Raw genomic sequence first — 72,089 nt, 5'->3', positions numbered from 1 at the left:
TCTTTTCCTCCCCCCCCCACCCCCCATAGCCAACGCGTAAGTCCACTGGGCATTAGATCAAACCTAGGTCTTCTGATACCAAAAATTCAGAGTTTTGAAATTGTTCTTTTGAAAACTATTTTGATCCTTTGAAAAAATACTGTTGTTACTTCCCAGTGCCTTACCTTTATAAAACTCTTTTCTTGTAACAATGTGATCCAATTAAGCAAATCCAATTATTATATTGATCATGTTTGACAGTATTGCTCCTTAGGTCTCATTGCCTTTTTTCAGGAGTTAGCCTTGGTAAGCAGTACACTGATCTGAGTTCTTTTCTCTTTGGTCATTGTAAATATCATATCTTATATATTTTAAAGCCCCCCCCCCACTGGTCCCTTCCTATCTTTCCAAACTTACGTGGGGACAGCTGGGGAGCTCTATAAGCAAGACTTCCTAGCTGTGTGACCCTGGCCAAGTCACTAAACCTCCATTGCCTAGCCCTAACTGCTCTTCTGCCTTGGAACCAATCCACAGTATTAATTCCAAGACAGAAGGTAAGGGTTTAAAAAAGAAGTTCTGTCACAGAAATGAAAAAAGAATTTATTCACTGAACCTTTTGCTTCAGGTATTAGATTTAACTCTAGGCCTCTCATCTTAACTCTTTGTCTCTGATTGTTTTGTAAAATTTAGTTTGCTTAGTCACTCAGGAAGTCTTGGTTACCCAAGCCTATCTTTTAACCTTCTAAGAACTATTTTATCCCCTTATCCTAATTTCCTTTGTCCTGAAGAATTCCTGGAGGGTGGGATGGGGAAGAAGACATACCTGAATTGCCTGTATTTTTTCTTTGTGGTGAAAGTATTATCTTTGGGTTTAAGTGAGGATAGACCTATAGAGGATAGATACATAGATAATAAATTATAAATAGATGGATAGTTATTTATTTACTTAAAAACTCTTACTTTCCATCTTAGAATCAATACTAAGTATCAATTCCAAGGCAGAGAAGCAATAAGGTATGGGCTACACAAGTTAAGTGACTTGCCTAGGGTCATACATCTAGGAAGTATTTGAGGCCAAATTTGAACCCAGAACATTCCCTCTCTAGGTCTGGCTCTCCACAAAGCTATCTAGCTGGCTCCTAAATAGAATATTTATTTAATACTTACTATATGTCCCGCTATCCTCCATTGCCCTGAGCAAAACAGTTCCAGTCTTTAAGCGGCTTACATTCTAATGGGGGAAGAGAACAAATAAAAGGGATCTGTAAGCAAAAGGGAAAGGGAAAAGCTTATTAGCTGTGATATAGATGGCCAGAAAGTGGTTTAGAGACCTTAAAATAAAAGCTCACCTATCAAAGACCAGCTTCCCAGGAGAGAAATTGAATTTCTGTTGAGAGAAAGATGAGAATACTGGCCAGAGTGCAGCTGGGGAAAATATTGAGACAAAAAGTATTCAATTCTTTTAAATTTATTTTTAAAGATTTTCCCTTTCTCATCAGTGCTGCTTCCTCAGCATTGTTTGGGGTCAGATTATTTTTAAAAATGTTTTTTATTGATACTTTTTGTCTTTACGCCCATTATTTTGCACCCCTCTTCTATCCAGATTGAATGGTTCCTTGTTTAAAAAAAAAAAAGGCAACTCAGAAATAATATCAAAAAGAAACCTGCTCTGAGACAACCTCCTAGGACCTGTACTTTCCCAGGCCAAGAGATGACAGCAAGTGGGGTACTGAGAGCTTTGAGAGCCAAGCCTAGAGACGGAGGTCCTAGTGTGACAGAGAGATTTCCTGAAGAAGCACAAAGCAGAAATAGACATGTTTCCCTACAGTGCAGGTCTGTGAGGAAGGGGATTGTTTACTCCGTACCCCCAAAGTATATTTATTCTTTGGAGGGAATCCAAACCACAGAGAAGTATCATAAATTGAAATAGGGAGGAGAATATTGTTGGGGCTTGTGGGAAAGAAGAATTTATCAGAACATCAAAGTGAAGGATTTATGGGCTTTTTAAGAGTGTTTTATTTTACTCTATCAGTTTCAAGGCTCCTTTGGTGTTGTGAAATAAAGGATATCTTATCTGATATGCATTTAGTACCCTGAGTGCTTGGACAGAACTGGGGACCCCCTTTTAGCCACTTAAAAAAAACAAACTCTTACCTTCCAATTTAGAATCAATATTGTGTATTGGTTCCAAAGCAGAAGAGGGCTAGGCAATGGGGGGTTAAGTGACTTGCCCAGGGTCATACAGCTAGGCAATAGCTGAGGTCACATTTGAACTAGGACCTCCCATCTCTAGGCCTGGCTCTCAATCCACTGAGCCACTAAGCCAGCTAGGTGCCCCACTTTTAAACAACTTTTTGGAAAACCCAGACATGAACTCTATGCAGACTTTATTTTGAAGATTTTTCTCTGGAATAAACTCCAGAGAGGAGCCATAATGAACCAAAGAGAAAATGACCACTTTCTTTAAGTCTCTAAGATTAGATCTAATTCATGTGAGTCCAGAGGCTTTGACAGATCTCGAGCACAGATTATAAATGCTTTGCAATTATTTTCTTTCTTTTTTTTTAAAGAAATTTTATTTTCCCAATGACATGTAATAACAATTTTCCACATATGTTTTCTGAAGTCATAAGATCCAAATTGTCACCCTTCCTTCTTTCCCTCTCCACTCCTGGAGATAAGCAACTTAATCTGGATTATACATGTACTAACATTGCAATTATTTTCATCAACAGTTATAAGCAGTCTTGTAACAGGATAAATTTTATTCCATATCTGAAGGTGCAATGTAGCAGAAAAACAGCCTTGATTTGGAGTTAGAAGACCCAAGTTCAAATTCCCAGCTGTACTACCTATGCATCCTGAAACAAGTACATTTTACTTCTCTGGGACTCTGTTTTCTCTTTTGTCAAGGGAAGGCGTGGGGGTTGGACGAAATGATGTCTAAGGTTCCTTCCAGCCCCAAAGCTGGGATATTATGATCCTGTGACATGATGGTTGAACCAGAGAAAGACAAATTGACTTGTCTCATATCGTGGACTATATAAAAATAATTTGGAAGATATAGTTAAAAAAATCCAGCCACTATTTTTACCTGCCCTCTCTACCAATATCTGCTATTATTTAAGTGTCTGGCACAGACAGCAACTTACTCACACAGTTTAAAAAACAGGATCCTTCCCTGCTTGACTACAAAGAAATTGCAGGAGATAAAGGCATTCAGCAGGGAGCCTGCTGGAACTTCTCAGACAATAGCACTGACATGGATTGGGGTTATATTATGATCCATGGTGTGCTATTTGTTCAGCCTCAAAAGAGTTGGTAGAGGACTAGTGGATGGGTTGCCTGAGCCAGTCTGCTTCAAGGATGGATCTTCTCACCTATTCAGCAAGTCTTTTTTAGGTTACATCAACAGGTAGGATAACAGACAGTTCTGCAAAATTGGTGGAAGAAACCACCAAAACTACTTATGGAATTCTTGGAATGGCTTCCAGAAACAGATTCCATTACAAAGTGGTTAGGTAATCTAAGTGATGTAGTAGATAAGAGTGCATGCTCAGGAGTCAAAAGGATCTGAATTCAAATCCTATCTCAGACACTTAATTCCTAAATGACCCTGGTAAGTCACTTAACTTTGTTTGCCTTCTTTGCTTAATTCCTAATCTGTAAAATGAACTGGAGAAGGAAATGGCAAAGCTCTCCAGTATCTTTGCCTAGAAAATCCCAAATGGGGTCAAGAAGAGTCTGAAGTGACTAAACAATTAAGGTCATCTCACAGCTACCTATTCAGAAGTCACCTAGTCATAGAGAGCTAAATTTTTGTTGCCATTGGTGACTATTGACATAAGGGACAAGTTTTCTTTGAAAAAATTGGGAATGTTTCCTTAAACTTAAAATGCTAAGTATACTGGGAACAGCTTGTAAATAGATACAACAGATGGTACTGGGATGATGGGACAGAGTAGAGACAATGTAGAAAGATATTGTATACTAAAAGAAAGGAAAAAAGAAGGAAAATTCAACCCTTAATCATTATTAACTTAGACATTTTAATGTCAGAACAGCAGGACTACAGAGTTCAAGGAGACCATAATCTATTACTGATCAATGTATATTGCCTTTGTGTTGTTGTTGTTGTTAAGAATTCAGGGCTCCCTTGGCAACCAGTTAAACTACAGGGGATTGCCACTTCCAGAGGTAAAAGTGAAGGTATTGGAATTGGAATTGTACTTTTTCTGAACAGGAAAATTGAAATACAGGCAAGGCTAACACAGTAATTGGAGTAAGCTTATTATAATATCAGAACTGGTGCATTTTGCTCACTACACTCTACATCTGCTATTCTGGCTTTAATTCCTAGGAGAAAGATGGTCCTTTTAGGTTAAGCTCCTCACCATACTGCTAACTCAATCATTGCCTGATAGCACTTCCTTCAGCCTTCTTCCTTTCCCCTCTGATTGTTAGGATTTCCTCTCTGATTACTGAATTGTAAGATCCTTGAAGCCAGGGACTCTTTCTAATTCATTAATTTGATCCCCAGCCCTTAGCACAGTGCCTGGATCATGGCAGGTGATTAATAAATGTTTTATGGGATTAGATTGGATTACAGGGGGTTCTCTAAGGCATTTACAGCAAAGGAATCTTGTTAATGGTGGCTTTCATGATTTAACAATGTCTAAATAGATCATCTTTTCTGTTTATTTCTATGATTAAGAAAGGAAGAGGAGGGGGGCACTAGAGAAAAAGTGCCAGGCTGAAGAATATGTGAAATTGATCACCTCAATGGGGGAGGGGGAGGGGCCCCAGAAGTGGAAGCCAGAGAAGTCTCTGGCTGGAGAGCAGTGAGGGTCTCTCAGTCTAGAGAAGCCAAAGAGAGAAGGTGGGAAAAGACTTTCTCCTGAGGGTTATCCATTTTTCCTGCTGGTGACTGGAAATCTTTCCCCCCAACACTTTCCAATAGAAGGGACTTTCTGAAGAGAAACCTGAGCAGACTTTATCTCAGCTCCAGTGGTCCAGATGTGAGTCAACCTGACTTTCTCTCAGGGGGCTCAGGCTGCCAAGGCCTGAGTTCCCCCCAAACTTGAGGAAGGAGGGGAAAGGATTTAGATAGAGACAGGGACCCCTTTCCCCACTTTCCTTTTCCCATTCTTCCCTGGTTATTCCTTTTGTATTACCTGATTGAGTTAACATTAAAAGTTATCTGCTCCTCAAGCTGAGTGTGAGTGAAAAGATCAAGGGGAGACCCTTTGGTCACGAGTAGTAGGGGGGGGGGACAAGAGGGACAAGAGCGAATCTGGAAGAGCAGCGTTAGCTAAGGAAGGAAGGTAGAAGAGGGAAAATTTTCAACCCCCCTCTCCTCTCTATGAGCCAACTCATTACATCTGCTGTCTCCCCTGAACCCCACTTTGAGAAGGGTGGTCTCCTCCCTTTTGCCCTCTCATACTGAAGTCCAAACTTCCCTCGGGGTACAAACTTCCCTCTTTTATCTTTTTATAATACACTAAGTTCAAATCTGGCCTCAGATACTTCCCAGGTGTGTGACCCAGGGCAAGTTACTTAACCCCCATTGCCTAACTCTTACCACTCTTCTGCTGTTCCTAGATGGGTTAAAAAAAAAAGGAAGGAAGGAAGAGGAGGGAAAGATAACTTCTTAAAAAGGAAGCATAATTCCCCAGCCCTTAATTACCCCTTCATGCCATTGTCCATTTGACAGCTATTTTTGGATGCATCACCTGCTGAACATAGATGTCTGATAAGATTTTGCATTTTGTTAATTTTCAAGGGTGATCTCCAAAATCCTGAATAATCTACACCTGTTGAAGTCATGATCTTAAATGAACTTTATACAGGAGTATTAGTGGACATTGATATGGTGCTTAAAGTTTTTTTTTGTTTTTCATTTAAAAAATTTTTTTTAATTTAGACTCTTTCCCCATGCTTACATGATTCATTATCCCCCTCTTCCCTTTCCCGCCACTCTTTCCTCCCCACTCCCAAAGCTGATGGTGCTTTAAGGTTTAAAGGATACTCTGATCCCTATAATAACCCTGTGAAGTGGGTATCTATAAGTATTATCATTTTACATCTGAGGAAACTGGGGCTCAGAGAGAATAAGAAGAGTCAGAAGCAATACAATTTTTTTTTGAAGCAATACAATTTTGAGGGCATCCAGGAATTGATTCTTGAGGTACATAAAGGAAGGGAAAAAAACAAAAACATGGCTAAAAATCTCACAACTTGTTATTACCCTCACAAAAAAAGGCAAATGAGAGAATATAAAAAGCTATTGTTTCATAGGTGGTTAACCACCCAGTGGATAAAGTGCCAGGCCTGAAGTCAGAAGATTCATCTTCCCGAGTTCAAATCTGGCCTTAGACACTAATGAGAGGGGACTCTGGGCAAGCCACCTAACAGTATTTGCCTTAATTTCCTCACATCTAAAATGAGCTGGAGAAGGAAATGGCAAATCATTCCAGTATGTTTGTCAAGAAAATCCCAAATGGGGTCAGGAAGAGTCAGACATGATTGAAATGACTAAACAATCTACACCAGAGGTATAAAATACAGGATGATGGGAGGCAATCTCAAGTGTGGCCAACCTAGATGAGAATCATCAGGGAATATTTAATAAATTGCCAAAAGACACAACAATGAAACCTAGAAAATGTTAATATGTGGTTTTCTAAGTCACTCTGTAGCCTGGAAAGATCCTTATGTATAGTTGAGTTTCTTTTTAAATTTGACAGGACTGATCTATACCAACACTGAGGGCAGTCTGGACAAGGGTATTAAAAGGGAAGAGGAAGGAATAACCAACAGAAAGTCTGCATGTTCCACTGATATCTTAAAGCACCCACCTCATGGTCACTTCCTTGTTTAGGAAGCTTTAGTGGCTGGCTCCCTAACACTTCCAAAATAAAAACACAACTTCTTCAGGGTGATGTTTAAAGCCCTTCCACCACCTGGCTCCAACTTACTTTTCCAGGCTGATTATAGATCACTCTCCCTCAGGCACTCCACTTTCCCTCCTACTTGGCCTACTTCCTGGTAAATGACATTCCATCTTGTCATCCCTAAGCCTGGAATGCCCTCCCCCCCTCACTTGTCCCTCTAGGAACCTCTTACAAGAGGCCTTTCCTGACAACTACCCTTCTTCCTCTAATTAGTCTTTTGTACAAGTACGTACATAATACACAGTCCTGAAATTACTATGTTTATTCGACATCTATCTGTGTGTATTTGTGTTAATATTATTTTTCCTTAGTAGAATGGAAGCTCCAGGAAGGTGGAAACAATTTTTTATATGTGTGTATATTTTTATTTCCAGGGTTAGATGTTAAATGCCTGGCAAATGATGAGTACTAAAAGTTTATTTAGCCCTTTGAAATGAATCCAAATGGAGTCCATGCAATTAGAAGAGAATATGAGCATGCTGAGTGAATTCCTTGTGCTAAACTTATGGGAAGACATAGTTGAAAGTGGCAGAGAATGGATAGAAAGGTAGGAGTCATCATTTGCATTCCTGACAGGAATATTCTCAATGAGGAGATGATAGAGCCATTGGAGTATCGAAGTTTACTCAAATAGGCATGCTCATGAAATAGATGTATCTTGGCTAACAATGGAACAGATTTCTTTTTTCCATTTGTCAAAATCTATATTATCCTATAAAAGAAATTATTGAAAAGAAAAATTATCATTAATATAACATATCCACAAAAATGCTCTGCACTCATTTTCTTCTCCCTAAATGGCAATTTAGGGGCTTTTTAAAAAAGACTTGGCAATACATTGGCAGATTCAAATTTAGAATGGAGAAATCTTTACAATGATTAAAAAAAAAACCTTACCTTCTGTCTTGGAATCAAAATACTATGTATTGTGTGTGTATTTTTACTTCCAGGGTTAAATGTGAAATGCCTGGCAACTGATGAGTACAAAATGTTTAGTTAGCCTACTGTGTATTGATGTATTGAAGAATAGTAAGGGCTAGGTAAAGGGGGTTAAGTGACTTGCCCAGGGTCACACAGCTAGGAAGTTGCTGAGGCCAGATTTGAACCAAGGACCTCCCATCTCTAGGGCTGGCTCTCAATCCACTGAGCCACCCAGCTACCCCCTTGATTGTCATTATTTTTTAATGGGATCAGACCTAATCTCTGAGTTAACTAAGGGGAACACTGACAATTTGTGGTCTAATCTTGTATGATATTCACAGTTCCCACAGCTAACCAAGTCATAAAGAGAGATCTACAAAAAGCTTTGTGTTTTTACTGACAGAAAATAAAAAGTTTAAATGCCAAATTTGTATGAGATCATCTATTTTGTGTGCTAATTTTTTTTTTGTTGAGAAAAACCAGGAACAACTTTTATTAACTGATACAAAGTGAAATGAGCAGAATCAGGAGAACTTTGTACACAGTAACAGTAATAATGTTCAATGATCAACTATGAATGACTTAACTAGTATTAGCAATATAATGATCCAAGAAAACTCCAATGGACTCATAATGAAAAATGCTACCTGCTACCATAGAAGGAACTGATGGAGTCTGAATGTAATTCAAAGCATACCATTTTTTTATTTCTTTCTTTCATGTTGTGTGCTAATTTTAATTCTTATCAATGAATACAACAGGAAAATTTGCACACTAGTCCAGTTTGGGAGATTAGATTGGATTAAGTTGAAAATATTTCTTCACCATACTGTATACTTGATTCAGAAAATCTGACAAATAATCAGAGTCTGTAGCAATGTCAATATAATCCTTTCATATATGTGGATTTCAACTAAAGAATCCAAATCCTGATCTCTTTAGTTACCCTGTTTTTAAGTCGTTGACAGAGCAAAATACATGTCCTAAATGTCTTCTGCTCTCCAAATTAGATTGAGACAAGGTGGGAAAGGCATTAAAAATGACAATTTTTCACAAGGGTTTTTTATAACAGAAGATCTTGCTGATTTTGAGTGTACAACTATACACAAAGTGCAAAGTTTTAATACACTTCAAATATTCTGCAGGAATTGAGACAATATAGCACCCCATATGGCAGTCTTTTGGAAACATTAGTAGGCAGTAGGAAGGCCAACAGAATTTCCTGTTGCCATGTTTTGAGGAGGAGGAGAGAGGTTCTATTTTTATTTTCAAAAACCAGTCATCTAGGTATCTTTATTATGATTGTCCCAGTGATAAGGGAAAATATTCCTTCCTTCCATGAGATGAGAGAACCGGTTTGGGGACAATGGGAAAGAATCAAGGCTCTTTCAATTTTCTTTAGGGGTTCTTTCTCCTCATGGCATAATCAGGTTGCTTGTTTTAAACATGAAATGTACTAAAAAACAGTGTATACAGTGTTAGAATGGAAAAACAAAACAAAACAAGGAATTTAGAGTCAGAGTCCATTGGTTGGAATCTGATAGCTTGAGCCCATCACTCAACCTCTCTTATCCTCAGTTTCCTCCTCTCTCAAGTTTCCATTTAGGGAAGCTAGGTGGCACAGTGGATAGACTACCAGGCCTGCAGGTAGGAAGACTTCACATCCTGAGTTCAAATCTGGCCTCAGACAACAGTCCTTTATGGTTTACAATGTGTAAGATAATTCAGAGGGTGTGGGGAACATTAGTAAGGACTTTCTGAACGAAGTAAGATTTGAGGGAGACCTTGAAGGATGGGTAGGTTTTTTTGTTTTTGTTTTAACAGTCAACAAATATTTTTTTAAACCCTTACCTTCCGTCTTGGAGTCAATACTGTGTATTGGTTCCAAGGCAGAACAGTGGTCAGGGCTAGGCAATGGGATTGAGTGACTTGCCCAGGGTCACACAGCTGGGAAGTGGCTGAGGCCAGATTTGAACCTAGGACTTCCCTAGGCCTGGCTCTCAATCCACTAAGCTACCCAGAGGTACTGAACTATTCTTCAAGAGGTCACTTCCTCATTACCTGAGTATAAACCTGTCTCAGGGACCTGGGAGGAGGAAGGTGCTCTAGAAGAGTTGGCTGGTGGGTTGGCTCAGCTGAATCCCCTGGAGATGCCCTCAATTCTTGTCCTTGTAGAATATCCCTCTCCTGCCATAGTTGAGTACATCTTTTGTTAATCATTAAATGATATAGGAGTCATTTTTTCCCCAATATTGAATCGAAGCCACGAGGTAACTAGCCTGATTCTATGAAATGCTTTTTTGTCTCTTCACAACCACTTCATAATGATAATAATCTTTTATGTTGTATAGTTTACAAAATAATTCAGAGGGTCTGGGAACTTCTGAGAAGACTTGTATGAAGTGATATTTAAGCTAGGCTTTGAAGGCTCTTACAAGGTATAAAACATGGTGCTAACTTCTAGGAATTTTAAAGTTTAAAAAAGACAGCATTGTTAGTATCTCTTATGGAAATGATAAATGACTTGTCCAAAGCAATCAAGGGAGTAGGGGTATGAACCGAATTTGAATCTTAATCTTCTGACTCTAAAAGCAAGAAGTCTATTTCCTCTCTCTTCCATTTCCCCAGAATGGACAAGAGTAAAAAAAAAATTGATATGAAAGAGAGGCACATTCTAGGAATAGAGAAATGCATGTGGGGCAACTAGGTGGTTCAATGGTTTGAGAGCCAAGCCTAGAGATGGGAGGTCCTGGGTTCAAATTTGACCTCAGATACTTCCTAGCTGTGGGCAAGTCACTTAAAGTCCAGCCCTTACTTCTTTTCTGCCTTAGTACTAACACATAGTATTGATTCTAAGATAGAAGGTGCCAAGTGATGATCCAAAGGATTCCTGCTAAAAATTCTTTATTTTTTTTTATTGTATAATTAGTAACTACCACAACCACCAAAAAAATTTAACTAAAAAAGTATTAAAAAAATGATGTGCAAAACCACAAATTCCATGTTGTTTATAATTTGTTTTTAAATGAATAAATTATACATGTATTAATATAAAGATACTCTGCTTTTGAATTCCCTTTGGATTTGTTTTACTTGGATATTTTTTCTCTTGATTTTATGGCTGTTATTTTAAATATATAATCATAATATGCATTATTCTTATTTTTAAAATCTCTTCATGTTTTCTTTATTTTCTTTGTGTTACAATATTTGTCATTTGCCATAAAAATTCTTTAATGAAAACTTAAGTAGCAAATAACTGTTGGATTATGTTACAAATATACATGAATACACACGCATATGCAATTTTTTTCCCTTGACTGCCAAACAGGTGCATTTTTTAAACATTATAGATTTATTTCTGTAGTGATTTGAAATGGTCATGATCAGCTGTAGAATGCTTTTGGTGTTCATGTAGCAATAGCATCAAACTGACCACTTTTGATTAGGTGTAATGTGTCCCTGGCATTTTTCAACCTGCCATTCATGTTTCCAAATTGACACAAAAATTTCATATTCAAGCCCAAACATTCTGCAGGCTGCATTAGAGCAGTTCTCTCCTTCCCCTCAGTTAGCCTGTAATCTGACTTCACCTGTTGTATAATCAGATGATCAAGATATTTGAACATTTGCATTTTTGCATAGCAAATGTCAGACTATTTGAAAACTATGATCACTGAGCATGTGAATTTTTTTTTTTAACTCTTACTTTCTAAGAATTAGTTCCATGCTGGAAGAGTGGTAAGGGTTAGGCAATTGGGGTTAAGTGACTTGCCCAGGGTTGCACAGCTAGGAAATGTATGGGGCCATATTTGAATCCAGGACCTCCTGTCTCTAGGCCTGACATTCTATTTACTGACCCACCTAGCTTTCCTTAGTGGGCATGTCTCTTGTAGGGCATCTTGAAACCATCACAAATATTCTTTTTTTTTTTAAATTTAAACCCTTATCTTCCATCTTAGAAACAATACTGTATATTGGTTCCAAGGCAGAAGAGTGGGAAGGGCTAGGCAATGGGAGTTAAGTGACTTGCCCAGGGTCACACATCCCTGTGTGTCTGAGGCCAGACTTGAACCTAGGATCTCCCATCTCTAGGGTTAGTTCTCAATTCACTAAGCCACCTAGCTGTTCCATCACAAATATTCTGCAGAAACAATCTTTATATTGGTTCTCATTTCAGTATTAAGGTGGTTTTCCCATTTCTGTCTGGTGAATTTTCAAATGAACTTATTAGTCAGATGTCATCAGTATTGATTCTGTGAGAATGTAGCCAGTGTGCCAGTGGCAGAAGAAAAGCAAGTAACCTCTGAAGGGATTCTTTCATTACAAAGGTTAGCTTGAATATAAACATTGTTAAAAAATAGACCAATATATATTATTGCATTTAAAATACATTGATCATTTAATACAGTATTAGTTGTTAACCAGAAAAAAAAGATGGAAAATATTTCATATTGTAACTAGCTACTTATATTTGTTGATTGATTTACATGTAATAATTACATAATTACATATGATTTACATAACACAAATTAAAAAGTGAATTGGGGGCAGCTGGGTAGCTCGGTGGATTGAGAGCCAGGCCCAGAGATGGGAGGTCCTGGGTTCAAATCTGGCCTCAGATACTTCCTAGCTATGTGACCCTGGGCAAGTCACTTAAGATCCATTGCCTAGCCCTTACCACTCTTCTGCCTTAGAACCAATACACAGTATTAATTCCAAGACAGAATGTAAGGGTTTAAAAAAAAAGTGAATTTCCAGTATTCCAAGAGAACATATGAAATTTGCTTGCCACTTTCCACAGTGTTTGTGTGAAGCAACATTTCATCTCATTCTTGTGTTAAATGTGAAGTAAACTGGATTGAGACCATTTATCCAGAGTTAAATTAGATACTGAAAACTTTTATTTGAAAAAAAAAGTCTAACATCAAGATTAAGCTTATGCATTATTATATTGTTAAAATTTTTCTAAGCTTTAACTTCTTTTAAAAATGATACTTTTTCAATAAAATTTACAAACTAAAGAAATATAATGTGTTTGCAGATGATAGTAAACATATAGGTCTTGCTGGATTATTTCAATTCTCATAAAATGTCCTACATAAAATATTTATAACTATTTTATAATTTTATATTTAGTTTTCATAATGATCAGTAGGATAAATTTTTTATTTTATGATCATATAATATACATTTTAATTTGGAACTTTTGAGGGTAAAAGTTATAATTGTAACTATTGTTAAAACTTAACAAATAAATCTAAAAGAATATTATAAGCAGTATGTTAAATATCCTGAAGGTTTACAACACATTTTTGTAACACAAGTAGTATGAGTTATGGCTCAAGCCTTTGGACCCTTTGGAGTCAAGGAATATTTTTTCCATTGTGCCATGCTATCCAAGCAATGTGGAATTATAGAAGATTTTGGAACAGGAGAATGTCATAATCAGATCTATATGTTAAGAAAATAAATATGGCAGTGATATATAGAGGGGAAATGGTAAATCCTGGGAGAGTAGAGGTTGAGAAGATGATAAAAACTAATGCTATAGCCAAGGAGAGAGGAAAATAAGGTCTGGGCTAGAACGAAGATTCTTGGGTCAAGTCTACGTTTTGGTACTATCCTGTAATTTTTAGAGAGGCAAAGCTCCACCCTGGCATATTCACATTCTTGAATAGTGCTGGGAAAGAGAGGAACTCCAGAGCTGTGGGATAATTCAGAGCCCTAATCTAAAGTACTAATGCCATGGAACTTGAAAGCCTAAGCTGAATGGTTTCTAGGTAGGATCAAAACCTGGCAATAGGAGGAAAACTGCCTTTGCCAAGGTTACCAAGTGTGCTTGAAGCCCGCTGGGCTTGGAGACTGGCAGGCTGGAGTTGAAATACTGTTCTTTGCACTCAGTAACTGCATAACCCTAAGTCATTCCATCTCTTTCAAACCTCTGTTGTAAAAGAAGATGCCTGCATTGATTATATCAGAGAGTTGTGAGGATCGAATGTAAAAATGTGCTCTATGCAGCTTAAATTTATATAAATGTCAGGTGTTATTGCTATTATTAAACCAGGGAGTAGAAGGACAAGTGGGGGAAAAACCCAAACAATAACCAGGGCCAGATAGGGTCTGCAGGTCAGGAAGGATACTAGCTACAACATATATTGGAAAGAGGACAAAACCTGTAAAACCAGGCAGAAGCACTCAGTAATCATCAAAGCTCAGGAAAACTATGGGTAGAATCTGGTTGGAAGTAAGAATAAGATGGACTTTATCAGAGAATCAGATAAAGAGGAATTTTACAAAGTGTTGATAGGAAAGATCAATACTTCTTGCCTTTACTTCTTCCTCAAATCATGTTATTTATCTGTATACATTTTGTTTTACTCCATAATATATGGTCCTTGAAGCCAGGAACTATTTTCTTTTTCTTTTTTAGCTCCAGTCTTTGCACCTAGTAGTGTTTATTATTATTATTAATTTGAAATAAGAGGCAAAGCAGGGGTCTGGTTCCAAGGAAAGAATCTCTAAGCAAAATGGGGAAGACTCACAAAGGTTCTAGTTTGTAGACTACCATTGACTAGCTGGGAAACTACCCAACAAGATTGTGAAGTGAGGCCAATGGACTAGAGGTAACATCTTCTGTCTTTCCTAGTTCTCAAATATACTTTCTTAAAGGCAAATGATATTGCAGCCCTAGAATTGTTAGCACTTAATACTGGGTGATATGATAATTTAGAGAGAATTAAAGATTATCTCTAAAGTTTTGGAATTGGGGGGGTAAAGGGAATTATGAGTTTAACATTGGATGTATTCAGTTTTAGACACCAACTGGACATTCAGGTGGAAATAAATAGTAGGCAATTGGCTATCTGGAATTATAGATATTAAAGCTGGAAATTTAGATTTCTCCATTTATTAAATGCTTACTTTTATACAAGTTTTGTTACATACTGTAATAGACACAAAGTTTAGATGAAGATCCCTGCTCTTATGGAGCTAATAGTCTGGCAAGAGAACAAGATACATACATATAAAAAAAAGGTACTGCTAAAGCCATGGAAGTGGATGAGATTACTAAAATAATGCAGAACAGTTGGGTTAGAGTCAAAGTGAAACTGGGCTACTAAACTATATATAAGTATCTCTGCAACAGCAAATTGACTTTCAAAAACTACCTATTAACCTTACTTATGTTTTACTGTATTTTCAATTTGTTAAATATTTCCCAATTACTTTTTAATCTGATTCACACCTCACTCTGGAGTGTTGTGGGCTCTAGGCTGGCTAGTTAAGTATTTGACTCTGCTGCTATTGAAGAAAGGAGTCAAGGGTAGAACTTTGGAGGTTATTGAAATTTAGGGGCAGAGAAAAAGAGGACTCATAAAAAAGAAAAAGAAGGAGAAACAGGGGAGTGCTGTTACTTATGAAAAGAGAGGAAAGGCTTTCAAGAAGGATATGGTTAATTTTGTCAAATACTAATAAAATACCAATAAAAATAAGGATTGAAGTAAAAAACATTGGTTTTAACTATAAAAAATGTCACTGTTGATAGCTGGGGGAATAATTTTATTAATGTAGTGGGGACATTTACCAGATTGTAAAGTGTTATGGAATGAAAGTAGGCCATAAAGAAATGATACCAGGAACTATAGCCTACATTTTCTAGAAATCTGTCATAAGGATGAAGAAAAGAAAATTCAAAGTGTTTGCTAGTAGGGAGCAAAAGTGCACCTAGAATTCTGTATTTCCTGGGCATTTAATGCCTGGTTCTAGGGAAAGGAGATCCCAAGTAGTTTGGGGATAAATAAAAGTTAACTTGAGCAGTGGTTGGTTACATATCCCCCAACGCCCCCTTCCTAATCTGAAATTCTTGGGTCAAGTTTTTCTGGGAGTTGGAAATATCTGAAAAGTTTTGAAGTTAAAAAGGAGCCAATGGAGCATGAAAGATATAGGAAAAAGAAGGGATGAGATCAAGGGCACAGGCTTGGGAAAAAAAAGTAGGGATCAATCTCCTTTTCCTTTGAAAGAGGAAAGGATAAAAGAATCAAGAAGTAAATTTGAGGTTCAGAGAAATGAAAAAGATCTAGTAACAGCCCTACCCCAAAGTAGAATTTGCAGCCCTATGAGGTGGGGAGTTCCCCTTCAGTAGAGATTTTCTAGGCTGGGTGAACATCGTCAGGAATATTGTATTGATGACCTGTCAAGATATAGTTTGGCTGAGATATTCTTTGGGGTCTCTACTCACTCATGATTTTGTGAAATAAATGACATTTACTATTGGGTAGGTTTAGTACAGAAAAGGATACAATTTGTTAAAACATTGGAACTACATCATTATCCCAAAATCAGGAAACAGGACTTCTCTTAGAGACCTTTTTGGTCTTTATAGTATGTTACTGAGCTTCTATCCTGCATCCTAGGCAAGACTATAAAATTGTGACCTTCCATCATGCTGACAGGGGGAACAGTAGAACAAATTTTATGTTTTTCTGGGCTCCTATTCTTCCTGACCTCAATGAATCTCTGTTCAAATCTATGCAACATGGAAACCATTGAGTTCTACTATTGTTTTCAAGAACATTCTTTTCCTAATAATTTTGGTCATTTACTTTCAATGTTCCTTCCCCAAAAGATAATAGGATGCTTACATATAAACTGTTGCAATGTGAATTTGAATTTTGGATCCAAAATATTCCTAGAACTAACAGGTTAGTTAATTCTAGGATGTTCATTTTGGATTTTGTATTGAAAGCTTTTTTTACGTAAATTCCCACTTCCCTTTCATTCCCCACCCAATATATTCTTCTTTGCTCTCCTCCCAGAAAACTGTACCTTGTAACAAAGAGGGAGAAAAAAAAGGAGTTTAGTTAAATCAACAAATCAATCCAGCCTGATGCTATCTTTAATTTTTTCTGGAATATTTTTAAACGGATTAATTTCAAATTGCCAAAGGAACAAGCTAAATATGGCAAGCAGTAACTATACATAATTTATTTCTTAAAAAGTTTAAAATTAGACACAGTAGCAGAGTAGTGATTGTATATTGAGGAGCACAGATCATAAACTATGTATATAAAAGCTGTCTGATGGCTTTCCCCTTCAACAATAACAAAATTAAACCTCCAGTAGATAAAAGTCATTAAGTGAATGCTTAACGATTTGGTCTGTTATTTATCTTCGCAGGAACAGAAAACTATTATGATAGAGACTGGAAAAAGAAATTATGTAAACTATGTCAGTGTGGAAGCAATACGTCTAATCCTGTTCCCACTATTACAGTAACATTTTTAATGTTCTAGTTAATACAGGGCATATTGTATCTGCTCCAAAGTCTCTAATAACATTTGGAAAGAAGGCAGGAAAATAAGGGGAGGGAGAGAATTTGTCTTGATTTATCTTTGCTCTTTCAGAAGCCATCCATTAGGAGTGGCAGTGACGTAACCCCCTCCTCCTCTTAGCCACGTGTTTGTTTTCTTTCTGGCCGGGTTTCTGTCGGTCTCCGGTTTTAGATTTTCACGAACAACGTGGACCCAAACCTGGTAGGAAGTGCGTAGAATGGGTTCAGGCCAGCAAGGCTAGAGAACAGGGGAAGGAAGAGGGGTGAGCTTGTTTCCCTGGGGTCCGAGGAAGCCGTTCCACCCCCCCCCCCCCTTAGGATCTTTGATCCAGGTAGCTGAAGGCCACTCCCCCGGTGCTCGGTGTATGTTCCGGGGTGTGGGCTGGGGGTAGGAGTTCCTCCCACCGGTAAACAGGTGTCCCTGCTGTAGGCTGTGGAAGCCGCTACCACCCGGTTGCGACCCTGCCCCAAGGGGTTAGGAAAATGACTCTAATAAAGCCCCACCCACCCCAACTTTCCTGGACTGGGAGGGGTGCTGGCTGGGTGTCCAAGAGGTGACTCAAGGACGCCTTTTCCCCCTCCTCCCTAGCCCGTTCAGTCCGAAAAGCAGGTAGAAATGGTTAGAAATGGGTCCTTTAAACGTCTCCTGCCCCATTCCATCACCATTGCACATCCCATCCCTATCAAAGTGCTTCTTCTCAACTACACACCTAATGATCCTTTCTTCTTAAAGGCGGAGCAGCGCATGCCTTCATCTTCGTCTACCGAGAGGAAAGATGAATTCAGTTTGTCCTTTTTGCTCTAATGTTTCAGGACTTTCTTCCTTTTCTAGTTTACTATGCCTAGGGAAGAAAATTTCCCACCTCTCAAGGACCTAACAAAAAGTCCCTACACGGGACACCCACTCCTAATCAGTTCCTATTGAGGAATGGAGGTGGTTAGGTTGTGATTAAAATAAGAAAAGACAAAAAAAACCACACCAAAACTGAGAACCCAGAAGGAGGGTAAATGTTCACCATGGTAGGCTCAATGGGCCGGAGTTAGTTCGGGCCATTTGAATGTGAACAGGGATTTATTTTTCTGAGTAACTTCTTGCTAAGATCAAACTGAAAGGAAGTTCTTTATAAAGGGAGTCTTTTAAGATGAAAAATTATGTGCAATCACTGGCTTTCCAATCAGAAAGTCTGTTTATACATTGGGATAAAGAACTATCTGAGACCAGGTTTTTGTTTTTTGTTCTCCTTTTGGTCTCCAATTCCCTCAGTGAGAATATTTGGGAGCTGGGGTTTTCCCTGCATCAGGTCAGCAGAATAAGATAAAAATTGATTGGCCCATTTTGATAGATTAATTACATTTAATTTAAAGGACTTTGGTGAAAAGAGCAAAGCAATATTGTCTTGATGATAGTGAAAGGGTGAGATTTGAATATAGTTCATTTCATACATGATTAGTTGTTACTCTGATCCAGTCTTTTTAAGCTTCTGTAGAACTGTTAATTGGTTCTCTCTATGAATCCCACAGTGCCCAGCATGGTGAGGTTTTTATTTCTAAACTCAAGCAATAAACAGAGATTTAGTAAAGATGCCTATTCAGATATACTTAAATTTGAAGACTGCAGTTTGAATACCTGCAGGTGCATACTTCTAAATATACAATTCAACATCAATGTACCAATCTCCAATTATTTCAACTGAATCTTAAGAATGTGTTAAGTTTGAAATGTCACATTTAAATACACCTGTTTACTTGGTTTAGTTTAGAATCTTAAACATCCCTTGAGCTCTGTCACCTTACCAACTATCATCATTAAATTGAATATTTACAGTTTTTTGTTTGAAAAAACGATTTCTATCTTGACATATTTTTTCCTTGGGTTTTTTTTTTAACTATTCTCAGCACACTATGCCAAAGCATCAAAACCTCACTCTTTAGCATTATCCTTTACTATTCCCCCATCATTAAGTTATTTCTTTACATTCTCCCATATTCTTTATATTAGCCACATTTCATAAGTTTACTGAATATCTTTAATTTTGTGTAAATCTAAAATTCTGATGTAAAGAGGTATTTACTAGAGAAGAGTGCACAGAAAATAATAAAATCTTAAGGTGGTACTCTAAGCATTGCTTGAAGACCTTGGGGACCATAATAATAATCCATATTTATATAGAGCTTTCAAGTTTTCAAAATACCTTATTAAATACTCCTTTTGTCCAGTGATTTAGATATCAAGGTTATTCCAGATATACATAAGTATGGATACTTGTGGAAGGAAAATCTAGTTCAGGAAATCATCAATATTTTAATATAAATAAGAATTAGAAATCCTGAACCTAAGTAATTTTTTTTCACTTGTTATGCATTGGTGCCTCTGATGGAATAAAGGACATGTTGTGTGGGTTCTGTTTGGGCTACAATGTGAAAGGGAAGGAAAAATGAGCAAAATAGAAAAGAAAAGGCTACATATTTTCTGATGAAATTTTCTTTAGCCAAGTGTCTTTTTTTGTGGAGTGTACGGAGGCCGGAGTTAAATGACAACACTGCCTTGGACAAAACAGGCCCTTAATACATTTTTGTAGAATTGAATACAAGATATAGTATTTAATTTTCCTCAGTGTTAGCTTTTTTCTCCCCAATCCCTAGCAGGAACAATGTTTAAATTTAAAAACAACAATAACAACAACCCTGTAGTAATAAATACTGGTTAATCAATGAGAAGTTGAGCAACAAATTGATATGTTTACATATATACATAAAATGTGTTTGTAAATATGGGTATATATAAATACAAACATACATGCCAGAGTCTGATAAGCAGGGACATGAGGCTATAACTTTTGAAACATTTTCCCCCTAGACCTTCATACCCCATCTACTCAAAAAAACCCATACTGAGATTATAGATATAGCTCATCTAAGCTATTTCATTCTTCACCCCTACTCCTCATTTTAAGCAAAAATGGTTAGAGTCAGAGATAGGAAGTGAAAGTGTGTAGTTTTAATTAACTCGTGAGCCCAGAGCAGAGGCAGAACCTTTGTGTAAAGTGAAAAGCAGTTCCTTCCAAAGTTGGGCGGCAAGTCATGTGGAAGGTTTGAGTGAGCTAAAAAGATTCTTTTGAGATATCTCTCGTTTAACTTTTTTCTTTTTGGAGGGGAGGGGGAGAAAGGAAATGGATGTGGAACCGGAAAAGGTGAATCACAAAAGGATGCGTGCCATAGTGATTTTTCAGATTAAAATTCTAGAGAAAATTGCAGCTCTTTCCCCTGAAATGCAGACCAAAGAGCGGGTGAAGAAGATTGGCCCTTCTGTGATACCATAGCGACGGGGAGGTGGGAAGCAGGGTTGGAGTGATTGATGTGCCTAGGAAAGAGTTAAAGAGACGCGCATTTAAATGCAGACTCATCACATTATTTAGCCATTCGAGAAGACGTAAAGAGAAACCGGTTCGAGAGTACTAAAGGTAAGGCCCCTTTGTTGCCAACAGTTGGACGAGGGGTCCGAGCCCACAAAATTGCCTCTCTGTAGACGCACTGGGGATGGGGGGGGGGGCACACCAAGGCTAAGCTCCCCGCCTTAGGCATCTGAGTCACGTGGCTTCTCCCTCCAACTAAAGGAGAAAGGTGGAGGCTTGAAGGAGTAGAAAGAGTGGGGGGAGGGTATCCGAGCCAGGGGCGAGTACTGGCGTCCGGGCCAGAGGTGAAAGATTTGCCTCTTTCCCTACTCCCCAACCCCCATTGGCAGCTGGCTGACTTAAGGCCAGGAAAACACATGTTAATTTTTCTGTTTGTTCTTAGTTGGATTTGCGGGTTTCTCTTTAGAAGGGAAAAATGCGGAGGAAGATTCTGGACTCTTCACCCTTCCCCCCCTCCTCCCCTCCCCCCAACGCCGGACTCGGAGATCCGAGAGTAATTCATACAAAAAGACTTGCCTCCGCCTGGGAGGGAGTGGAGGGGGCGGGCAGGTGGGAACTGTGAGGGGAGCCTAGGGATCGTCGTAAAACTCTGACTGAGAACCGCTGACTCGTCCAGTCTGGGCTAGCCACCCACTCAGTGCAGAGAGCGGGGCGGGGCAAGGACGTATGCGCGCGGCTTTCCGAGCGCCTTGTGGGGTGGGGCGCACATTCTCCTCCGTCCCCGGGAGGGGGGGAGATTGTGGGGGGAGGGGACAAATGGGCACGTTGAACCCGAGCAAGCGGCTGAGGCGCGGGGGAAGCTGGGTAGCGGTGACGCACGGTTGGCTCCACCTCCTTTCCCGGAGGGAGGAGGGGGGGAGCACAGTATATAAGTAGCGCTGCCGCCCTAGACGTTCTTTTTCGCAACGGGTTTGCCGCCAGAACACAGGTAGGAGCGAACGCCGCGCCCGCCAGGCCTGGCGTGAGGCCTACGGCCTTCGGCGCCCTAGATCCCACTTGATCATCCTGTCTTTTTTTTCGTCTATTCTCTTTTCTTTCTTTCACTGTCTCAAGTAAAGTTTGAGAAGGTCGCGCTTTCGAGCCTTGGAATTTTCCCGGGACACGCCTCGTGCTTGGGCCTGATCAACTGCACGAGCTGCGGCCCCTGCTGCCCCAGCCTCGTGCTGGGGCGTCCCCCACGCGCCTCTCTCACGGTCTTTTCCGTACCTCAACCTTCATTTTCGTTTTTCTTAGTTTCCTTAAGTGTTTCTTGGGTAAGGGCTGAAGTGTCGGTTTCCCCACGATGGCGGCCGGGCGTTACCCTGTCCTTGTTATGGTCTCTCAGATTCCTCTGTGTTTGGGTCGGACTCTTCTTCCTGCGATGTCAGTGATTTATATGAGGCAGAGTCTGTGTCTGGTTCGGAGAGGAAGGAAGCGAAGGAGCGGCAGGCGGTGGCGGGGCCGCGCGCCCCGGAGTCCACCCGCCTCTAGTTCGTGCCACATGTTCTGGCGCGGCCTCGGCAGCTCGAGGGGCGGGGCCGGGGAGAGGAACACGGGGACGCGCCGACGGCAGCGGGGCCGCGCTGGATGGCGGTCGGATGACTGGGGAGAGGCTAGGCCTCGCCAGCTGGGGCCGCATGGCTGGGGGCGGGGGTAGTTGATTCTTGGGAGGGGGTAACGAGGAAGTTGGGTGAAAAACCTTGGGGGGGGTGATGTACGGTTAGAACCTCTCAAGGGATACGGGGCCAGGGCCGCCGCCGCTGTGATTGGCCCGGCCGGACGGGTGCGTGAGCTGAAAAATGGCCGCTCCCTAGGCCTGGTACAGGGAGCACAAAATGGAGGACACGGTGGCGGCTTGAGGCGGGCGGGTGAGTCACCGGCACAAAGAAAGGGACGGGGCCTCGCCGCCCCTCCCTGTCCAGCTTTCGTGGCCGGCCTTGAGCCCCTCCGGGGCTGAGGCCGGCCCCCGCCCCCCCCCAGCAGACAATGCGCGGGATGGGGGAGGGGCGCGCCGCCCGCGGAATTCGCCCCGTGTGTGGTGTGAGTGGTGTGCGAGTGTAGTGGGAGGAGATTGAGAGGCCTGAGCAGGAGCCGCTGTTGCCTAGATTGGCACGCGGGGCTGCCATCTCTCCTTGGAAGTTTTGGAGGCTTTAGATCTTCTCTCGAAGATCAGATTCTCCCTCCTCCCCAATTTGGCTGTTTAATATAAGCTTCTGTTACTTTAATGAACTTTTCTTTGCTTAGGTGTTGTGAAAACCATCGCTAAACCTCCACAAAAATGGGCAAGGAAAAGACTCATATTAACATCGTCGTCATTGGACACGTAGACTCTGGCAAGTCCACTACTACTGGCCATCTCATTTACAAATGTGGTGGAATTGATAAGAGGACCATTGAGAAGTTTGAGAAGGAGGCTGCTGAGGTATGTATTATAAAAGACCATGTTAAAGTTAGGATGACTTTTTACTTCATAATTTTGGGAATTTTAGCGTGTACCAAACGATTGAAAATAACTAGTTCATTGGACAGTGGTCAGTTCTTGCCATTGATGGTAGTGAGAAGTTCCTACAGGAAATGGGATTTGATTATGGAATCTATCACCTAGTGAGGCCAGATCTTTGTAGGCCAGGTTATTTTTGTCCAGTAATTGAAACCACATACCAGTTTCTGAGAAACTTGATTTAATTCCAGTTTGAAATGTTAACCAGGTACAGAGTTTGAATTATTTTTACTTTTTTACAGATGGGAAAGGGCTCCTTCAAATATGCTTGGGTCTTGGATAAGCTGAAGGCTGAACGTGAGCGTGGTATCACTATTGATATCTCCCTGTGGAAATTTGAGACCAGCAAGTATTATGTGACCATTATTGATGCTCCGGGACACAGAGACTTTATCAAGAACATGATTACCGGCACATCTCAGGTTTGTAGTATTATTTAAGCACCTGACAGGGACAATGTTGTGAAATTGGTAGTATAGAGTTCTTTTAGTATCAGGTAGTTTATTTAGCACTCCAGTGGGAGGTGGTTAGTAGTAACAGTGAGCTTAGACATCTAGTTTAAACAAGAATTTTGCATACAGATAAATTTAACTTATTCCGTATTCTCTAACAATTTGTCTCATTCATAGGCTGACTGTGCTGTCCTGATTGTTGCTGCTGGTGTTGGTGAATTTGAAGCTGGCATCTCAAAGAATGGGCAGACCCGTGAGCATGCCCTTCTGGCCTACACACTAGGTGTGAAACAACTGATTGTTGGCGTCAACAAAATGGATTCCACCGAGCCCCCCTACAGCCAGAAGAGATATGAGGAAATTGTTAAGGAAGTCAGTACCTACATTAAGAAAATTGGCTACAACCCTGACACAGTAGCTTTTGTGCCAATTTCAGGTTGGAATGGTGACAACATGCTGGAGCCAAGCTCCAATGTGAGTATTTCTGCCAGTTGTTTATATAGTAATTTACATGTGTATATTCAAATTTAATAACTAAATTATAAAACTTTTTTTCCAGATGCCTTGGTTCAAGGGATGGAAAGTCACCCGTAAGGATGGCAATGCTAATGGAACAACACTGCTTGAAGCTTTGGATTGCATCCTGCCACCAACTCGTCCAACTGACAAGCCCCTTCGTTTACCCCTCCAAGATGTCTACAAGATTGGTGGTAAGTATTTTAATATTGGGTATTGGCAATTAAGATCTCTTGGTATAGTGGTGAAGGACAAAAGTACTATTTGCTAGTTTTATAAAGGAGTTTAACTTTCCTTTCACTAGGTATTGGTACAGTACCTGTTGGCCGTGTGGAAACTGGTGTTCTAAAACCAGGAATGGTGGTCACCTTTGCTCCAGTCAATGTTACAACTGAAGTAAAATCTGTTGAAATGCACCATGAAGCTTTGAGTGAGGCTCTGCCTGGGGATAATGTTGGTTTCAATGTCAAGAACGTGTCTGTCAAAGATGTCCGCCGTGGTAATGTTGCTGGTGATAGCAAGAATGACCCACCCATGGAAGCAGCTGGCTTCACTGCACAGGTACCACCACCTTGAAATTTTAGATGTTTAAATAATTGCCATACCTTGTTTTTAGGAGATAATTGAAAAGAGGAAGGACCCAAGTTACCTCTTCAGATAGAATTTAATGCATTTTCTTCCTCTAACCCAGGTCATTATCCTGAACCATCCAGGCCAAATCAGTGCTGGCTATGCACCTGTTCTGGATTGTCACACTGCTCACATTGCCTGCAAATTTGCTGAACTGAAGGAGAAGATTGATCGTCGTTCTGGCAAGAAGCTGGAAGATGGCCCTAAATTCCTGAAATCTGGTGATGCTGCCATCGTTGACATGGTTCCAGGAAAACCCATGTGTGTGGAGAGCTTCTCTGATTATCCTCCTCTGGGTAAGCAGTTAACAAAAGTATTTTCTGTACTAAGATAATTAACTTTTTAGAACCCTTTCCTTTGGTCTTGGAATCAATACTGTGTATTGGTTCCAAGGCAGAAGGAGTGTAAGGCAAATGGGGGTCAAGTGACTTGCCCCCAGGGTCACACAGCTGGGAAGTGTCAGGCTAGATTTGAATCTCCTGTCTAGACCTGGCTCTTTCCATTGAGCTACCCAGCTGCCCCCTACTTTTAACTTTTTGCATTCTATTGAGTAAGAACTAATAAACCTGTTTCTCAATGCAGGTCGTTTTGCTGTTCGTGATATGAGGCAGACCGTTGCAGTTGGTGTCATCAAGGCAGTTGACAAGAAGGCTGCTGGAGCTGGCAAGGTCACAAAATCTGCCCAGAAGGCCCAGAAGGCTAAATGAATATTCTGTACAACACCTGCCACCCCAGTCTTAATCAGTGGTGGAAGAACGGTCTCAGAACTGTTTGTCTCAATTGGCCATTTAAGTTTAATAGTAAAAGACTGGTTAATGATTACAATGCATCGTAAAAGCTTCAGGAGGAAAGGAATGTTTTTGTGGACCATTTGTTTCGTGGCAGTTTTAAGTTATTAGTTTATAAAATCAGTAATTTTTAAATGGAAACAACTTGACCAAAAATCTGTCACAGAATTTTGAGACCATTAAAACAGTTTAATGCGAAACCTGTGTGTTCTTTGGGTCAACCATTATTAGAATTCCATGGGGGTGGAAAGTACTTAAGTGACAAGGCACAAATAATTTCATTGGCCACAGAATCTTTGGCCACAAAAAGTACCAATACCAGCAAGTGATCTGCTCGTTTGGCCAAACACTTGTAATTCTTTAAGTGTATATAGTTTGCTTTTGGACAAAGCTGATAGAAATGTGTTATCTGACCTGTTAGTGGTGCTTTACCCTCTTTAATGAAAATTAAATATGGTACTCGGTTTTTGTAGGTTTAAGAGGAAAAGTGCTATGGATTAATTTTTTTTAATCTACCCTTCCAAAGCCTTCTGGCCGTTACCTTTTTCTAGCTAGACAATCTCATCTAAACACCAGCAAGTCATCTGGTAAAGGCAACACAAGTATATACTATTAGATGGATTTTTTAAGGAATACAGTTCTGAGGTAAAATTTATTTGTCCATCTACTTGAAATTTGCTAGCACTGAAATAAGAATTGTTTAAATGGAGTTTAGCATTGCTCCTTAAATTGTATTTGTGCCAAGTGGGTGTACTGGTATCTGGGGGGTCAAAGGGGGGTTAGTAAAAGTATTTGTCAGGTGTCCTACTAGCAGAAAACTGCCATTTTAGCTGCTGTTCTTCATTCAACAATGGTTTAATACAGTTGTTGAGTAGGTGAGAATAGTAATGAAGTTCCCAACTACTAAAGTTAGTGCTGAAAGCTAGGATATTCTAATTGAATGTTACCTCTTAAAGTAAATTACCTCAGAAGTTTCATCTTTTTTAAGAACCAAAACTTGGAATTTAGGACTTTATCCTTTAGGATGAGGAAACAAAACACCTTGAAAGATGAATATGTTGTAAATTATGGATATCTTGGATTTTTCCAGCATTGTTAAACTGCCTCAAAACAAACTTAATCTCACTGATTTTTAGGGTAGGGTATTGGGTGGATCTTTTTTGTGGCTTTAGATACTTCTTGGCTAAAATAAATGCATGTAGCATTGTGGGTGGACTCGATTCTATGTAGATGGAGAAAGGATTATAGCCAGGAAACAGCACTTCAGGTAAATTTAAATAAGCTGTTTTCAAAATTATATTAAGTGGTGTCATCCTAATAAAGGGTTCTTTTCTGCAGAAAAGGAGTCTATAATAGACTTTTCTCCTTGTTAAAAATGTTGAAGCTTTGACATACTATTCTGCAAATTTTTGTTTTAGAAAGTAGCATTAATAGCATTGATAAGTTTTCTCTAACTGGATTAGAGGAATGCTGAGACTTGTATTAGGGAGCAATATATAAGTGCCCAAATAGAGTATAGCATAAGTTTTTGGTAAACTTGGGTCACTTCATTTGGGGTGGAGCTGGGTGGGGGGAGCTTTGAATTTTGGGTCAATTAGCAAAAGTGAAGACTTAACTTTTAGAAGTATAATGGGTACGTATAGTGTGGTTAGTAAACTTCCCTCTAGTAAAAAATCTGACCCCCTGTTGGGTGTCACCTAAGCAGGTTATTTAACCTTTAGCCACAAAACCCTCAACCCTGAGTTGCAGCATAATTATACCTGCATTGATACATGAGGGAGTTTGCTTAGGATGAGTTAGCCTGATCATTTATCCTAATTTGGCCAAGTTTAACACACCACAATGTGGATGGCTTTATTTTTGAAACATTCCCACAACTGCCAAGTTTGGAGTGAATAACTCCCTATAATTTTCTAGCTGTTAACGGATTCTATTTGCAATTTAATACTTTTTCAACCATGTAGTGTCTTAAGAATTCTCTAGGGAGCCACTGGTGCTTTCAAAAGTTTGGTTGGCTAGGCTGGCCTTATGTTAAATAAAATGCACAGGCAAACAGGTTTTCTAGAGGTTTCAAGTATGATTAAATCACTAGGGCTATTAAGTGAACCCATAAACTGGCTTTTTGTATTTGATGGCTTTTTCTTGGTTTATGTTCTGCAGACCTTTGCAATTGAGTATTGGCACATTAATTTGACCAGTTTTTATATAATCAATTGTGGTTTACTGCTATGAACTGTGTTAGCATTAGGAAGGTATAGGCTGACTGGAAAGAACATTGCCATCTTTAAAAAAAGTGTAGGAACTAGGAAATGACCTCTCATTCTTAAATTTAAAAGCCTTTGGGAACAATAGACTGAGTACTCCATGAATATTCATTGGATTACTAGAGCCATAATACTCCTACAAGCACAGAATTACTAAGGAATTGTCGCTGCCAGGTTCCATTATTGCAGCACACATTTTTCTCTTGACACTTTAAAAAAGATTTTAGTCTTAAGCCAGTAACAAGGCACAAATCACTGGGTTAACTGGTAACTTGGTTTAGTTGGAGTATTGCTCATGTTTACATTTGTCATGTTTATAGAGTCTTTGAGAACAATATGGAATTCCCTTTTGTTTGTAACGCCTAATGTCTTAAATTTACTATTAACAAAGGGTAACATTTGGATAATATGTATAGCTCTTAATATTTACATGCTATCTAGTATAATCTGTATGGGCTGTATTTAATGCTATAGGTTACAAGATAGATGGAAGTCAATATCTCTTCAATCCTTAGTTCCATGAGTAGAATTAAGCAATGTTTATTAATAAGTAACCACTAGCAGACCTATGAGATACTGGGGGTTGGGGCAGGGAATATTAATTAGTAGGATATGGGGCCACAATGGTTCTTGTTAAAAATGAATAAAAATTTTGGAAGAAACTTAATGCAGATTAGGATGTTCCAGCTAGGTTAAATAAAGTCAAACCTAAGTAAAATTGAAAAGCACAAATTCTTGATGTCAGGTTTATTCCGGAAAACTATATGGCAATGCCATCATTAGACCCATACTTCACCTCTTAGTAGACTTTGAAAATTGATGTCAATTATAATGACCAAGGCACTGTAAGATCATAAATTGCCTTTTGAATTGTTGAAGATTAAATTTTATTCAACTTAGTTCCATATGAATTGTACAGAAGTTCTTTGAAAGCTAGTAGTCTGTATATATGTGCAAATGGTAATAACCAGAATACCCTTGTTCATTATTTTACATGAAGTTTGTGTTAACAAATTTTTAGCTGAAATTACCTCAGTGACTCTTAAAGATGTATAAGCTTACAGTAATTTGATAACATTGATTATAAGTGATGCATTTGTCTGTTCTGTGTTTTCAAAGTCCTTTTCCATTTACAGCTCTACTCTGACTTTAATAGGTTTGGGTGAACAAATCCTTTGTACTATCCCAATTGATTACTTGGGGTGATCAACATTCTGTTAGCTATGGGGTAGGATTTGGGGTTCATACACTGGTATGCATGAGTAAGACCAACTCTAGTTATAAAGTGAAATTTTGTCTAATGTAAGTCAACATCTGGATTCATTGTTTGCATTCTTTTCAAGTTTGCCATGAGCCACCCTGACTGACTAGTAGAGAACAGTCTTATAATGCAAGAACCCATTTAATACATTTTTTTAAACCCTTACCTTTCATCTGAGAATACTGTGCATTGGTTTCCAGGCAGGAGAGTGGTAAAGGCTAGGCAATGGGGGTTAAGTCTCTTACCCAGGATCACATAGCTGGGAAATGTCTGATATCACATTTGAACCTAGGACTTCCAGTCTCTAGATTTCCTGGCTCTCCACTCAATGAGTTACTTAGCTGCCCCCCAAGCCTCCTTTAATACTTATGAAAGTTGTTTCTGACATTGACTATGAACCTGGGCAAATCACTTAACCTCTTAGAGCCTCAGTTAAAAGCTTTCTATGACTAAACCTTGGTGCAGTTGCTGATATGTAGTATTCTTAACCAGGAGTTTTTTACTTAAATCACTTAAATCAGATCTGAAACCCCTCCACAAATTTGCTTTTTAAGTGGGAACTGTACCTTACCTGCATTTAATTAATACAGGTTAGACTGACTCATCTGTTAAACTTATGATAAATTCATTACTAGTTGAGAATTTTTTTCTTTTAAGAAAAGTAATTCATTTACATAATTGTTTTTTACAGTGTGTCAACTGAATTTTGAAATTAAAAGACCTATCTTGGGTCATTAAAGACAGAGTGGGCAGTTAAAAAGCCAGCTTTTTCAGCTCTAGACTTAATCCTCAAATCTCTTATTCTTTACCTATCAACCAACTGTTCTAGTGCATCAGCCAACAAAACTTGTGTTCATAAAATGCATTTTCTTGTAATGTGAGCACCTTGTTTAGATTAGATGTTTAGATTGGGTTTTGGAAGCTAAGATGGTATGTGGCCCATTTAAGTAAAAAAAGAACTGTTAAATACATTTTGGGTAAGAATGCCTGAAGAGTTCCATTTACATGTAGGTAAAAAGTGATGAGTGAATTACTTATAGGAAAATAAGACTTAACCAAGACTATGGTACTACAAGTGTTAAAAAATAATATAGATGATTGAGCAAGAAGGAATGTATAGGACAGTGGAGTTCACCCAGCTAGCTGTCTAGTCTTGGTATCAAAGTATATGGCTATGGTAATTTCATTAGCTAGTCTCTATTGTTAACCTCATTTCCCATTAATTTCTCAAGTTTAGTGACCCTGAAAGTGGAGGCATCTCTTAGTAGGAACCCTGTCCTTGATAGCTGTTTTATGATGGGGATGTATTCTACAGATCCTTTAACCTCATGGCCCTTGAGTAAGCTTTTTTTATTCTTTGGGACCTTTTCATATTTAACGTATAAGAGGCCAGAGTATGAGGCAACGGTCATACTGGCATCCTGTTGGAGGCTAAAGATGTATAAACTTGAAAAGGGAAAAAAATCAGGCCAGTGGTGGAAGCTTCTGCCTTTGCCCAATGTTTTAGTACCTATAGTTTCTCCTTTCAATTGTGTAATTGTATGGTCTGTGTGAAATAATTCTAAAAATAAACATAAAGCAGATTTGCTTTCTCAACAAAACAAAACATACAAATTATGATGTTTATGTGCTTACTGAAACATTTGTATTAAAATCAGAACTGAATGTCAGGAAATCTGATTTATATCCTGCCTCTGGCACTTTATAGTTTTGTGATCATAATCCAAGAGTTTTTTTTAAACCCTTCCCTCTGGGTATCAATTCTAAGACAAACAGCAAGGACTAATACAATTGTTAGATGACTTGCCCAAGGTCACATCGAGGAAGTGTCTCAGTCTGAATTTGAAACCAGGTTCTCCTAAACCCTGATACTCTTATCTGCTATACTATCTAGCTGTCCCTTCAGTTTCTTTTGCAAGAATGATACCTGTGTGATGGGTGTGTATTGGTTCAAGTGAAATAATTAAGTGGAACCCCTTTGTAATCTTAAAGTGCTATATAAATTTTAGTTATTAAATACATCTTTATTCATTAAATCCAAGTATAAAGGAAAAATGATATAGGGAGATTGAGCAAATGCTTGTATCCACTTAAAAGCTCCATACTTTTGTCAGTAGCATATCTGTTAGAATAATCAAATTTCCCCCATTGTGCTAACTCAAACATCATCTCTAGTTTATATCATGATAAATAGCAAGAAAAATGTTAACTGCAATTCACACAAAACACCCTAGTAAAAAGTGTCCAAGAAATGAATAGCAGGTCAGGGTCAACATATCTTTTCACTTGGAAAGGTTGCTCAAAGGATAATATTTCTTGACATAACATAATTATGGATGTCTTTACAGAAGAGAATTTGGTTGGTTCTTTAAGGTAAATATTATATTCCCAGAGAAACTTAGATTTCAGAGGTTATCTACAGTCCCGAAAGAGGGACTAATGCCATTGTTAGGCTATGTTGTACTGGTTTTAAATGTCTAATTCTGTGGAATTAGGAGCCTGAACAAGATAATCTTTCTTTGGATTTTAAAAAAAAATCTCTTCAGACTTTAAAACACTTGATTCTAAGAAGATGATGTTCTTCCCACTTTATAGTCCAAATTTTGATAGCCTTTGTAAAATTACCAGAAAGGTGCTGGAAGATTTCAACCCAAGGCCATCTCAGAATCCCTTGAATTACAAACAAAAATTACATCACAATGAGTGCCTGTTCGCTTAAAAACAATTATATTAAGCACATTTTTAGTAAACGTCCAATCAGAGTTTTTTCTTTTAAGTATACTTAATATTATTTAGCTTAAAGAGCCTGATGGGAATGAGGTCAGTGGTGTAGTGGAAGAGAAAGTTCTTAGTGTTTTCAGATTATCTGTTTTTTAGCACCATCTAGTGGAAGATTTATTCAACTGAATTACAAGGTGAAACTCATAAGTACCCTGTCTGCATCATGGGGGAAAAGTTACAGATCTATAGAAGACAAAGACCTGATCTTTGAGTTCTCAGTCTAATTAGGGTGAGTTAAAAAACAAATATCTTTAAAATGTTATATATGGTGTAAACTTTCAAAAGCAATCTTGGTAGATTAAGGTTTGTTTTTTTTTTAGATGTCAATTGAAAAAGTGTTCTAGGGACTCTTGCTTATGTTCGTAATTGTTGGCCTTAATGAAATGGGTCCCTTCTTAAGAGATGGCTATCCCAAGGGACATGTGGGATCCTACTTTGTTCTCAGAGGCATTCCAAATAAGTTGAATGTAACATGAATAGCATTAAAATAAAATTGAGTCAATTCGGATGATTTGAGTTTTTTTTTGCTTTTTACTAAAGTCACTGAAAACACGAAACAAGGGACAATATAAATTTTAAATCAATACCAAAACAATCAATTTAGACAAAAAATCTCCAAGGATATGAGTAGGTAACATTTTAGAATTGTTTCATGAAAGTAACCATCAGAACAACAGGAACATGTATTTAGAGCAAGAAGGGTTAGCCAGTTAGGGGGCGGAGTCCCCTTTCTGGCATGAAAGCAATCAACTACATCCAAAGTTCATTTTTGGATTTTCTTTTTTGTGCAGCTTGTGATCTGGAGCCATCTTCATGGCTCTCCAACAACATCTCCAACAGTTCACTTTCTGGATTCAGAATTCTTGACCTAAAATTCTTCTCAAAAGGAATTTAAACTTTGCAATTAAAAATAATATTTTTTACATTACTCCATTAAGAGGGTGATTGAAAAATACAGGATCACTTAGGGATGCATGGCTGAGGTATGAGGTATATGAATCAATTGGTAAGAGAAATGAAAAAGGTATCAGAAAAATGTGTGGACCTCACACTTCATTATAGTGATGTATTTCTCCTAACAAGAGAGGTGACGGAGTGGAGGTAGAAAGAGACATTTTCAGATAAGACCAATTTTTATTTAGCTTAACCATACTTATTACAAGGGAAGAGACACAATTTCATATACAGTTCTCTTTTTTTGTTCTTTGAATATCAAAATATTAATATTTGTTGATGATTGATATATTTAGCTCAAGAATCTGAAGGCCATATAGGTTAATTGCCCAAAGTCATCCAGGCAATAAAAGTAGAATTTAGTCCCAAGTCCTTATGCTTCCACATTCAGCATCTCCCCCCCACCCCGCCCAATTTCCTCCCATGCAAATGCTGTCAAAATCATTACTCAATATATAAGTGATCAAAAGGTATGGGCAGTTCTCAAATGAAAAAATTAAAGCTATTAACCATGTGAAAAAATGTTCCAAGTCTCTAATGAGAGAAATGTAAACTAAAACACCTTCAAGGTAGGTTCTAGCACATATTCATCAGACTGTCAACAATGACCAATAAGGAAAATAGTAATTTTTGGAAGGGTTATGGGAGGACAGGTACACTTGTAGTACTGCTGGTGGAACTGAATTTCAATGTGAAACTACATCCCCAAAGTCACTAACCTGTACATTCCCTTTGACTTGGTAATACCATCGGGAATGTACTCCTTTGGGCTCAAGGAAATCGAGAAACTATATATGTAAAGGAATTATATGTATATAAAGCTATTAGGGGGCAGCTAGGTGGCTTAGTAGATTGAGAGCCAAGGCTAGAGACAGGCCTTGGGTTCTTATTTGGCCTTTGACACTTACTAGCTGTGTGACCTGGACAAGTCACTCAACTCCCATTTCCCTGATAGCTATTCTGCCTTGGAACCTGCCTTGGTCTGTTTTGTTTTGAAAGGTAAGGATTTTTAAAAAGCCCCATGTATATAAAAATACTTAACAGTTTTAATAGAGTTGTCTCTCATGCAATACTGTTGGGTAAATCCAGTTAGGTGGATTTAGAGCTTCTTGACCCAAAGATTGGTCATTAATGGGTCAATGTCAAATTGGAAAATGTTCAACCAATTATAAATCCCCATAATTTCACATTGTTGAATTTCTCTTTTTGGACTGCACCTGTAATTTCTTTGGTGTAGGGCAGTGATATAATACTCAAAAAGAAACTGATATCTGTGGAAGCACATTGACTTAGAAAATCACAAAGTAATACTGTGTATGTTTTATTGTATTTTTTCTGGTAAACATTTTCCAATTTATCCTGTTTTGGCTTCACTCTGGAATATCATGGGTTATCTGCAGCCTTGGGGGATATTTAATATCTCTGTACTATCATGATGTCTTCCACATTACTGAAATTAGAACGGGGGGGGGGGGGGGAGAGAGGTGGGAGGAGGGCAGCTTTGGATTCCTTTTTAGGCTATTCAGATTTACATACAGATAACATTTTGATTTTTAGTCATAGGTCTCCGACAATCTAATGAATGAAATTTATGGACTCCCTCTTCTAAATGCATACAATGAAGTACATTGGAATCCATGGGAAACCAATTATATTGAAATACAATCTAGAATATTTTAAAAAACTAATTAATAGATTCCAGGTTATGAGCCACTGGTCCAAGCCACCCCCTCTTTCTCGATTACTTATTTCAGTAGAGGGTACCATTTGGCAATTCTCCCAGATAAAAACCTCTAGCCATCTACAATTCCTCCTTTTCATCCTGATATCCAATCAGTTGACAAGTGTTATTGATGATATTCCACCACATTTTTTTGTATCTGTTCCCTTCTGTTCATTTATATAGCCATTGGGTTGGTTCAGGGCCTTGTCTCTCACATATAGACTATTGCAATAGCCTTCTAACTGGACTTCCTGCCTCCTGTCCATCTTCTAGATAGTTGTCATTTCCTTTATGAGTTGTCAGGGTGATATTCCTAAAGCAAAATTCTGCCTGATCAGATCATTTTCCTGCTTGCTCAAGAAGTTCCAATGACTCCTAATTGCCTCTGGAATTCAATATGATGCACTCTTTTATTTGCCTTTTAAAGCCTTTCACAACATGGCACCTACCTAAAACAAAACAAGATCCTCTGTCTTGGGACTTCCTTTTAAACTGATGTCAATCAAGATAGGCGCTAACAGTCTGAAAATGGCAGCTAGTTTTTCCTTGACAATTACAGTTTTAATGTTCTCCAGTGGTGTGATTGACAGTCTTATTTTGGGAAAGTTGTCAAGATGCTATAAAAGGAATGCTACATAGGGAAGGCAACCCTGATATTACTAAAAAAATTTTCTTTAACTAGGAAAAATAGGTTAAAGAAAAACGAGTTTCAGAAATGCTACTAAAAGGAAATGGCAGCAGGAGCTAGCTAAAAAATAATGTGTAGTATGAACCTTGAATTGGGGTTTTCAGAGCGAGGTAGGAGGGTGGAGCTCAAGTTATTGAGCATTCTCTTTGTGTGTGTCTATCAGGGTTCAACCTTTTTATTCCTCTTGTTTTTTTAAACTTTGTGTTTAAATTTGAAACTAATTAATGAATGATATTTTTCCATGGTTCCATGATTCATGTTCTTTCCCTCCCCTCTTCCCTCCCCCTCCTATAGCCGAAGCACAATTCCAAAACCTATTTCCATATTATAAATATTTGCAATAGAGCATTTAAAGCCAAAATCCTCAGTCATGTCCCTCGACCCCCGAGATCAAGCAGTTGTTTTTCTTTTGTGTTTCTGCTCCCACAGTTCTTCCTCTGGATGTGGATAGTGTGCTTTCTCATGAGTCCTTCCCAGAATTGTCCTGGATCACTGCAATAGCAAGTTTTATTGTTAAATTTTCATTGTGAATATTTACACCACAAAGTCTAGGCAAATGCTACTCATGTAAAAATGAAAAAGGCATCTTTCATGGTGATTATAAGGGCTGAGAGCCCTGGGGAACCAGGAAACCGGCATGGAGATGTGTGTGGCCTCAGAAGGGGAAAGAAGCCTGGCCTAGCCACGAGGTTCCAGCTGCCTCTGGCCATTTCCTGCTTTAGGATCTCAAATCCTTTATAAGGCAAGGAAGAGACTGCACTTGGGCGGTTCAGGCTAGGGCTGGCTAGTTTGTTTATGGGTAAACGGAACTCAGAAGTCCTGGGTGGAGCCTCGCCTAACTTCAGGAAGAGCAATTAAGATAGCCAGGAATGGGGAGGGAGAGGTTTGCCCTTTTGACAGAGGGGAACCCCATCATTGAGATTTTTACAGTATTAAAATCAATTCTCTTCCATTGCACATCTGGGCTTGATTGGGTGTCTGAACAGTCATCAAAACATTTTTAAGTTTACTCGGCATTATTACCATTTTATCTGTCACTTTTTCTAGAGACCTAGCAGTTCAATGGTTCCCTGTGTGTCTCTTGGAACACAAGTCAGTCACATAGGAAAGGAGAGGGGGTACAGACAGGAAGGAGCCTCCGGGTGCTCTTTGGTTGAGAAGCCCAGACCAGGCCTCCCTGGCAAGGCTGACCCTGGCCCGCAGAGCTGGCTACAGGCACAGGGGGCAGGTGCAAGGATGGGGATAGAAACGAGCGTCTTTGCTCTGGAGTTGCCTTTTCTTTGGCACTGGGGCCGTTCAGGTTCCAGGTCTGCCACTTACCACTTTGGGGAGTCACTGACATTGCTTTGCCATTTTATAGAGAAGGAAACTGAGACTCAGATTGTCGAGAGTAGGGAATCTCCAGGGTCTCTTCCATTTCCATGTACAAGGCTCTTTCTAGTGTCAGTCACCCCTACTGAATCCTTGTTTTATCTCCTGCAGCTCCTAATCAGCCGTGCTTATCAGTAGGGGGAGAAACCCTCTGAGTATTTTTTTCTATTTCTCAAGATTGGTCATATGAAGTTCAAATAAGAAAAAGGTGAATCTGTTTGATGAGCAGCTGGGTGGCTCAGTGGACTGAGAGTCAGGCCCAGAGATAGGAGGTCCTGGGTTCAAATTTGGCCTCAGACACTTCCCAGCTGGGTGACCCTGGACAAATGGTACCACTCTTCTGCCTGGGGACCAATACACAGTATTGATTCCAAGATGGAAGGTAAAGGTTAAAAAAATAAAAGGGGGGAGTTCAACCAGGGAACCAGTTCTATCCCAGTTTATTCTTTTACCTATTCTTATTTTCCCCATTAGTCAATTATGGTTAATAATCAACACTCTCTAAGCACCTGCCATTTGCCAAGCACTGATAACTATTTTTCCCATATTTGAACTGAAGATTAAGGCTGCTTTCAAAACATATCTACATATAATTTCTGCTTATATCCAAACTGCTGCATTTCTTTCTCATCGTTTTATTGTCTCATAGAAACAGGTCCACTTTCTCTTACCTATATGCCTTGCCTTTGGGCCGCCTGGCGTTTGCACCTTTCCTGCAGTCTAGGAACCCCACTTTGGAAAACCGAGATATGGTAAATGGTAGAACCTGGGTAGGAATCTCAACTCTGTGAGCGGGTTTCAACTTACAGTAGAAAGCAATACTTAGAGCTTGCCCTTCCCTCAGGGTGTGGAAGAGGGTTTATGGGTACAGAAGGAGCCTGTGGCGGGATGCCCATTGCAGCTTCATTACTCGGAGTCTATTTCTTTCTCATGATCATAAGGTCATAGTTTTAGAGCTGGGATTTCAGATAGCACAAACTTAAATGTGAAGAAACTGAGGCCTAGAGAATGAAAATATCTTGCCCAAGATCACAAATGTATGAAACGCCCGAGGCGGGATTTATACCCAGATCTGGACTCTAAATCCAGCTACTTGAACAACTAATTCCCCTGTGAGGTCTTGGCCTAATCTACTCCTCACAGTTATCCCTTTGAAACAGCCTGCTTTATAGAGCAATTTTATTCTGAATCTGGTGGCCAAACTAAGCCTATGTGTAAAGGCTGTACCACAAAGCGTGTTGGACCTTAAATTTTCCTTAACTCTTAAAATTTTGTGCCTTTTAACAGTAAATAACAGACAGTGTCTTTGCAGATAGCTCTGCTCAAGGATTTTAACCATTCTTTTTTTCTTTATTTTTTCTTTTATTTAAAAAAAATTTTTTTTAACCATTCTAATAGAAGACATGGGCACTTCTTAGAGAGGATGGGATTTGGCACTATTCCTGGAGTCCAAAGTTGCTCAACTTTGGTAAAAGTACAAAGTTCTAGCTACTTATTTTCCTTTTTCTAAGAACTGGGTCATTAAATAAATGGTTGAAAGCTCTGCCAATCAGTAATTTCACTATGAGGGTAGTTTCACTATAGCTTATAATTCTAATTTAAAATAAGTTTCCTCTTCAAAAATATACATAAAGTATTAAATAATTAAATAATAAAAAATTAAATGAATTAAATTAAAAGTGTTAAATAAAGAAGCTTAAAATGTTTTTCAGTTGTTTTGCTTTTTATTTTCTCAGAGAACTTTAATACCCGGCCAATTCCCAACTACTTAGCAGTGATGTGTGGTATGTGAAGGAAATCAAGAGTGTAGCAAACTTCTGTGATATTCTGGACATTGTTGCAAGAAAGATGTAGAGAATTTTCATGAAGCAGTTGGTGTCGAGTGAAGTGACCATAGGAATTTCTGTGGATTTTCATAAGACATTTGTGGTCTAGGAACCTAAATATAGCAGCATGTAACATTTTGTACCATTATTAGGTTAGCAGCAGCAAGATGATAGAGCAGTTTTTGTTATTTCCGGACACTTTACACCCTCAAATACTTAGTACTGCAAAATCTTTTAAACTATGTAAAAAGCAATTTAGTATACCCTCAAGCAAATGGCACAGAAGTGCAATACTGTGAATCAAAGAAGTGCAAAAGCTTCACTGGAGGTGAATTAGGTCCTAGAAATTACAAAAAAAAAGGCAATTCTCGAGCATTTCTTAGAGAATAAGGTGCCTGGGATGGAGTAGCACTGCATCTTTTTTTACCTTAAAATAGAGGAAATGAGCTTGAGAAGGAGAATGATGTTTCTCCAGGGATGGCACTAGAGATCTGGATTGCTACCCTTCAGAGAAAGGAGGAAAATGCAGCACGACTAGTCTCATCCTATACCTCTCACGTTAGTGCCTGAAGTGGCCTGGGTGTCCCAGGTTCAGGTTAAGCATGCCCGATGCCAACATTATCCTAACCTTCTGTGGCAATGAAAAAGTATTGGGAGCGAAGGACACACGGCCTTTGGGTCAAATGTATGATTAACAGAGACAGTTGTTGCTGGCAACTTTGCTTTAGTTTCTCATGCTAAGAAATAATGAAATTGGCATTTTCTTAGGGAAAAAAAGTCTATTACAAAAGAGCAAATGTTTCCCTCTTTAAGATGGCCTAATACGGATATTATATTTTAAGAGAAATTAATAATCATCACAGTGATTTCTGGTCTCCTAGCCTAAAAGGAAAAGTAAATGCTCAGTAGTAGCTCCTAAGGTGTGCTACACACAGAACAGGAATATGATAAATCCTGGATAAGGAGTCTATTTAGAAAGTCACTTGAAAGACCGACTTTTCTTAGCAGCAGCAGCAGTATAGGCAGAGAGGAGCCCCCGTTGAGATACAGCCATAGGATATTAAGTTACCCTGTTATGTTCTCTGTCCCACCAGTGATATGTGAATTTGTGGCAGAGCATAACCTTATGCGGATAGCAAGGGAGGAAGAACATTTCTCGTTTCTTGTTATGCTATTTAGTTATGTCTTTTTCTTTTGAGAGAAAAGAGATCAATTTTGTCTCTTCTAGTCACATGATACCACTTGAATTCACATCAGTGCTTTCTGTTAGTGGTTTAAGATTCAAATTCCAAGTTTTCTGGTGATTTTGAAACTGCCTTTTTTTTTTAAACCCTTCCCTTCCATCTTGGAATCAATACTGTGTATTGGCTCCAAGGCAGAAGAGTGGTAAGGGCTAGGCAATGGAGGTCAAGTGACTTGACCAAGGTCACACAGCCAAGAAGTGTCTGAGGCCAGACTTGAACCTAGGCCCTCCCATCTCTAGGCCTGGTTCTCAATCCACTGAGCTACCCAGATGCCCCTGCTGAAACTGCCTTTTTGTCTAGCTTGAAAATTCAAAAGATGCTGTACTTCATAAAGTTGGAAAGATTCAGATTTTTATTTTAGTCTTCTTCTTGATAAAATTTACCCAGTGAAACCAACTTTGGATTTGTCACACCACTACTAAATTGGACATAGGATTTAGAGGTCAAGTAAATTGGTTCATCTAATTCAAGATTTTGAAATCAATACTGAATGAATAATTCCTTCACTTTTTCCACTTTTATTAATTTGAGCACTGATTCTCTCCTTCCCGATTAAAACTCCCTCTACTGAACAAACAAAAAGACAACCCAAACCTTTTAAATAGCGAAGACAAGTTCCTTCATGGGGCTAATGTTCAAAAATGCATATCTCATTACCTATTTTCAGTCCATCATTCTGTTAAAAAAAGTGGGTAACATGCTTCATCTTCATTCCTCTGGAATCATGGTCCATCATTGCCTTGAGCAGAATTCTCATGTTTTTCAAAGTTTTTTCCTCTATAATGCTGTTGTCATTGTATAAATTGTTCTCCTCACTTCCCCTTGAATTGATTCATACATGACTTTCCAATTTTCTTGAATAGTTTCTTCTTAACTATCTCTTCAAAACCATAATCCAAGTTACCTGAAAGGATACTTTTTAGTTCTTCTATTGAAATGATCCCACAGTGATCTAATAGGGCATATACATTACCCTTTGATAGCTGTTAGACATTGGTTCTTATGTTTTCCTTTAAGAAACGCGTTAGCAGTCTTTCAGAAATTCTTCTATAAATAAAGTATCATAACTCTATCTTTTGAAGTCGGTCTGTTTCACTTAAGTGCTGACCACTTAGAGAGAGTTTATCTACAGATTCTTCTTTTTGCTGGGTAGTCTTTACAAATCTGAGAAGATTTAAAATGGCAGCAGGAGTCATCCCAGGTATTCGACTAGCAGCTCCAATCTAAGAAATGAAAAAACTAAATAAATACAAAGCCATCATCATAATTGCTATGCTTTAACATCTGTAAAGTATTTATTAGGATTAATGGTGAATAATATATAATATTAAATACTGTTTTGTTTAGTCTTCATAACAACTCTAGGAGGGAGGTTCTATTATCTTCAATTTATAGATGAGGAAAGTGAAGCAGAAAGAGATTAAGTGACTTGTTCAGGGTCACAGAGCTAGTGTGTAAGGTTGGATTTGAACATGGGTTTTCCTGATTCCAGGCCTGAGGCTCTATTAATATCTCTAATTCTGTTGTGAAAATGAGTACTACCAACTAAAGAATCCCAAACATGTACAATTAATTGGTTGCTTAGAGGCCATTATAACAAATACTAATAATGTAGCAGTGAAAATATGGTAAATGAATTTCCTAACAATAATACCTAACACTTAGGGAGAAGCTAGGTGAATTGAGTCAGGTCCAGAGACAGGAGGTCCTGGGTTCAAATCTGGCCTCAGACTCTTCCTAGCTGTGTGACCCTGGGCAAGTCACTTAACTCCCATTGCCTAGCCCTTACCTTTTGCCTTGAAATCAAGGTAAGGATTTAAAAATAAACAAACAACCTAACACTTAAACACTTGCAAAATTAGCTAGATAAAACTTAAATAAGCATTTATAGTTTATAGAAATTATAGAAATATAGATTTTATTTTATAGAAAAATAAATGACCACATGAAAAGATCTGAACTAGGATTAGGCAGTTGTTTCTGCATATAATATGAAAGATAGAGCAGTGAGGGTGGGTTTAGAAGCACTAATGTTCTTCATCTTGCTCTGTCAAGAATATCTAAGCAATTTTAAATTATTTGAAGCAAGACGCTATGCAATGCTAAATCTAAATAATCTAGTAGATAGATTAGAAAACATCATATCCGCAGAAAATGTTGTCAGTTCACAAAATCTACAGCACTGGCAGTGCCAACATTTATAAAAATTCACCACTCTAGCATACCTCATATATTCCCTCTTTCAGTAAGCTAAGGAAAAAAAGTCTGCCTGTGGCAAATATTCTCTACAGCAGCTGATTGGGGCAGTCCCCAAACCACCCACAATACTCCTAAATCGCATTAAAATGTACCTGGGAAACATTTAACAAAATAAATAAAGATATAATACAACAGATAATATTAGGTTTTCTAAGTCAGTTTCTATTTGAGTTTCACACCAACAGAAAGGCTATGCAATGTATATTAAATAATGCCCAATTTCAGTGATTTTTTGTGTGTGGAGGAAGAAAAAGGTGAAGGGGATAAAACCTGTGATTTTGCTGGCATAGGCGGCTCTTGGGGACACTTGGAGATCAAGGTACTTGCCTAAAGTCACAACGCCCATATATCTGGGAAATAGGACCATCATTCATCCAGGTCTTCTTGCCTCTGCGGTCCCAGCTCCTTTCTACTACCGTATGCTACCCTTCATCTGAAATTACTAATCAGTGATTATTACCAAGAATAATTTCATGCCTTTTCACAGTCCCTCCTCTCAAATAATATTTCTATACCCATATAAGATCACAGCAATTAAAGCCGTAAGAGACCTTAGAGGGGAAGTTCAAACCTCTTGTTTTATAAATGGCCAGAGAACTTTAGTAGGCCATGCAAAGGGCTGGTATTTTTCCCACTACACCTTCTCTTTTGATTTCTTTTAGGCCCTGAATACAAACATTTTGAAAAGAAGGCACATAACACTGTTGGTACTTGATAAATATCCTTCTTGGGTCATAATTCTTGACTAGAAATTCTTTGTTTAAGACTCTGCCATACAAAGATAAAGGAACTCAACAGAAACCTGGGGCCAGAATTTGGAATGTGACATGGCCCAAGACATCCTGATATTCATGACAAAATTTAAGCTATTTCCACATACATACCAGAGTCCCTTCACATGTCACTTACTGTCTGTGGACGACTGGAATGTAGCTTCTCTCGAACTTCATTGGACAAGGAAACATCTCTGATAGTCAAGTAATCCAGATCTTCCGGGAGCTGAAGGGCTTCATCTCGTTGAACTTCCTCTATTTCCTGTTGTTGAAGAATCAGGCTTAATTCATAAGTGGCTGGTGAAGAAGAGAAATAGAAAAGTTACATTATGTCCAGCTATTATAGATATTCTGCATGTCGCCATCATTTAAGAAGAATCAGAATGAAAATTACACAAAGATTTCTAAAAATACATTTTATGCTAAATGAAAATGCTTGTTTCTATACTCAATCCCTCAATTTATATTTCAAAACCTTGAGCTTTACTATGAATCATTGTTTTTACCAATAACAACCCATACAAAATAGTCCTAAAATGAGTTTCTGGTGAGTGAGACCTACCTATTCCTAGTAAAGATTTCTGAAGGTGGTGCTAAGGGATAATTCACCAATTACTTTTAATTAACAGCTTTAATGTCACAGTCCAAATTTTACATTAACAGCTAACATATATACATTCTTGAAGCTCCGAATCATCTAATCAATCATCATTTATTAAGTGCCCACACTATGTGCTACCAGTAACTGTCTTAAGTGCTAGACATAATTGAACACAGTTTGGAAAATAAAACTGAATTAAAAGAACTTTTTACTGTTACAGAGACAGTAGGGGAAAGGGGCTAGTAACTAGACCATTTCTGAAATTGAATATTGGGATGGGAAAAGACAAACTCTCAGCTAGAAACATCTAGTGGTGGCAGTGAATTAACTGATTTTCTCCTGGTCTGGGAAAAAATATTGAATCAATTATGAGTCTAGAAACAAAAAGCTTAGAATGGAAAATATTGATGGAAAAGCTGCATACTCAAATAGCTTGTCATAGGAAGGACCATTTTCTCCTGGAAGTATAAATTTGGAAAACCTTCTATTAAGTTCAATTTAATGGCACATAAATCCCTTTTATGCAAAGAAGAGAAATCATCTCCCAAAACTTCACCTCTAAGGTCCCTTACAGCCTATGTGGGTATAGAAATAACATTTGGGAGGAGGGACTGTGAAAAGCCATGAAATTATTCTTGTTAATAATGACTAGTGCACTGATGTTATAATCAAGTTTTAAAAGTTTGAATATTATATGTCCCTATCACTAATCTGCCTTGAGGTAAGAGAGAGAGAGAGAGAGAGAGATAGAGAGAGAGAGAGAGAGAGATGTATAAATGTAATTAAGGGAAAAGAAGTGACTTACTAAGATTTCCCTTGGGATCTAGAAGCAGTATGTAGGGGAATACTAGATTTGAAATCTGGTTTTGGCTCATTCACTGAGCCTTATTGGCCCCAGGATTTTCCTGGGGGTGGTTTTCATCACTTCTGTCCTAGACTACTGCAATAACCTAAAATGAGAGATTTGGAGAAGATAACAGCTAAACTTAATCCAGTGATAGGTTGGTAAATGATAGCTTCACATAACATGGCACTGGGAGTCCCCAACCTTTATGTGGAGAGCAGCTATTTTTTTTAACGATTCTCAACATTTTGAACAGCGAATATTTTATGTAGAGGTACACTGAGATCTAGCAGTATATCAATGGCCAAGTTTGCTGAATGTAACATAAACAGCTTAAGTGAGTTTTAGATTTGTTATATTATCATATTAAACTGGGCCATCCTAAATTAATACCAGTGAATCACAACACCTTGTAAGGTTGTAGGAAGAATAACCATGACTGGAAGTTGTCTTCCGTCAATAAGAATTTATTAAATACCTGTTGCTAGGAATTGGGCCAGGTGCTGGGGAAACAAAGGCAAAAGTGAAATTGTTTCTGCCCTCAAAGAGTCTAAGAAAATGAGAAACATACTTTACCTTCTATTTTCAGCCTGTTCATTAGTTCTTGACATTCAGCAAACTTTTTCAAGGGTTCTGGAAGAACCTTTGCTAACACTGTCATGTCAACTTCTTCATATTTCAACATGTCCAGAGCACTACAAATACCAAAAGGTTTACTAAATGAGGGAATCACAAATCACATGGAGCACATGAAAGAGTCCACAAAACTCTCTGTGGAAAGAATTATATTGCAAAAAATTCCATAATTTTATTTTCTTCAACTCAAACAAATTTTAGAAAAACTTTTTTCCCACTTAGAAGAATCATATACAACAAACAAATGCAACTGATTGGAGGAACCAAATAAGTCTGTCTTTGAAAGCAGCCAGACTGAATGAAAGCAGAGAGGTTCTTTTAGGAGAAAATGAAACAAAGTAGCAGGTTTTGACAAATCCATTACTGTACAGGTCTAGTCTGTTCTCCATTGTCCTTATCTCTGGAGTTCCTTTCTATGATTGCTCTAACTCTTCTTCCCATCCCACTTAATCTTCCCTCCATCCTTTGGATGGAAAATGAAATAAAACACAAAGAACAACAGTACAACATTCTTATTCCATTAAAATTCAATGTTGACTATGTTACTATATATTCATAATAGCATTATTCACCTTAGGATGAACATTCTATGGAGAAATAAGCTGTGGCTCATTTAATTCTATTTTAAATATTCAATCGATAAGCACTTATTACAATGTTTACTCTATGCTAAGCATAAGTGTAAGTGAACTTAGATTTGGAGTCAGGATACAAGGAATAGACCTATGCTTTCATTGATACAGAGAGCTCTATTTACCTACACCAAGTAGTTACCTTCTCTGTAATTTGTAGCTACAAAGAGGTGTAGCACTGAGAGGTTAAATGACTTGCCCAGTCACACAGCCAATGTGGGCAAGAGTTAGGACTCGAATCCAAGTCTTTCATCTAGGGATGTTTCTCTATCCACAATGTCACATTGCCTCTTAGCATATATACAAAAATAAACATATGGGAACCAGGAGAGAATGCTTGAAGGGGATGGCACTTGAGCTGAGCCTCAGTCAAGGATTCTAAGACACAGAGGTACTATTATTGTACCATAATAAATAATGAATAGAGAATGCATGCAAAAGCAACATAAACTGATGATATAAACTAAAGTAAGCAGAGCCAGAAGAACCAACATAAAATATGTGAAAATTATTGTTGTGAAATTACAAAGAACAAGCTTGATCCTAAAGAAAAGATATGAGAGGACATCTTACCTTTTTTCTCTATAAAAATGGAGGGAGATGGAGTCATAGGTGTGAAATATTGCATGTAAAATCAGATTTTTTTTTAATGTAATGCTCAGTTTTGTTGAATTCCCTGCCCACTCCCCCTTTTAAAGTAAATTCTTTGTTATAAGAAATGGTTCTCTGGGATAAGGAGAGATATAGGAAGAAATCTTGATGTAAAAACAAAATATCAATAAAAATTTATTTTAAAATAAAAGGAGGTAAGGAGGGAGAGCATTCCAGGCACTTTCTTTTTTTAACTATCTATTTTTCTCTGAATTTTTTTTTATTCAAAGATATTTTATTTTCTCAATTACATGTAATTACAATTAAATTTTTAATTTTTGATTGTCATGCAAAATATACTTCCATATTGGTCATTGTTGTAAGATCCAAGTCATATATAACGAAAACACCAAAACAAAATCATAAATATATTCTGATATGAAAGATGACTCCAACAGTTCTTTCTCTAGAAATGGATAGCATTCATCATCCTAAGTCTTTCAAGTTTTCCCAAATCATTGCATTGCTGAGATTGGCCAAACAACAATTTTCAACATATATTTTCTGGAACTATTATGATTCAAATTGTCTCCCTCCCTCTCCCTTCTTGGAGACAGTAAGCAATTTGATCTGAGGTATACATATTATCAAGCAAAACATATTTCCATATTGACCCATAACAGGTCAAAGTCCCCAAAATAAAACTATAAATAATGTGAAAAATAGTATGCTTGGATCTGCATCCAACTCCACCAGTTCTTTCTCTAGAGGTGGACAGCATTCTTTGTCAGGAGCCCTTCCAAACTGTCTGAGATCATTCTATTACAGTTAGTTACTATGTACAACGATATCCTGGTTCTGCTTATTTCACTCTGCATCAGTCCATGAAAGTCTTTCCAGCTTTTACTGAAGTCATCCTGTTTGTCATTTTTCATAGCATAATAGTATTCCATTGCCATCATGTATCACAATTTGTTTAGCCATTCCCGAACTGATGGACATCTTTTCAATTTCCACTTTCAAAAGGGGAGATGGCCAGGCATCTCTTGGCAAATAGCTCATGGAATGTCAATACAGCACATGGAATGGAATATAGGGAATATCAAGTTAGTTAATTTGGTGGGAGTGTATAGTGTGGGAATAATATGTGACTATCCTGGAAAGGTCAGTAATAGATTGTAAAGGGCTTTAAAAACTGGAGGAGGCAGCTAGGTGGTTTAATGGATTGAGAGCCAGGCCCAGAGACAGGAGGTCCTGGGTTCAAATATGACCTCAGACACTTCCTAGCTGTGTGACCCTGAGCATGTCACTTGACCCCCATTGCCTAGTCCTTACTGGTATTTTTTTTTCCCTTGGATATACACAATACAAAGTACTGATTCTAAGACAGAAGGATGTAAAAAAAAAAAACAAACCAAAAACCAGAGGAGCTTACATTTTATTGTAAAGGCAAAGAGGGGGGGCCCTGTAAAGCTTTTGAGCAGGGCTGTGACACCATCAGATTTTCCCTGGAGGAATATCAATATGGTGGCTACGTGGAGAGGGGCAGATGGCCTGGATGCATGGAGACTAGGCAAAAGGCAATGAATGCCTGGGCAACACCCAGGGGTGGTTTTCTAAGTGGAAACTAGTATAGAATAACTGAATTTAACAAATTTAATTTCTTGAATATTAATATTAAGCTCCTCCAGCACTCTGGCACTTTACTGATGATACTGGAGACACTTCAATCTCTGCCCTTAAATTCACATTCTACCAGGATGATACAATTTATAAACATGGGAGTTAAATACAAGGCAATCTGAGGGAGGAGAGAGCACAGATCATGGGGGGGAGAGGGGGAGAAGGCTAGGAAAGGCTTCCCACAGAGGGCAGCGGTGGAGCTTAAAGTAAATTGAGGTCTCCAAAGTGTGAGGTAGTTTGTTAAAAGGCTCAGGGGAATCAGAGGGGATTCCAAGGGCAGAGAAATAGCAAGCAGACTGATATGGCAGGAATACAGAGCATGTTAAGTGGTATACTGTGGAACAAGTTTTGAAATGACAGGCTGGATTTTGTGCGTTAGCAAAGGTCTAAAAACAAAGTGGATGTCCATCAACTGTGAAACACCTAGAATGTAATATAATATTAATTATAGCACTATAGAAAATGACAGATAGCATATTCAGAAACATGGGAAGACTTTTATGAACTGATACATGGTGAAGAAACCAGAACCAAGAAAATGATACACAATAACTACATCAATATAAATGTAAACAATAACAACATAAAAATTGGAAACCAAACATGAATAATTATAAATGACCAACTTTTGCCCTATTAAGATACAACTTACAGTTTTAGTCTGTCTCAAAACCATTATCCACACAGTTGCCAAAATAATCTTCCTAAATCTTAGTCCTGACCATGTCACTTCCCTATTAAAAAACTTCAACATTACCTCTAAAGTAAAAAGCAAATTCCATACTCTGACAGATAAAATTATACTCTGGCTCTATTACAATTTGATCCTCACAGCAACTCTGTGAGGTAGGTGGTTATTATCCACATTTTATAGTTGAGGAATTGGGAGCAAATTAAGTAACTTGCCCAGAGTCACCCAGGTAGAAAGTGTGTGAGGCTGAATTTGAACTAGGGGCTTCCTGACTCAAGATTCAAGGATGACTGTGAGGTTGCAAATCTGGGTGTGCTGGAACCCTCAGCAGAAAAGGTAGTAGAAGCATATAAAATAAAAACACGTAAATTATCAGCATTTTTATTAGTATCAGAGTATTATAAGAAGAGACAAAGAGATACTCCATTTAAAATGACCACAGATAGAATAAAATACCTGGGAGTATACCTGCCAAAACAAGGGAACTATTTGAACATAATTATAAAACACTTTTTACACAAAGTCAGCTCTAAATAACTGGAGAATATAAATTGCTCATGAATGGGTCATTCCAATCAAATTGTCAAAAAATTATCTTATTGAGTTAAAAAACATAATAACAAAATTCATTTGGTAGGACTAAAGATTAAGACTAACAAAAGAATTAATTAAAAATGTAAAAGAAGGATGTTTAGCAGTACTGGACTTCAAACTGTATTAGAATGAATAATTGGTAATTATCAAAAATCTCTGGTACTGCCTAAGAAACAGAAAGGTAGAACAGAACAGAGTATAGTAACTTTTTTATTTGACAAAAATATAGATCCAGGCTTTGGGGAAAAGAAACTGCTATTTAATAAAAATTTCTGGAACAACTGGAAAGTAGTTTGACAGAAACTAGGTATATACCAATATCTTACCCCATCCATTAAAATAAGATCAAAATGGATTCAAGATCTACACATAAAAGAAGATATCATAAGTAAATTAGGAGAACAGGGAGCATATTTACTGATCCGATTTAAGTATAGGAGAACAATTCATAAGTAAGAAAAAGAGATAAAGAGCATTGTGAGATGTAAAATGGATAATTTTGAATACATTAAATTGAAAAGTTTTTGTACAAATAAAACAAATGTTGCCAAGATTAGAAGGAAAGCATAATATTGGGAAAAAATTATAGTCTCTCAGATAGAGGTCTCATATCTAAAATATAGAGAAAACTTTGTCAAATTTATGGAAATAGGAGCCATCTCCCAATTGTAGTGAAAATTTATTAGCTGAAACAGAAAAAATATAACCAACTCTCTGAACCAAAAAGAAATATAGGTTTATTGAGAGAGGGATCCAGACTCACAATAAAGCTGAACTCTGGTTAGCAACTGAAGACCTTGAGTCTTGAGAATGGACCCCTTATAAAAGCACTTCTGGATCAAAGGCACTTTTGGGCCAAAAACAGATCGGAACCCTTATATACCGGGAGGAGGAGTCAGAAGAGATATCAGAAGTACAATGGGATGTCACATATGGCTTGATCTGTGTCATTAGGCCCATGTCAGAGACATAGGTCCTTTGACTCAATGTGAATAAGGTCATAGTAGGGGCAACATCAGAACAGAGTATAAAAAAAAAATTACAGAATCATGGCCACAGGGGGTGGAGGGGTGGGGGGGATATGGGGATTTCACATTCAAATTATCCCTCCTCTGATCCAAAGAAAAATGCTCACTCACATTTTTCTTATGGATCACAATTAACAAACAGGCAAAATATAAGAACAGACAATTTTCAGATGAAGAAAACAAAGCCATGCATAGGCATGTTAAAAAATGTTCTAAATCACTACTATTAGGGAAATGCAAACCAAAGCAATTCCGAGGTATCATCTCATATCCATCAGACTGGCTGTAGCAGTTGGCTGGTACACTGGATAGAGCACCAGGCCTGAAGTCAGGAAGACCTAGCTGTGTGACCTTGGGTAAGTAACTTAACTGCTTGCCTCAGTTTCCTTATTTGTAAAATGAGCTGGAAAAAGAAATGGCAAACCACTCTAATTCCTTTGCCAAGAAAACCTCAAATGGGTCACAAACAAATTGACACAACTGATATGACTGAACAATAGAACTTTAGGCTACATTAAGAGAATCAGAGGGTACAATTCAAAGGAAGAAATAGTTTAACTGGAGTACTATATCTAAAGAGGGAGGAAAACCAGTATGGTAAAGATTTAAAAGGCATATGGGAAACATTAAGAAATGAGGATGTTTCCATTTACATAGTCATAATTTCAGAGTCACTGCCTAGAAAATAAGTCTTAATAATTAACACTTAAGACTTAAAGGACTGCCAGGTAGAAGATCTTCCTTTGTTGACTCCAGAGGGCAGAAAGAAGGCCAATGGCTAGAAGACTGGTAGATGATCAACAAGAAGCCCCAAAAGTTAAATGTACTTTGTAGACTGTAAAGCACTGTTGAAATGTTAGCTATCATATCAGCTCTCTGGAAGTAGGAAGTCTGCTCATAGTATTCAAGAAGAGGCAGTATTGACTTGTCATAAACAGAATTCCCTCACACAAACTCTATCCCTGTAATTCATTATCTGTTATATATTTTCCTTCATTACATTTTGAAGATGATTTTATGGATTTTTTAAAATGGGTTACCATGTCTAGTAAAGCCACCACCCAGTGGCCAATCTTTTTTTTTTTTCAAACCTTTACCTTCCCTCTTTTTGGCTCCAAGGCAGAAGAGTGGGAAGGGTTAGGCAATGGGAGTCAAGTGACTTGCCCAGGGTCACACAGCTGGGAAGTGTCTGAGGCCAGATTTGGACCTAGGACCTCCCGTCTCTAGGCCTGGCTCTCAATCCGGTGGCCAATCTATTGGTGCTATTCTTAGCTGGACTGGTTTTTGGAAAGCAATTTATCACTAGTCCTGTTACTGAAGGACATTTTAAAGGCAATTACAAAAAACAATAAGCAAGGAGGAAATAAAAATGTCCCTTTTTACAAATAATACAAGGGTGTATTTACGAGATACCTAGAGTCATTTAAGAATTGATCAATAACTTTAGCAAAGTAGAAGATATAAGATAAATCCACATACATCATAAGTATTCCTATATGGAATCAACAAAACAGTAAGAAGAGCTAGAAAGAGAAATTCCATTCAAAATAACCACTGTAAAATTAAAATTAATATCCAATAACTCCAAGTATTATATTTTATAAAGTTTATTAATAATCACTTGAAGTAGAAAGAAAATAAACTAAAAGAAATAGAAGTTCAAACCTAATTATCTAACAAAAAGTGTGTCGATTCTGGCTGCCTGGCATAAAGCCAGCTTTCCTAGCCATGATCAGGGGAAGAGAGAGAGGGTGGAGCAACATTCACAACTTTATCTCCAAAGTAATGTGAGAATGAAGATGAGAAGTTGGAAAAAAGAGTTTTGGGGAGCAAATCCTAATTACACACCACAGAAGCTATAAAATACTTGAGTATATCTACCAAAATTTACTCAGGGACTATAATACCAATTTAACTATAAATAAAACATTCTTTGCAGAAATAAAACAGACATAAATAACTATAGAGAAAGTTAATTTGGATAGAGTGAGTCAATACCAATGACAAAGCCACTAAATAAATGACAAAAAATCCAATAGTTCTTTATTCAAGACTATGCCAATTCAAATACTCCAAAGATTATTTTAATGAACTAGAAAAATAATAACAAAATTCAAATGGAGGAATAAAGGTCAGGAATCTTAAGGATAAGTGAAAAAAGTGGGAAAGAAAGGAAGGATATAAACCAGCAAATTTCAAAGGATGAAATCCAAGCTATCAACAATTCTATGAAAGAATGCTCTAAATTGCTAATATCTAGGAAAATGGAAATTAGGACAACTATGATGTTCTACTTTATATTTATCAGACTAACAAAGATGAAAAAGAAGAAAATGGCAAATGTTGGAGAGGCCATAGGAAAATAGGTACATCAGAGCCTTGTTGGTAGTGCTGTTTTAGAACTGAGAGCATTGACTTAGCCATTTCAGAAGGCTATTTGGAACTCTGTTCAGAAAGTTACCAAACTCTGAGTATCAGCCTATAACCCAAAGAAACCAAAGAAAGAAGAAAGCATCTCTATGCAGAAAATTATTTATAATAACTCTTTTTGTGTAGCCCCAAACTGGAAATTATGGGGGTACTCTCACACCAGGGAGTGGTGAAACAAATTATGATATATGAATGTAGTAAAACACTAATGTACCATAAGAAATTATAAAATAGTTTCAGAGGAAACTGGTAATATTTAGAGATAGCTAAGTGTTGCAGTAGCTAGAGTGATGGGCATGGAGCCAGGAAGACCCAAGTTCAAATATAATCTCAGACACTGTGTTTGACCCTGGGCAAGTCCCTTAACTGCCTGCCTCAGTTTCTTCAACTATAAAACAGGGATACTAATAGCATCTATCCCAGGGTTGTTGTAAAGATCAATTGAGATAATCTTTGTAAACATCTAGCACAGGGCCTAGAAAATGAGGCAATTAATAAATGCTTGATTCCTTTTTGCTTTCCTTCCTGAACTGATGCATAGTAAAATGAGCAGAACTAGAAGAAAATTTTATGAGAATTTTATAAAGATAATGTGGTAACAATATTATGAAGAAAAAAACCTTTGAAATCAGTCAACAAGCACTTATTAAGCTCCTACTACATGCTTGGTGCTATGTTAAGTGCTAAGAAAACAATGAAAAGCAAAAAAGGTCCTTGTTTCAAATCTGGCCTCAGATACTTCCTAGCTGTGTGACCCTGGGCAAGTCACTTAATTCCCACTGCCTAGCTCTTACTGCTCCTTCTGCCTTGGAACCAATATGTAGTATTGATTCTAAGACAGAAGGTAAGGGTTTTTTAAAAAAGTCCTTTCTCGTGGAGCTCACAGTACAATAGGAGAGAAAACTACACAATGAAGGATTTGTTTTTCATTAAAAATGTTCAGTGTAAGAAAGGAGGTGGTAATAGGAGAGACAAATTAATAAAAATATTATGTTCCAGAAACTGCGAGGCAGCAAGTGCTGGAATTGGAAATATTGTAAGCCTGGGATTAAAATTCTACCTCTAATACTTATTGAACTGTATGATCAAAAGTCATTTAACCTCTCTAAGACAAACTAAAAGACAAACTAAAAAAAATGGTGGGGAGGGGGCCACAGGTGTGATGTTCAAGAGGGGATGGAAGCTAATAAAAGATGTTCCAAAATTTATTTCTTTAATAATTATTATTTCATATATTGATGAAAATGAGAAAGAGCTATTGAAACTCTTACCTTTGAGGATCACTTTTATAAATGCTGACTGGGGCCTCTGGAATCAACTTTTTCCATTTGTAGCCAGAAAATTGGAGAGATTTCAGCACTGAAATTCCTTCTTCTAAAGAAGATTTCATCAAAGAAGCTCTATTATACCTTTGCTGGGATACACAGCCAGTTTCCTTGTAGCCTAGGGAAAGAGAACAGAGGAACAAGATAAGTTTTTAAAAGCCAGTTATGAGGCATCCAGAGGGCTTAGTGGTTTGAAAGCCAGGCCTGGAAATGCAAGGTCATGGATTCAAATCTGGCCTCAAGACATGTCCTAGCTGTGTCACCCTGAGCAAGTCACTTAACCCCCACTATCAATTCCAAGACTGAAAGTAAGATTTAAAAATTAAAAGTAGTTATATCAAGTATAGGAGTCATGATATAATTACCTCGTAAAGTAAGCCTGCTATCAGCATTGTCAGGCCGTAGAGACAAACGGAACTCTACTCGGCTAGTAAACATTCGATATGGTTCACTGGTGCCCAGTGTGGTAAGATCATCAATCAAGACCCCAATATAGCCCTCTGTGCGGCTAACGATAAATGGAGGTTTGCCATTGACCCGAAGACTGGCATTTATTCCAGCTATTATACCCTACCAAAAAAAAAAAAAGGAAAAGTTTGAAGGATAATTGTGAAATTAATACAGATGTATCTTATTTAAAGAGACTTGCAGCCTTATACCATAAGAACAGAACAGGTAGCAGCCCAATGAATTTAAATGAAACTTAAAAAACACGTCCCACATTTTGGAACTGAGAATGGGTACTCCTCTAAAAGTCAGCCTATGACATGTGTGGGTAGAACAATCATGGGTTGATTTTTTTGAAAGAAAAATCAGGCCCACCAACTTATACTGTTTGTTAGTTAGTTCCGCTAATAGCAGACATGATTTTATTTTTTAATATTTTAACTTAATTAGATATTTCCCAACTAAAGACAAAAAATTTTAAATACTCACTTAAAATTTTTTTTAATTTCAAACATTCTCCCTCCTTCCCATCTCTCCCTTACCCCTTGAGAAGGCAAGCAACATGATAGCTATTATACATGTGAAGGTATGTAAAACATTTCCATATTAGCCAAAAAACATTATATTATTAGAAAGGATAAAGGCAATGTTTCTCTTTTCTGCTTTGGAGGCAATGTGATATAATGGATAGAGTGTTTGAATCTGAAGTCTGGAAGTGTGGGGTTAAAATACTGCCTCTCATACTATGTGATTTTCACCTGTGTGCCCAAGGACAAATCACTTAACCTACTGGAGCCTCAGTTTCCTCATATTTAAATGAGGATAACATACATGTAGCATCTATCTCATAGGACTGTGAGGCTCAAATCATAATTTATCTAAAATACTTTGTAAACTTTTTTTTTTAAAACCCTTACCTTATGATAAGTGACTTGCCCAGGATCACACAGCTGGGAAGTGTCTGAGACCAGATTTGAACCTAGGACCTCCCTTCTCTAGGCCTGGCTCTCAATCTACTGAGCCACCCAGCTGCCCCCTACTTTGTAAACTTTAAAGAAGTATATAAAGGTCAGTTATTAATAATATTCTCAATCAAAATACTATCTTAGATAATGCCTTGAAATTCTCTATTAAAGTATTTATAAAGTGATCTAAATTAGGAGAACTGAAACTCAGGAATTGAATCTTTAATACTATAAGCACTTAAAAATGTTTTCCTTTTAAAATACTATTAAAAGTTGTAGTGATATTTTTTCTTTTCTTTTCCTAAATTAAGTTTATTTATTTAATTAGTTTAGAATATTTTCCCATGGTTACATGATTCATGTTCTTTTCCTCTCCTCTTCCTGTAGCCAATGAGCAATTCCACTGGGTTTTACATGTGTCATTATCAAGATCTATTTCATATTATTTTATTGATATTTTCTATCATGTTCATTTCCAAATATATCCTTTCCCATGTCTGGAGAGCTATCTCTTGTACTAAAGAATAATTAAGAGGGAAAAAAAGGCATTTAACAGAATAAAAGTCTATATGTAATTCTTCACGGCCATTGCCTTCTACTTGTGGCAAAGGAAGGAGACTTTTCATTTCTTCTCCAACAATAAGATCAGTGATTATGAAATAAGACTCATTTTCTGTGTGGAGCTTTCCATTTATACTGTTACTATGTATCCCATTTCCCTGGTTCTAAAAACTTCACTCTATATCATCAGTGCATGTAAATCTTCCCATACTTTCCTAATTTTCTCATTCTCACAATTTCCTATGGTGCAGTAATATCCCATGAAATCATGTACCACAATTAGTTTAGATATTCCTCAACTGATGAGTATTTTTTATGTACTGAGCTCTCTGCTACCACAAAAAAATACTGCAATGAATATTTTGGAAAACGAGGGAGCTTTCTGTCTTTGACATACATTAGTGGGATTTGGGGATAAGTGGGCATGATTGCCCTTTTATAGAATAATTACAAATTGAGTCACTTTTTAAAGAATAATTATAAATTGTTCTCCAGATGGTTGAACCATTTCACATATCCAATCACAGTACATTAATGTATTTGTCTTTCCACAACCTTTCCAATATGTACTATTTTCATTTCTTGTAATCTACAAATGATTTTTATTCTCAAGTACAATGATCCCTCATAGTTATAGTAACAAAGTTTTTTGCTGTGGCTATAGGGTTATGATGGCAAACCTATATGGCATAGGTGCCAAAAAGGGCACATTGATCAGAGTACTTGTTTTTTCTTTCTAATGTTATTGTCACATCATCTAATATTCTCTTCATTCTAGTTACATTGGTCAGCTTCAGTTTGCACAAATTTTTCCACTTTCTTTGAATCAGGTATCTAGCCACTATTTCTTAAGATCCTAGTTCTTCATAAGCCCCAAAAGCAATATAATCATTTCCTGTTTTGAAGGGTATAGCGTCTCTCTACATATTCATGCTGAATCTGAAGTACTTAGTGTCTCAGAAAAAGATAGAATGAAGTAATCAGGAGCTCTTTCTTTGCTGTTGCTATTAGAGCTACTTTCTTCTTTTGCTTCAGAACTTCTCTGGGATGAAAAAAAAAAAGAACTTCTCTGGGATGAGAGGTAAGAGTTTTTTTTCTTTTTGGCAGGGTCTTTTGGTCAGCGAAGAGTCCATGCAGGAACTTTGTTCAGGACTTAAGAAACTTTGAAAAAGACAGACTGAAATAATTTCCAGGGCCATGAGAACCTTCTTAAGCTCTGTTAGCAAATTTGGTTCCCTAATGTTCCTTTGAAGAACACATGCTGTACAGACAAAAAGTGAGAATATCATGGAGAAGCAGCAGGAAGGGAACAATTTTCCCCTTACAGTTATATGCTGCTTCCTCTTTCCTGGGTTTTCAACAGTGCCAGGGAACACTGAGCCCAAGGTCCTACTTGGCTGAGGCTGTGATGCTAAGAACAGAATATAAAAAGTCTGAATTCGTTTTAATTTCTATCTTCTTGCTTTCTTCTAGCTTGAGTCTATAAATATTCTGGGATCAACTCACTTAGTTACGTCAACAGGCTTTGTACAGACTTGCTTGTGCTTCCACTGCTTTTTGATGTTCATAAGCAACATTGTTCATTACCTCTCAACATCCACCTCCATAATGATTTATTAACATGCTTATATTTTAAAAATTGTATTGGCCTTGGTTGCCATTTTTGTTCGGCAATGAGATTAAGTATTTGATGTCTGGGTTCGTTTTAGGAATCTTTTGCACTCTTTGTTGTGCCATTGGTTTTACATCAGTTAAAACTCTGTAGCAAGTAGTAAAGGCATTATCTTATCCTTTTTTCCATTTCCAACTTCCTTAGTGACAGCAATGAATTTGATTAGGTCAAATTGAAGCTATTATTTTAGTGTTGTCTTGTGTATTCTTTTTTTCTGATTTAATTTACTTTTATGCCTACTCCTACTAATCATTAGTTTAACTTTATAGAGAGCCAATTAAAAAAATAACTGTACAGAGTCAGGCCTAGAGACAGGAGGTCCTAGGTTCAAATCTTGCCTCAGACACTTCCCAGCTGTGTGATCCTGGGCAAGTCACTTATCCCTCATTGCCTAGTCCTTACCATTCTTCTGCCTTGGAACCAATACACAGTATTGATTCCAAGATGTAAGGTAAGGGTTTAAAAAAAAAATTGTGATAACAAAGTTCATTTGGAAAAACAAAAGATCAAGGATATCCAGGGAAATAATGAAAAAAAACACACATGATGGGGGCCTTGCAGTCCCAGACCTTAAACTATATTACAAAGCAGCAGTCATCAAAACAATTTGGTACTGGCTAAGAGACAGAAAGGAGAATCAGTGGAATAGACTGGGGGCAAGCAACCTCAGCAAGACAGTATATGACAAACCCAAAGATCCCAGCTTTTGGGACAAAAATCCACTATTTCATAAAAACTGCTGGGAAAATTGGAGGACAGTGTGGGAAAGATTAGGCTTAGATCAACACCTCACACCCTACACCAAGATAAATTCAAAATGGGTGAATGACTTGAACATAAAGAAGGAAACTATAAGAAAATTAGGCGAACACAGAATAGTATAGATGTCAGACCTTTGGGAAGGGAAATACTTCAAAACCAAGCAAGAATTAGAAAGAGTTACAAAATGCAAAATAAATAATCTGGATTACATCAAATTGAAAAGTTTTTGTACAAACAAAACCAATGTAACCAAAATCAGAAGGGTAGCAACAAATTGGGAAACAATCTTCATAAAAACCTCTGACAAAGGTTTAATTACTCAAATTTATAAAGAACTAAATCAATTGTACAAAAAATCAAGCCATTCTCCCATTGACAAATGGGCAAGGGACATGAACAGGCAGTTGTCAGCCAAAGAAATCAAAACTATTAATAAGCACATGAAAAAGTGCTCTACATCTCTTATAATCAGAGAGATGCAAATCAAAACAACTCTGAGGTATCTCCTCACACCTAGCAGATTGGCTAACATGACAGCTATGCAAAGTAATGAATGCTGGAGGGGATGTGGCAAAGTGGGGACATTAATTCATTGCTGGTGGAGTTGTGAATTGATCCAACCATTCTGGAGGGCAATTTGGAACTATGTCCAAAGGGTGATAAAAGATTGTTTGCCCTTTGATCCAGCCATAGCACTGCTGGGCTTGTACCCCAAAGAGATAATGGACAAAAAGACTTGTACAAGAATATTCATAGCTGTGCTCTTTGTGGTGGCCAAAAATTGGAAAATGAGGGGATGCCCATCAATTGGGGAATGGCTGAACAAATTGTGGTATATGTTGGTGATGGAATACTATTGTGCTCAAAGGAATAATAAAGTGGAGGAATTCCATGGAGACTGGAACGACCTCCAGGAAGTGATGCAGAGCGAAAGGAGCAGAACCAGGAAAACATTATACACAGAGACTGATACATTGTGGTACAATCGAAGGTGATGGACTTCTCCATTAGTATCAATGCAATTTCCCTGAACAATCTGCAGGGATCTAAAAAAAAAATACTACCCACAAGCAGAGGATAAACTGTGGGAGTAAAAACACCGATGAAAAACAACTGCTTGACTACAGGGTTGGAGGAGATAAGACTGAGGAGAGACTCTAAATGAACACTATAATGCAAATTCCAACAACAGGGAAATGGGTTCGAGTCAAGAACACATATGATAACCAGTGGAATCATTCGTCAGCTATGGGAGAGGGAAAGGCGGGGAGGGGGGGGAGGAAAAGAAAACGATCTTTGTTTCCAATGAATAATGTATGAAAACGACCAAATAAAATAATGTTTACATTTAAAAAAAAAAGAAAAAATAATTGTGCATGATTACTATTTTCTTTTTGTGAGAATATGGTCAATTTAATTTCCACTGTGATATTATTTGATGTTTACCATGTTCTTCCAAACCCTCTAGTGAAGTATTCATGATCTACAGATGTGAGGCTTTTTGGTAGTATAAATGAAGGAAAGAAAAAATGTTTATTAAATATTTACTATATGAAAAGCACTGGGGATAGAGAGAGAAAAGTAAGACAGTCTCAATTCTAAAGGAATTAACATTATAATGGGGGAGACAACATATTTATATGGTTTCAACCATAAGTCTGAAGTAAAAGCATGATAGTCCTTATGCAAGCAAAGAAGATGGTAATACATCTCCTTTATTGTTATTTTCATTGATAACATATCTATTTACCATATTGAATTATATGGCAGTACTAAGGACTTTGATGGTGAGAAATTTCTTTTCTGGATTTTTGGCAGCTAAAGAAACAGAGGCTGTAGCTTTTGTAGGAGAAGAAGCCATGCTACATCTCCACAAAAGCTCATTTCTTGAATAATGGCTTTAGGGCTGGTCTGGAAGCAGAACCAGTGGCCTTGGGGGGGGGGGGGAAGGAGGGTCATTGCTCTATTAAATCTGAACCACATTTTCTAACATACTTTTTGTTGTGCTCCTCCTTTGCAGTAAAGTCACTATAAAAATATATATACTTGACTTGAAAAATTTTTTCAATTTCATCTAACAATAAAATAGATAGTAACCACACTAGTAATTTCCCCAAATAAGCAACACATTGACTAAATATTCCATTTCCAATTGTTATACATTTATATAGCTCCAAAGTATTGCCATCTGATCTGCAATTATGCTCTAAAGACTCCTGGGCCTTATCATCTGTTCTTACATCCTAAGGACCACTACATTAGGCCTTTCCATCTGATCTGCAGCTCAATTATCCTATATGTGTTTTCTCTCTAACTAGAATTAAAATATGCACTCCTTGAGAGCAGACTATCTTGCTTTTTATTTGTGTCCCTAACAGATGACTAAATGCTACTACAAACACTGTAAGCCCTTACTAAATAAGGTCTTGCATTCAAACCTCATCTCTGATACTAACTATGTGTGACCCCAGGCAAGATTGACCTCATTAGGCTATAATTTCCACATCTATAATATGAGGGAGTTTGGACTTGATTTCTTCTAAGGATTTTTTCCAACTATAAATCTCTAATCCTAAAAAGCTATTTCATTACATTCCTTATATAGCTACTTACTTGGGCTGCTGCTTCTTCATAACCAGTAGTACCATTTATTTGTCCAGCAAAGAAAAGCCGCTGAACCAAAAGAGTCTCAAGAGAAGGAGTGATCTGACGGGGGTCCAAGTAATCATACTGAACACCATAACCTATCCAAAGAATAAGCAATTAAGGATAAGGTAATGTTACCCAGATTTTCTTTAGAGTAGAACTGGCACAAGGACTATCCATTATGATTCATATAATAAACAGGACAGAATACTTTTAAGGATCTTGTTTGATGTTTGTTTTGTATTATTAGACTGTAATCAATGACTTCAACTATGACCTTTTCTCTATATGTACATATCCATCATGTTGGTTCAAACCTTCATCACCTTTTGTCTAAATTATTGTAATAGCCTCCTAATTGGTCTTTCTGTTGCAAGTCTCTCTGGACCTGTCAAATGATTTTCTTCCATGTAATTTCCCTCACTCAAAAAGATCCACTGGCTCCCTATTACCTCTAGGATAATATATGAACTCCTTAGTTTTGCTTTTAAAGGTATTCCATCCTTGTGCCAACCTGAACTTGTAGCCTTACTGTACATTATTCCTTTTTTCTGATCCTCACACATGATTCTGTCTCTGGGTTTTTGCAATAACTGTCCCCTATGCCTGGAATTCACTCCCTCCTCAGAGGATCCCTCTTTTCATTCAATACATAACTCAAATTATCATCTTCTACATAAAACCTTTTGTGATCTGCCACCCTAACTCCCCAGGGCTTTTATTTTCCCATTCCAAATTACCTTGTATTTATTTTATTTATATTTTTTTCTGCAGATACTTTTAGATGTGTATTTGTTGTCTTCCCTGTTAAAAAATTTAAATTCCTTGAGAATAGGGATTGTTTTATTCTTATTACTTGCAAATATCCAGTGCCTAGTAGATAATGGATGCTTAATAAATGCTTGTTGATTGATTCACTATAACATAAAGTAGTAATAAGCTGGAAGGACAGATATAACCTATTACCTGGCTGTACAATCTTAGCTTTCTCCAAGCCTCTGATAGATGTGATCAGTTGTTCTTGAACATTAGGTGGTAGTGTCATAGAAAGTCCTTGTGGATAGATGAGATTAGAATCCATTCCTTCTGGTTCCAACCAAACTTGATGTATACGGTTTGGAAAACGCAAAACCTTTGACTCAATTGAAGGACAATATCTATTCATAGAAAATTTGAAACAAATGAAGGAAAAATCAAAGATAAAAACAACATTAAAAAATTCAATGGGAGTAGCTAGGTGGATCAATGGATTGAGAGCCAGACCTAGAGATGGGAGGTCCAGGATTCAAATCTGGCCTCAGATACTTCCTACCTTTGTGACCTAGGGCAAGTCACTGCACCTCCATTGCCTACTCCTTACTACTCTTCTGCCTTAGAACCAATATACAGTACTGATTTTAAGATGGAAGGTAAGGGTTTATTAAAAATTCTTTTTTTTTAAATAATTTGGGAGTTAAACATCTGGTAACTGGAAAAAGCAACCCAAAAGAGCTAGTATAGCTTTATTTAGAATAGGTCAGGCCAGATTAATTTTATTTCCTTTTTTAGAAAGGGTTACTAACCTATTAGATCAGAGGAATATTATAAAGATATAGTTAATCTAAATTTGACAAGTATCTCAGGCTAATCTTTGAAAAAGATGGAAAAATTAGACAATGGCATCCTTATAAAGATTTAGAACTGGTTGAATGACTGAATTAAAAGAAATTTCTTTAATGTTTCAATGTCAACTTGGAAGGAACTTTGTAATAAAATGACTCAAAGGCATTGGTCTCGGTCCTGGATTATATGACATTTTTTACTACTGACTTGGAAAGGAATAGATGGCAAATTTATCAGATTTTAAGATAACACAAATCTTCGAGGGGGCATTAAAAATGGATGACAAAGTCAGGCTCCAAAAAGACACTAGGGCAGATAGGGGGCTCAGTGGATAGAGTGCTAGATTTGGAGTCAATTTGAACACAAGTTTAAATTTTGCTACAGATACTTGCTAGCTGTATGGCCCTGAGAAAATCTCTTAATGTGTTTGTCTCAGTTTCCTCATCATTAAAATAGGGATTATAATAGTAACTACATTATACAGCTATTGTGAAGACAAAGTGAAATAACATGTAAAACAATGCAAATCTCAAAGTACTTTGTAAATGCTAGCTATTGTTATTATATTGAGAGGCTAAACTGTCAGGCTGAATTTTAAAAGATGATGAAAAGGATTACATTTAGATTTTTAAAATTTAGAATAATTTTAAAAATTTCGACCATAACAAACCCAAAGTAAAATGAGTATTTCCATATTTGTAGCAGAATAGAAAAAAGGAATATACATCAAGCTACAGATATCCATAATATCCATTTTACTTTTTTAAAAAAATATGTAATAAATTCAACATTATATTTAGTTTTTAAAAAATTACCTTCACACATACAATATAGAATTGGTCTGATTCGAAAGCAATTTGTCTCAAAAGGATCTAAAATTTTTAGTGGGATGAAAATTAAAAATAATTTAACAGTGCAATAGTGCAACCAAAAGAATATGAAACATTAAATAAAGACAGGCATAATTTCCAGGAATAAGGAGGAAATAATCCAATTGCACTCTGGCCTAGTCAAATCATATTTGGAACATTGTGTCCACTTCTGGGCACCATACTGAAAGATTGGAGAATACTTAGGATGGTGAAGGGGCTCAATCCTAAACCACATTAGGACTAAATGAAAGAAAACTAGGAGTGTTTATCCTAGAAAAGAGAACACAAGGGTGGGGAATAGAGAAGGCAGAGACATAATAATAAGCCCTTTAAGTACATGAAGGGCTACCATGTAGAAGATATGGTCCAACAATGTTGTCTCTCCACTCAACAAACTTCCTATCACCTCCAGAATCACATACAAAATCCTGTTTGGCATTCAAAGTCCTCTGTAACCTCCCTCTAGCCTCCTTGCCATTCTCCCCCTTTTTAGTCTTCTTACATCTTATTACTCACTGGATCCTTTACTCCAGGGACACTGGCCTCCTTGTTGTTCTCATGAACAAGATACCCTAGGCTAAGATCTCTAGGCTTGGGACATTTTATTTGACTGTCCTTCATCCCTGAAATGCTCTCCTTCCTTCTCCTGGCTTACTTCAAGTCTCAACTAAAATCTCATCTTATATAGGAAGTTTTTTCCAATCTCTCTTAATTCTAGTGCCTTTCCTCTTTTAATTATTTCTTATTTATCTTCTTTGAAGCTTGTTTCTACATATTTGTTTATTGTCTCCCCCATGAGATTATGAAATATTTGAGGGCAAAGGATTGTCTTTTGCTTAAAAAAAAAAAAACTCCTCTGTTGTTTAGCACAGTTCCTGACACATGGCAGGTATTTAATAAATTCTTGTTGAATGACTAGAAGGATTAGATTTGTTCTTTTTGATTCTAGAGGGCAGAACTAGTAAGATGCAAAAAGACAAATTTAGGTTTGTCAGGATAAGCTAAGCTTCCTAACCATTAGGTCTATCTAAAATTGGAATGATTGATTCTGTGAGGCAGTAAATTCCCTGTCATTGGAGATCTTCAAGCAAAAGTCAGTTGTTCACTTGTTGGGTATGTTAAGGAGAGGATTCTTTTTGGGTATAGGTTGGGCTGCATGACTGCTGAGGGAGGTCCCTTTCAACTCTGAAATTATGTAATTAAAGGAATTCATCATTCAGCACATTCTCAGAATAATTCTTTCTTACCGGGGTCCTTTGGTAGTTTCCTTTATATGAGTATTAAGATGAATGTTCTCTTTAACAATTTGATCGACTCTTGAGTTGGTGTGTGTTAAATAACATGGCAGCTGGTCTTCTGGCTAAAAAAACCCATTAGATTTATTATAAAATTACTCTGACACATGTAAAACCCAATGGAATTGCATGTCAGCTACAGGAGGGGGTTGGGGGAGGGAAAGAACATGACTCTTGTAACCAAGGAAAAATATTCTAAATTGACTAATTAAATAAAACTTTCAAGCAAATAAATAAATATTCTATTTGTAAAAAAAAATTACTCTCTTTAGTTTTTCCTTTAATCAAATTATGAATTACAAGATTATATATATATATATATATATAAGCTTTTTCTTGATGTTAAAATCCATGAAGAATAAAATCATTAACTTCATAATTCCTTTTTTTTTTTAATTTTAAAAAGAAAATGGCTGATCCAAAGTCAATTACTATTTGGAATCATGATCAGAAACTACAGCTTACATCTTTAAGTTCTCATACAATGTAATTTTTTTTAATTGAAATGATGAGGAAAGCTATGGGTAAATAAAAGAATTTTAAGACACATGAGACTAAATTTTTTTAAAAAACTAAAACCATCCTTTTAAAGGCTTTCTGTGGGAGCAGCTGGGTGGCTCAGAGGATTGAGAGTCAGGCCCGGGGACAGGAGGTCCTGGGTTCAAATCTGGCCTCAGTCACTTCCTAGCTGTATGACTCTGGGCATATCACTTCACCCCCATTGCCTAGCCCTTACCACTCTTCTGCATTGGAACCATAGTACTGGTTCCAAGATAGAAGGTAAGGGTTTTTTAAAAAGACTTATTGTGTGAATTTAAGGCAAGAGTGTGTAGAAATTTGTACTGATATTAAAAAAACACAAAATGACTTCCTTTCATGTTAACCAACAAGACTTCTACAAAAGTTTCTAATGCATTCCAATCATTCTCATAAGCTTTGAAAATCTTACCTTAATCCATACTGCTTCATTGAGAAAGCTGAATGGTACAGATGGGTTGTCAGGCATCTGCTTATTCAGGATGCTAAAATTAATAGAATCTCTGGCAATTCGGGGTGGTGTCCCTGTCTTCAATCTCCCCACAACAAACCCTAATTTCTCCAAAGTCTGAGCCAAGCCAATAGAAGGTCGATCTCCTAGTCGCCCTGCTGGATATGATTCTAATCCAATTAGTATCATTCCTCTCAGAAATGTTCCTGTAGTTAGGATAACACTCTCAGCATACACTCTGCTTCCATCCTCTGGATGATTTAAAAAAAAAAGGGGGGGGGAGAGAAAAAGAAAGGGAGAAAAAAAGGACATTATCATGTCTTTGTGTCAGTTATTACAAAGAACTAAACTGAATGCTGACCGATATTTTATGCCATTTGACAAGTGGATAGCTTTTTTTTTTTTTTTTTTTTTATAAAAACCCTTACCTTCCGTCTTGGAGTCAATACTGTGTATTGGCTCCAAGGCAGAAGAGTGGTAAGGGCTAGGCAATGGGGGTCAAGTGACTTGCCCAGGGTCACACAGCTGGGAAGTGTCTGAGGCCAGATTTGAACCTAGGACCTCCCATCTCTAGGGCCAGCTCTCAATCCACTGAGCTGCCCAGCTGCCCCCAAGTGGATAGCTTTTAATGAATTTTAATCTCTAGAAATGAGACAGGTACTGAATTTGTAAGCTGGGCTTTACTTGTCAATCAAGGCCAAAATTGCTTTCTACAGACACACAAGGCTTCCATGGTTAGATTTCAGGGGCTTTGTGAATTTGGAAGGGGGAAAAAAATATCTTTATTTTTATTAACATCTAAATAAAGTGCAGCACTTCCTTAAATTATTTAAAGACATCATTCTGAGAAAGGCCCATAGGCTTTACCAGACTGCCAAAGAGTCCATGGCACAGAAAAGGCTAAAAGTTCTGTGCTAGTAGCTAGAATTGAATGAATCTAAATAATTTAACTTTCCTTTAAGAACAAACCAAACAACAACAAAAATAAACATTATCATATATCTTATATCCAATACATACCTAACACAACACCACTGACACAACATTTTCCAGGGTGGTCTAAGTCTGGTTCCATAAGTAAAAGATCTTCCACAGATGACTCTTGAACAGTTAGCAGAGGTATAGTCAAAATTTCCTCCTACCAATAGAGTATAAATGGTTGAGAAATTTTAGTCAAATTGTTACTTCATCAACTAATGAGCCCCCTAGTTTAATTTTTCTTTTATTAATTAATAAGCAAATAACTTTAGTAAAGTTTCATGATGCAAAAAATTACTCAATAAGCATTTATTAGGGAGCAGCTAGCTCAGTGGTGGCTCAGCAGACTGTGTCAGGGTTATAGATGAGGTTCTGGGTTCAAATATGACCTCAAATTCTTCCTAGCTGTGTGATCCTGGGCAAGTCACACAACCCCAGTTTCTAACTCTCACTTCTACTCTGCCTTGGAATCAATACAAGACAGAAGGTAAGGGTTTCAAAAGAAAAAGTCATTTATTAGTCCACCGAGCACTAGGGATATAAAGACAAAAATGAAATACCTGACCTCAAGGTGCTACATTTTATCAAGATGACACCACATAAGGGGGAAGCTGGGTGGGTCAGTAGATTGAGAGTCAGGCCCAGGGATGGGAGGCCCTAGGTTCAAATCTGGCCTCAGATATTTCCCAGCTGTGTGACTCTGGGCTAGTCACTTGATCCCCATTGCCTAGCCCTTACTACTTTTCTGCCCTGGAACCAATACACGATATTGATTTTAAGACAGAAGGTAAGGGTTAAAAAAATGACATCACATACATAAACAAGGCTATACAAAATAAATACAAAGTATGCTTGTGGAATTTGAGGGAGAGGGAAGGTCCACTAACCGCTCTGCACAAAGGAGGAAAATCTTCATGTAAAAAGTGTCACTTGAGTGGAGCTTTTGAGGAATAAGGGATTCTCGAGGCAGAAGAGAGGTGAGAGCATATTCCAGGAATGAGGGACAGCCAGTGCAAAGGCAAAGAAATGTGTAAGAGGAACAAAAATGAAGTCAGTTTGACTAGACAATAAAGTGGAGGATGGGGAGTAATGTATGATAAGGTTAGAAAGATTGGTTGGGGGCAGGTGGTAAAGGGCCTTGAAATCTAAATCAAAGGATTTCATATTTTATTCTTGATTTAATGAGTGGTAGCTTCTGGAGTTTACTGACTAGGGGAATGACATGTTAGTGAACTCCCTCACTACACTGCACTTCACAATTTCAAAGATTCATGGAAGATGAATTGGAAATGGGAGAGACTTGAGGCAGAGAGACCTATTAGAAGGCTAATCCAAAGTCCAAGTAAGAGATGGTAAGGGCTGGAACTAAAGGGATGGTCATGTGGGCAGAGAGAAGAGGATGGATGTTACAGATACTCAGGAGGTAGAGACTTTAAGATTTGGCAACTGTATGGATATGTGATTCAAAGGAGAGTCAAGAGTCTGGCTGACTGGAAGGATGGTAGTGCCCTTGACAGAAATAGGACAGTTTGAAAGGGAGGGTTGAGAGGAAAGATGATGAGTTCAGTTTTATACACATTGAATTTGGGATGCCTAAGGGACATTCAGTTTGAAATAACCAAGGGGCAGTTGGAGATGTATTATTAGGACTCAGGAGAGAGACGAGGACTGAATATATTGGTTTAAGAGTCATATTCATAGAAACATTAAAATTATAGAAGATGATGAGATCATCAAGTGAGAAACTACAAGAACAGAAGAGTACCAGTACACAGTGCAGGGGCACACCCACAATTAGGGGTGTGTGTGATATGGATGGTACACTATCAAATGAGACTGAGGGGCAGTTAAACAGCTAAGAGAAGAACAAAGAGAAGAAAAAAGAGCAGTGCCACACAGACATGGAAGAGAGAAAGAGCATTCAGGAATACAGAAAGTGGTCAACAGTGTCAAATGGACTTATTTATTTCTCACCTGCATCTTCTGCTTATAAAGTTTCCTATCAATCTGAGCACGGAGACCCCATACAGCTGGCCCTTTACGCCGGTTCAGCACTTTATAATGTATGCCGGACTGATCACAGACCCGAGAACACAGGCCATCCAAGGCATCCACCTCCCTCATTAAATGTCCTTTACCAATGCCTCCAAAGGAGGGATTGCATGACATCTGACCTGAGGGAAGAACATACAAAAACAAAACAACAGATTACTTTGGTAATCATCATCTTAAAATGAAAATGAAAATTTGGTCAACATTCTAGAAACTAAACAAATACTTTTCCTTATATTTAGCCAAACTTTTCCTTCTTGTTCTTGTTTACAGATGTTCCTTTCTTTTTAACATTATTGCCAATTCCCAGATTTCCAGGAGGAAACTACCTCCTCTCCCAAACCTTTCTTGTAATAAGTAAGCAGTAGAGTAAAACAAATGAACACGTTGAGCCTTACAAGGATAATTGATAATGAATTCTTAAACAATTATTATGATTCTAGGGATCATCCAAGATGATAGATTTAGAATTGAAAGGGACCTCATGAGGGCCCTTACTTTGGAGATAAGGAAACTGAGGGCTCAGGGAGATCAAATGACTTGCCTCAGATAAACAACTGTTAAGTTTCAGAGGTAGGATCTAAACCCAGGCCCAATTGCACTGTATTATAACCCTAATTCATACATAATTATATTGTAGTAATTCAAGTTATTTACTCAACTTCTCACACTAATGCAATCACCAGGTACATTTGAGATCAAAAGAAGAAAGGATATTAGCATTGATAATTCATAATTAGTCCAATCATGAGAAAGACAGTCTCCTCTAAGATATCGAAATGGTGTTCTATCCAAGAACCTGAGAGGATCTCTGAACTACCTTAATTGCCTGGGTCTTAGCCCTCTCTATGAAGCTCCTTATGTTCCTCTGTTCTCCAGCTTTCTTATTTCTGTTTTTCTTAAGTCAATATAGCTTGACCAGCTTTCCTCATCCAGAATACTTGTATGATATCTGCTACAATGATTTTCTCAATGACAACTCTGAGACAATTTCAGGTTCCTCTGGCTGCTGCTGGCAATGCCTGGGCATTAAACAGTAAATACTATCCAGTAAGAATGGGTAAGTCAGGAGGAAATGTGTAGCAATGGAAATGGACATATTAAAAAAGAAATCCCTGGAGAGAAAGGGGGAAAACCCAATTCTTTTTAAAGATCCAGCAATCAATACAAATATAACTTCCATCCAATTTAACTTGTACTGAAAAAAGGATTCTCACTATAATATACCTAGTATTCTTTTTTTAGCTTGAAGATCTCCAATGAGGAACCTACTACTTCCCAGGCAGCTCATTCAACTTTTGGACAGCTTTGTTAGATTTTTTTTTGCCTAAAACTTCCTCTTTGCAACTTCCTCACTGCTCACTGTTATATTCTGGGTCAAACAGAACAAGTCTAATGCTTTTTCCAAAAGAGTCTTCAAATATGTGAACACTGTTATCTTGTCCCCTTTCTCATTTCCCTCTCTTCCCAATCTCAGCTTATTAATGAAGTGAATATATCACTTCAGATGTAGTTCAAGCAGGGCCAAACATAGAAAGACAATTAGTTCTCTGTTCTTACAAGCTATTTCTTTCTTTAAGCAGTCCAAGATGTTATTAGGTTCTCTAGCAGCCATATCACACTACTGACTGAATATTGAATTTGCTATTCCTAGATTTTTGATTTATTCTATCAAAGAAATTGAACCAAAATCTTAAATTGATTCTTCAGACCTAAATAGTGATGATGTTAGGGCATAACCAGTCAAATAGTCAATTGTTTGATTCCTGGATACTTTCATGGAGTTTCATACATTATTTTTCTCTTTTTAAGCTGCTTTTTTCTTGGGACATCCAAGTCTTTCTTTGCAAGTTACATTCCCATTCTAACTCAGTTATATGCCAAGTACAACATAAAGATTCAAAATCAAGAAGAGAAATTGCAATTTTACATCTCTAGAAAGATTTCACAAAATCCAATTTAGCAAATATTTATTAAAGACAACTGTGCATAAAGAATTGTGCTAAGAGGCAGCTGGGGGGTGGGGGTGTCAGTGGATTGAGAGCCAGGTCTAGAGATAGGGGAGGGTGGGGTTCTAGGTTAAAATTTGGCCTCAGACACTTCCTGGCTGTGTGACCCTGGGCAAGTCACTTAACCCCCATTGCCTAGCCCTTACTGTTCTTCTGCCTTAGAACCAATACACAGTATTGATTCTAAGATGGAAGGTAAGGGTTTAAAAAAAATTGTGCTAGGCAATAGGATACAACATGAAACAAGACAGTTCTGTACTCAAGTAAAAGTTACTATAATGCAAATAACAATATTCCAAATATAATAAAAATGAGAATTATTAGCATAAGTGCAGATTAGATGTCTGAAGAACCATTAATGACTAGAGATCAAAACTTCCTACTCTGGTGTCATGAGTGGGAGGGCAGCTCAGGAAGGTCTTAGAGCCACTAACAGGAGTTCTTAACTTGGGATGCTCGAACTTGTTTGTAAAAATTAATTCTCATAAGTTTTTCAATATAACGAGAGTTCCTTTTTCACCTTATTTATTTTGTGTCTAAAAACATTTTGAGAAAGATTTCATGGCTTTGCCAGATTGCTAATGGGGTGGACACAAAATGGTAAAGAATCCCCAATTCTCATTCAATCCTCTCATTTTACACGAGGGAAATGAGGACCTGAGAGGTTCAGAGACTTGCTCTGGTTTAAACAGAAAATGGCCTATTTCCTTCCCTTTCCCTCAGGATGTACAAAGGACAGCAGTTATTCTGCAAGAAGACTAATTCTGCAACTGATCGAATTTCCTATGGTCTTTTCCTCCCAATTTGAAGCCCCTTTCCCACACCCCCGAAGCCGCTGGAAGCCGGAGAGGTTTCTGGGGCTTAGGGGGATGGAGGACGCAGGCGCACTCAGGACTCAACTGAGCGTTAAGTCTTCCATCCCGGCCCCAATTCCAAGTCCAGCGCCCAGCAGCAGCCCTCACCGATAGAATCCACACGGTGCGTGAGCAAAAGAGTCCGGGAGCCACAGCGAGCAGCGGCCGCCGCCGCCTCCGTCCCTGCGTGCCCCCCGCCAATGACCACCACATCGTAGTGCGGCACAGCGTTGCCTCCGCAGGAGCGGCCCGGCGCCAAGGGCTGCTTGCTGAGGCGAGTAGCGACCCTATGGCACCAGCGGCCGAAGGGGAACATGGTGAGAGCCGGGCAGAGAACGCCACTGCTGAGCGCTGTGCCTGGTATATCAATGGGGCTGAAAGTCAACAGCTACCAGGTAGTAATCGGAGGCTGCAGGGAGCCGCCATCTTTCTGACGTCAAGACGCAGCACGCCTTTGTCGAGCCTTGGACCCGCCCCATTACGCCTTCAGTGGCCCTCTACTCCATGGTCTGGAAGAGTGGAGAAGACAGATATGAGCACGTGCCTCTGAGCTAATGCCCACATGACCACCCCTACTTTTCAATGTTTCAGTGCTGGGGTTTTCCATTAACACATCAACAGTTAAACTTGTATAGAAAAAGAAACCCAACACCGTTATTTTTCACTAATCTTAAACTGAAATGTATCATTTCCTTCAAGTATGAATTAAATCCTTTTAAGAG

General features: G+C 37.9%; 2 protein-coding genes across 4 annotated transcripts; one reads left to right on the top strand and one right to left on the bottom strand.

Moving 5' to 3' along the window:
• Positions 1–20,245: 20,245 nt before the first annotated feature.
• Positions 20,246–25,665, top strand: EEF1A1 (eukaryotic translation elongation factor 1 alpha 1). 3 transcript variants are annotated; one of them, XM_007484200.3, is made up of 8 exons: positions 20,246–20,648; positions 22,824–23,001; positions 23,322–23,501; positions 23,709–24,005; positions 24,091–24,241; positions 24,352–24,608; positions 24,739–24,973; positions 25,260–25,665. In XM_007484200.3, exons 2-8 carry the CDS (start codon positions 22,858–22,860, stop codon positions 25,382–25,384), a joined length of 1,389 nt encoding a protein of 462 aa, XP_007484262.1. In that variant the 5' UTR covers positions 20,246–20,648; positions 22,824–22,857; the 3' UTR covers positions 25,385–25,665. The 3 variants fall into 3 exon arrangements, with proteins under 3 accessions (XP_007484262.1, XP_001365660.1, XP_056674482.1); XM_001365623.5 differs by lacking the exon at positions 20,246–20,648 and adding an exon at positions 20,784–21,528; XM_056818504.1 differs by lacking the exon at positions 20,246–20,648 and adding an exon at positions 22,312–22,447.
• A 14,241-nt stretch (positions 25,666–39,906) lies between these two features.
• MTO1 (mitochondrial tRNA translation optimization 1) lies at positions 39,907–71,822 on the bottom strand. The gene is made up of 12 exons (XM_007484198.3): positions 71,476–71,822; positions 68,427–68,626; positions 66,495–66,612; positions 65,436–65,725; positions 64,439–64,551; positions 61,684–61,874; positions 60,685–60,815; positions 54,030–54,234; positions 53,611–53,782; positions 44,631–44,749; positions 42,746–42,906; positions 39,907–40,800 (listed from the first exon to the last, which is right to left on the bottom strand). Exons 1-12 carry the CDS (start codon positions 71,681–71,683, stop codon positions 40,639–40,641), a joined length of 2,070 nt encoding a protein of 689 aa, XP_007484260.1. The 5' UTR covers positions 71,684–71,822; the 3' UTR covers positions 39,907–40,638.
• Positions 71,823–72,089: the final 267 nt, after the last annotated feature.

The sequence above is a fragment of the Monodelphis domestica genome, chromosome 2 (assembly GCF_027887165.1).
Source record: "Monodelphis domestica isolate mMonDom1 chromosome 2, mMonDom1.pri, whole genome shotgun sequence".
Taxonomy (NCBI): Eukaryota; Metazoa; Chordata; class Mammalia; order Didelphimorphia; family Didelphidae; genus Monodelphis; species Monodelphis domestica.
Note: the sequence above shows the minus strand (reverse complement) of the source record. Positions and strands in the feature narration are given on the sequence as shown.

What these genes read in the sequence shown, in the direction of transcription:
- EEF1A1 (XM_007484200.3), top strand. Translation starts at nt 22,858, where the DNA reads ATGGGCAAGGAAAAGACTCATATTAACATCGTCGTCATTGGACACGTA. An exon ending in TGCTGGAGCCAAGCTCCAAT is followed by an intron (nt 24,006 to 24,090) that starts GTGAGTATTTCT and finishes CTTTTTTTCCAG; the next exon opens with ATGCCTTGGTTCAAGGGATG. An exon ending in AGATGTCTACAAGATTGGTG is followed by an intron (nt 24,242 to 24,351) that starts GTAAGTATTTTA and finishes TCCTTTCACTAG; the next exon opens with GTATTGGTACAGTACCTGTT.
- MTO1 (XM_007484198.3), bottom strand. Translation starts at nt 71,683, where the DNA reads ATGTTCCCCTTCGGCCGCTGGTGCCATAGGGTCGCTACTCGCCTCAGC. An exon ending in GCACCGTGTGGATTCTATCG is followed by an intron (nt 68,627 to 71,475) that starts GTGAGGGCTGCT and finishes TTCTTCCCTCAG; the next exon opens with GTCAGATGTCATGCAATCCC. An exon ending in ATGAAGAAGCAGCAGCCCAA is followed by an intron (nt 54,235 to 60,684) that starts GTAAGTAGCTAT and finishes TTTTTTTGGTAG; the next exon opens with GGTATAATAGCTGGAATAAA.